Source organism: Diabrotica undecimpunctata, chromosome 1 (genome assembly GCF_040954645.1).
Source record: "Diabrotica undecimpunctata isolate CICGRU chromosome 1, icDiaUnde3, whole genome shotgun sequence".
In the NCBI taxonomy this organism is placed as follows: domain Eukaryota; kingdom Metazoa; phylum Arthropoda; class Insecta; order Coleoptera; family Chrysomelidae; genus Diabrotica; species Diabrotica undecimpunctata.
Window position 1 is genome coordinate 154,324,753 of NC_092803.1, and position 72,089 is coordinate 154,396,841.

Sequence of the window (72,089 nt, forward strand, 5' to 3'; positions counted from 1 at the left end):
ATAGGTGTCTAAACCTTTTAATCCTAAATAAAAACCAATTGAAGAAAATGTGAAATAAGGAAGTTGAATTACAATGTAGTTCTCAAAAAGAATCATAGACTAATATTACTCAAAAAACCAATCTACGTTACTAGATTAACTAAAATTTATCAGGGGTAGATATAAGACCAGATCATAACCCCGTTATATCAAGATTTTATGTCAAATTTAAAAAGCTCTTAACTAAAACTAACACAAAAGTAACAGAAAAAATAGAGATATTCTAGTTAAGCAACAATTTTGTTAAAAGAGCTAAACAATATAAAAAATATCATATGCAATATAAAACGTTTATAAAAGACGTTTGGCCTGATACATACTTAAATTTTAATACCAATGCAGCGCTTTTTAACTTTCTGAAAAGTTTTTGTTTAACAATAAAATTCAGGAATATAATTCATCTGAAATTGTAGAGTATTCAATTGATAATTATTGAGTTTTATATACTTCGTTGAAAATTGTAAGGTATATCCTTAACTCTCTAGCAAACAAAAAATAAAATTATACATACAAAATCACGCGTTGTAACTGGTCGAAAATAGTTGTAATCACGTACCAATCATGCATTCTCGGAAATTTTGAATTCGATCATTAATGGCTCGTAGGAAAATGTATATCCTTGCTTTACATTGTAACAATAAAATATTATATTTCTGCTTATAATAATAAAAATAATATATTAGATCTAGTTTATAAAATAAGTTTTCACGAAACATATTGTTAAAAATACAATCATCCCCGCAATTGATCCTACGTATTCGGCAGTAAACACGTAAACAGAATGAAAGGCAATTATCAAGATTCAAAGTTTATTTCTGAGAAAAATTTAGTGTCCAAATAAACGAGTTAGTCTATTTAATAGCAGAATTATTGAATATCCTGACGTTATGTCGAAATGTGTCTACACAGCAAAATAAAGATACAACAAATGAATCAACAGCTGAATTATCAGCTAAAACAATAGTTGCTGCAATTACGCAACGAAGCAAATACTTTCATTTTACAAGCGTCGATAAAAAACTGAAAATTCCTCCAAACGAAGAACTGGAAGACAAAGTAAACGTTTAGTTGCATGCTATGGAACAGGAATGATAACACATCCCAACAAAATGACAAACTTGGTGCTCGATAAATAATAAATTTTAAATATTTTAGATGCTCTGATTTTAAAGTGTTCAAAGCAGTTTTTTTAATCGATTGTATAATTTCAACTTCGCTAGAAAAGATATACACAAAGGCATCTGGAAATCATCAGATGGACTTACAGTAAATCTAATAGATCATGTTATTGCAGACTCAAGCATTGAATTTAATAAACGGTCGCACCAGGAGATGAGCTAATGCGGATTCTAAACACTACTTAGTCAAAAGTATGGTAAGGGCCAGAATATTAAACATTAAAAAAAAATCGGTTCTAATATTAAACAATTCAATGTAAAAGGAATCAAAGGTACGAACAAAAATAGAGAATATAAACAAAATATAAACATCAAACTAGAAAACAGAATAAAACATGAAAACATAAATGAATAGTGTAAAGGATGCAGAAACACCATAAAAAAAGCAGCTGCAGAATTACTAGGCAGGGTAGGTCCCTTCATGGCTCTCGGAAGCCAAGATCCGGCAGGGGAGAAGAAGACAAGGACTCTCAGGTCGTTAATCAGCGAATTCCTTGAAATTATAAATATAAATATAAATTTCCTGAAAAAATAAAACATGGAATGTTCAGAGCATGTTTCAGCCTGGTAAAATGCACAATGTTATTCAAGAAATGAACAGGTTGAATATCGATGTACTGGGTATCAGTGAAGCTAGGTGGCCCAACTCAGGTTGTTTTTCAACAGACGAAGCCACAATATCTTATTCCGGTAGCGAGAATAACCAACACAGACACGGCGTGGCAATAATAGCTAATAAAAAATCTAATAGAGCGGTGGAATGCTATTTTCCTATCTCAGAAAGAGTAATGGTACTGAAGTTAGTGACATCTCATGCCAAACTGAATTTGATACAAGTTTATGCTACTACGGCGAATGCTGACGAAGAAGAAGTAGAATTATTTTATCGAGATATCGAAGAGGCACTTAGAATAACGAAAACAAGAGAAATCACGATAGTCCTAGGTGATCTTAATGCAAAGATTGGAAAGGGACAAAGCGGAAAGTGTATAGGAAACTATGGTCTGGGAAATCGAAACGAGAGAGGAGACCGTCTGTTACAATTCTGTCAAGAGCAGAACTTTATTATTACAAACACATTTTTTATGTTACCAAACAGACGACTCTATACATGGCGATGGCCCGCAGATACATCGGAGAAAGTAGTCAGGAACCAGATAGACTACATTATGATCAATGAAAGATACCGTAATGCTGTTAAAGCCGTTAAAGCATATCCTGGATCAGACGTGGCCTCAGATCACAATCCACTTTTAGCCAAAATTACACTCACCCTTAAAAATATTAAAAGACATCAAAGAATCCCTACAATAGACACAAGAAAACTCAAAAGAACCTAAAGTAAAAGAATGCCTCCAACATGAACTGCATGTGAACTGCAACAAATTGAACACAAACACCAATGATATTGACGAGTACTGGAATCGACTAAAAGATTGTTTACTGGAACCCTGTAAAGAAATACTAAAGACTTCCTCAAGGAGAAAAGAGGAATGGATGAATATGATGGAACAACGGAGACAATTTAAAAACAAGGATAACAATAAATACAGATAGATAAACCACGAGATTAGAAAGACGATAAAGCAGGCAAAAGAAAAATACTTTGAAGAGTAATGCAAAGAGATAGAAGACCTTCAAAATAAATATGATCTGTTTAACCTACACAAGAAAGTCAAAGAACTGGCAGGACTAAGAAAACAAAATCCCACTTGTGCAATTCTGGATAGACACGGTACTGCTATAACACATACGGACGAGAAAATACAAAGATGGGCAGAATATATCGATGAATTGTTCGATGATGAAAGAGGAGATCTGGAGCACATAGAACTTACGTCAGAAGAAATAGGTCCATATATTACAAAAGAAGAAATATTGCACGCATTAAAAACAATGAAGAGCGGGAAAAGCCCTGGACCTAATATGCTTCCTATAGAAATCCTAAAAATTCTAGATGAGAGGCACATTGATGTTTTAGTGACACTCTTGAACCAAATTTATAGTTCAGGCGTATTACCCAAAGGGTGGTTAACATCTATTTTTATTTGTCTCCCTAAAAAGAAAAACGCAAGAGAATGCAGCGATTACCGCACGATTAGCTTAATGTCTCATACGCTAAAGTTACTACTTAAAGTCATCCATAACCGAATATATCACAAACTGGACATAGACGTTAATAATACACAATTTGGTTTTCGCAAAGGCGTAGGAACACGTGAAGCTCTTTTTTCACTTAATATACTAATACAAAGATGCCTGGACGTCAATCAAGATATATAAGCATGTTTTATTGACTATAATAAAGCATTCGATAAAGTACGACATAAACATTTAATGAATGACCTGAAATTAAAGAAGATTGACTACAACGACCTTAGGATCATATCAAATTTATACTATAAACAGCGAGCAAAAGTACGTGTTAACGAACAGCTGTCAGAAGAAATTGAAATTAGATGTGGAGTAAGACAGGGATGCGTATTGTCGCCAATTCTTTTCAATGCCTACTCCAAAGAGGTCCTGAAAAAAGCTCTTGAGGGTGAAACAGCTGGAATAAAGGTAAATGGAGTTACCATTAACAACATTAGATATGCGGACGACACTGTGATCTTAGCCGAAAACATTGAAGATCTTCAGAGACTGGTGACCAGAATAGCAGAGTATGAAAAAGAGTATGGTCTAACAATGAATGTCAAGAAGACGAAATTTATGAGAATATCGAAAACTCAAAGAAATAACGAGAATCTTCTAATAAACAAAACCAACGTCGAACAAGTGGACAAATATGCATACCTGGGAACAATGATTAACTCCACAAATGATTACAATCAGGAGATAAAAATAAGAATAGAAAAGGCTAGAGCAAATTTCAACAAAATGAGAAGAGTTCTATGTACCAGGGATTTAAAACTGGAACTAAGAGTTAGGTTGGCGAGGTGCTATGTTTTTTCGACTTTTTTTATGGAACGGAATCTTGGACCTTGAATGCGACATCAATGAAAAAACTGGAATCATTTGAGCTGTGGGTGTACAGAAGAATTCTGAAAATATCATGGACAGAACACGTCACAAACAAAGAGGTTCTGGGAAGGATGAACAAAGAAATGGAAATTTTAAATTCAATAAAAACAAGAAAATTAGAATATCTCGGACATATTACACGTGGAGAGAAATACACCTTGCTCCAACTGATTATGCAGGGAAAGATCCAAGGAAAGAGAAGCATAGGGAGGCGTAGAATGTCATGGCTGCGCAACCTAAGAGAGAGGTACGGATGTACATCAAATGAACTTTTCAGACCAGCCGTCTCAAAAGTCCGAATAGCTATGATGATTGCCGACTTCCGCCGCGGAGTTGGCACTTGAAGAAGAAGAAGTAGGTAAATAAAGAAGAACAATAACGAATAACTGGTTTGACGAAAAATGTCAGATTATAACAGAAAGAAAAAAACAGCATATTTATTGATGAAACAACGGCACATAACTCGAAAAGCAGAGGAGGAATATAAATAACTACGTAAAGAAGAAAACAAAATCCACCACAGAAGAAAGAGAGAAAACATGAACAAAGAACTTCAAGAATTACAAAAGCTAAACAAAAGCCGAAAATAATACAAACAAAAGATGTGAAGCGATAAGGACAGCAATCAGAACAGCAGGAAAAACTAAGAAGATGGCATTCCTGAATACGACCTTAAATGATACTCATACTGATACGCTTCTTGGCAAAACTCATAGGGACAGGCAAATGATACGAGAAACTTAAGTGATCACGCGTATGACTCATTTCATTTTTATTTGCTTTATAGCGACAGTATAATTTCTGTGAACTTGAATAAATAAAAATAAGACATTAATCAAAATTAAAAATTTAAAATTGACGGATTGCCAAATTTAACAAAAGTGTATAAAAAATATTAACAATAACTTACCACTTATAGATTGTATTTCCGCAATAGCAAACAGTAAAAATGCAAATATTAAAATAAGCTTCATTCTTTTGCAGGGGGTTCAGTTCTTAGTAACGAAAATTTTATAATTAGCCCAACTTGTTTATACAATCAACCTATGTCTAGTGCGCACTTTATCGGCAAGTTATGGATATATATTCAACACAAATAAATAATAATAACAAGTGTATTCCTGTTATCCTTTTATCAAAAAAATGTCAAATATGTTTACGTTTAAACTATAATATGTAATACACGCTGGACTGTTAGAAAGCGAAAAATATGAAAACATTTTTTTTTATTGAAACATTTACCGCATCCACCATAAGATAATTAGCGGGAATATAGTATAGTGTTGTGGATTTATTAAAAGGTTCAATATTTATAACACTTACGGATTTAATTTATTTCTTTATTTATATTAACTTATCTGACAAATTTATATATATCCGTACGTTACAAATTCGCGAGCGCGAGTTCAGAATTAACTGTTCCTTCCAAATCAAATGTCCTTTATATATGCCATTGCCTTTACGCTAGAATCATCGAACAGCCTTCTCGATTTGCGGCGAAATTATAACGGTAAGGCAAACGGGTATTTTTTACATCGGCTCGACCGTTTCTGGAAGGTCCATTCAGGTAAATTTCTGCCGGCTAATAGAATACTCTCGTAAAATCTAAAAACAGAACACATTAGTCATAATATTTACGGTTATTTTAGGCCAGGATAATTATCGTAACATTGCCCCCCTCTTAAAAGATGGTTCCTCCTGGAACCTTGTCGGGACTGAAACCGGAACTGTATGCTGGTATCGGCAACTGGACCCTCTTTTACAACTTCCAGTTGTATAAAAATGACAAGGGACGGTTTTCTCTCCGCACCAGTAACTATGCGGATTGCAACAGACTAACACCTGGACTTCGGTGTCTTTAAAGATCTCCTCCACCATATTTCGGATAACCCTCCAATCTAATTGGCGGCACTCCAACTTTGGCATGGCTAACTTTTGCACGTCGGACTCTAGTACGTGCTCTCTCAATTGAAGTAAGGCTTCCCACACATCTCGGTAGGTAGGTTGGTCACGGGCAGTGTCTTTTGTTACCAGGTAGAAAAGGTAACGTGATGCATCTTGGAGTTTCAAGGTTTTACCGGGAGCTGGCACCTGGCATTGAAGTTCTGCAACTCGACCAAACTTCCTTCGAAAGACGGATGCCAATCCTGGTGCGTCTTTGATACTGGCCGGGATGGTAAGGGCCAGCGAGTAGTCATCGGGGAGCGCGAGTAGATCTTGCTTTTCTTCAGTGGTAACACCATGTCTTGCTTTACCGGTACCTCCATAGGCACCCATGAATTCCTCAAACGTGAGGTCAGACACGTCTTGGACTTGGTTTACTTCCACTTCTTCATCTACGTCGTGGTCACCTTCGAAAGACGCCAGCCGGTTATGGTGTACTATCATCGGCTTTCCCCTCGGAATCTTGCTTATCCGGTAGATGACATCGTTGATCTTCTCCATGATGAGGTATGGACCTTCCCAAAACTGCTGCAATTTGGGAGAACAACCTTTTCGCTTCTTGGGATTATACAGCCATACTTTGTCGTTCTTCTTAAAGCAACCCTTTTCGGCTTGTGCATCGTACCGTTTCTTCATTCGGTCGCTAGCGATCTGAAGGTGGGAACGGACCAACTCATGTACATCGTCCATTCTTCTTCGTAATTCGATCACATAATCTTCACCTGCTACATCTTCTCCAGGTCGACACCCAAATTCTAGATCACAAGGTAGTCGCATTTCGCGTCCGAATAGGACTCTGGCTGGTGTCTGGCCCGTTGATTCGTTAACAGCAGATCTGTAGGCCATTGTGAAGAACGGAAGGTATTGGTCCCAGTCTCGCTGATGATCGGACACCATCTTTGTCAAATACTTGCCAACTGTCCTATTCATTCGTTCTACCATACCATCCGATTGCGGATGATACGCGGTAGTTCTTGTTTTCTTCATGCCTAGTCTATCACATATTCCTTGGAATAGATCACTTTCGAAGTTCCTGCCTTGGTCACTATGGATCTCCAAAGGCACTCCAAATCGGCTGATATATTCTTGGATCAACTTATCTGCAACGGTGGCGGCCTTCTGGTCTGGAAGTGCGTAAATCTCGACCCACTTAGTGAAGTAATCCATTACTACCAGCATGTACTTGCCTCCATTTTCACTTTCTGGAAATGGCCCAGCGATGTCCAAAGCTATTCTTTCAAACGGGCTTCCAACATTATATTGTCTCATAGGAGCTCTCCTTTTTCGGTAAGGCCCGTTACTCGTGGCACAAATAGTACATTTCTTACACCAGTCTTTTACATCGTCGGAACTGTTCATCCAATAAAACCGTTCCCGAATTCGCTGAAGGGTTTTCCTTACACCAAAATGCCCTCCCGATGGACTGTCGTGTAACTGACGAAGTACTTCGGCTATTCTGCTCTTTGGGATCACCAACTGTCTTCTCTTCTCTGAACCGTCATCATTTTCCAGGACTCGTTTGAGCAAGCCATCTTCGATGATAAATGAGTCCCACTGGGCCCAATACGTCTTAACTACTGAGCATAGGTTCGATATTTTCTGCCAAGGTGGTCGACGGTTTTCCTCTTTCCATTTTCGGATTTTCTGTATAACTGGATCTCTCTCTTGTTCTTCCCTTATCTTAGTAGGCGTCCAGTCGTCGTTGAGAATCGTCGTTCTTAGCACTGCTGCTTCCTTGGATTCCGTTTTGTTGCAGTGGGAACACTCTGCTGGGCATGGCCTTCTGGAAAGAGAATCAGCGTTTCTGTGGCTAACTCCGGCTCGGTGCTCAATCTTAAAATCGTATTCTTGGAGTCGTTCGATCCACCTGGCTATCTGACCCTCTGGATTCTTAAACTGCATCAACCACTTAAGGGCGGCATGGTCGGTTCGGATTAAAAACTTCCTTCCATAGAGGTATTGATAGAAGTGCTCTACTGATTTCACTACTGCCAGAAGTTCTCTTCTCGTGACGCAATAATTCCGCTCAGGTTTTGAAAGAACTTTACTAAAATATCCGAGGACTCGTTCCTGCCCTCCTTGAATCTGAGACAGCACTCCTCCAATTCCCACATTACTTGCATCCGTATCTAAGATGAACTCTCCTTCTGGCAGTGGATACCCCAAAATTGGTGCTGTTATTAAATGCTTTTTCAACGTTTCAAAGGCATTTTGGCAGTCTATATCCCAGCGGTATTCTCTTGCTTCCTCTGTAAGTCGCGTTAATGGCTTAGCGATATCTGCAAACTTCTTAATAAACCTCCGGTAGTAAGTACATAGTCCAAGAAAACTTCTCACTTGATGTTTGTCAGTTGGTTTTGGCCATTCCTTAATGGAATCGATTTTTCCCTTATCCACGGCCACTCCTTCTTTACTGACTATATGACCCAGATAATTGACTTTACCTTGAAATAGCTGGCACTTCTTGGGGTTTAGCATCAATTGGGCAGCTTTAAGTCGATTAAAAACGTTTTCTAAATTCCTCAAATGATCTTCGAATGTCTCCCCCAAGACGATTATGTCATCTAAATAAACCAGGCATGTTTTCCAAGATAACCCTCTCAACACATTTTCCATAAGCCTCTCAAATGTCGCAGGAGCATTACAAAGTCCAAATGGCATAACGTTGAATTGCCACAATCCAGATCCTGTGGTGAAGGCTGTCTTTTCTTTATCGACTGGGTCCATTTCTACCTGCCAGTATCCAGACTTCAAATCTAAAGTAGAAAACAATTTACTTCCAGCCAATGTGTCCAATGTGTCATCGATCCGAGGCAGAGGATAACTATCTTTCTTGGTAACGTTGTTCAGCAAACGGTAATCCACACAGAACCTCGTCGTTCCGTCTTTCTTCTTAACCAGGACCACCGGAGAGACCCATGGACTCGTAGAAGGTTCTATCACCCCGTCTTTCTTCATTTCCTGAACAATCGTTTCAGCTTCCTCTCTCTTCGCCTGTGGTAATCGTCGAGCTGTTTGACGAATTGGCTTAGCATTACCAGTATCAATTTTATGCTTAACAACGGTAGTTCTTCCCGTCTTTCCTCCTTTCGGTACGAAAATATCACGATACTGCCGAAGAAATTCCCTTAATTTCCTTTTCTCCATCTGATTTAGAGACTGTCCTGCAACTGCAACCATTTGGTCGAATTTGTCGTTGGAATTATCAGATGTTGTCGCCTGACGAATTATGGATGTCACAGGTACACAAATTCCTACTTTTGTCTCTTTCTTTATGGTCACTGGGTAGTCGTTGACATTGATAAGTCTCACAGGAATTTCTTTAGCCGAAGTCACCAATTCCTTTCCAATTATGATTCCACGGCCAACCTCATCGTCGTGGTTCCAAGGCTCCATCATAACAGGTCTCCCTTCGTCTACAATTCCCTGTAGTCGCGCTACTATGATCGTTTCGCTTCTCGCAGGCACGACTGTATCTTCTGTAATGGCTGCTTGCACAGTGTTGTCATTATGTGGATGGAGAAATACCTCCTCGTTGCCAACTTTGATTACCTTATTCTTAAAATCCAATTGGAATCCATGCATATTCATTACGTCCATTCCTAATATAACATCCTCTTCGATGTCAGCAACTATAACAGTATGGACAAACTTTTCTGCCCCAATTCCCAATTGTACCTGGATTTCTCCATGAATGTTGGCATTTTCACCTGTAGCGGTCCGAAGTCGTAACCTCGTTGGTAACAGTTTCTTTCGGCTGTTTATAACTGTCGGGCGTATAATGGTTCTGGTCGCTCCGGTATCCACCAACAACGTATGCTTTTTACCATTTATGTCTCCATCTACATATACACTATCTTCACGACATTTCAAAGAAGCTATTAGTATGAGAGGGTCTTTGGAAAAGTTCTGGGTCGAAGCTGCCCCCCTAAGGCTGACCCGTTCTAGTTTTCCTGATGGTGAGTTTCTTGATTTGCGTCGTACCTAGGGTGCTTACAGGAGCTTCGTACGTGTCCTATTTCGCCACAATTCCAGCATCTGATGGTCTTCGTTTTCTTGTATGTCATGCTTTTCATCATATTAACGAGCTGGTCAAGTTTATCTTCATCTCCTTCCTCTTTTACAGTCCTAACTTTACTGTACCCGCCAGAGGCCTGCGTAGCTGACTCGTATTCGAGGGCGGCGGATAGGACATCAACCAGCGTCTTGTGACGAGCTAATCGTAGTGTTCTCTGCATTTCATGATCACGAAGACCATCAATAAACGTTTGAACGGCCAATTTTTCCATCATGTCTTCGGGAGCTGTTGGATAAGCATATCGTACTAATCTGGCAATATCTACCTCATATTCTTGAAGAGCCTCATCTTTCTTCTGTCTACGATTTTTAAGCTGTGACTGATATACATGCTCCAAATGTTCGTGGCCATATCGCATATTTAACCTCTTCTTCAGTTGTTCGAAATCATCGGTCTCCTCTACGGCTATGGTCTGAAGCACATCTAAGGCATCTCCTCGAAGAGCGATAGTCAGGTTTACAGCCTTTTCTTTTTCAGACCATCCATTTGCTCTTGCGGCTGATTCGAACTGTTTCATGTAGTTGTTCCATGATGATTTTCCGTCGAAAGTTGGGACTTTAACATGAATAGAACCTCCACTTCCTTCAAATTTCGGCCGTGTCTCCAACTTAAATTTCGTCTCGTCTTCTTTTATCTCCACTGTAATCGGATTGTTACCTCTCTCTGCTGTCCCTGTTTCTTCCATCTTCCTTTCCATCTCTTTAATCTTTTCTTCGAAGGCCAACTTATCGGCAGCAACTTGGTTTTTTAGCGAAGACACTCTATCGTCAAGAGCAGATATTTCAGAAGTGACTTTAGAGATGTTAGCAGAAACTTTGCTTTCCAGAGAAGAAATCTCGTTAGAAACTTTGCTTTCTAAAGAAGCGATGTCGCCGGATACTTTGTTCTCCAATGATGCGATGTCGCCGGAAACTTTGGCTACATCAGAAGACACTTTCGAAATATCGTCGGAAACTTTGTTCTCTAATGATGCGATGTCGCCGGAAACTTTCGAAATCGACGAGAGGACAGCATCTTCAAATATATAAGTCTCTGGATCTAGTCCTTCTTCTAGCAAAGCGTTCTTTAGTCGTTGGACTAACTCAGCCTTTTTTCCGGTAGAAGCTAATTCTCTGTCTTCAAGATGTCTTCTTAAATTAGTCACTGTCAGCTCATAAATCGTAGCCATTTTCACAATTTATTTTATATTCACTTGTATTATAATTATAAGTCTAATTTATGTTCGATCTCACTCTGACACCATTTGTTGTGGATTTATTAAAAGGTTCAATATTTATAACACTTACGGATTTAATTTATTTCTTTATTTATATTAACTTATCTGACAAATTTATATATATCCGTACGTTACAAATTCGCGAGCGCGAGTTCAGAATTAACTGTTCCTTCCAAATCAAATGTCCTTTATATATGCCATTGCCTTTACGCTAGAATCATCGAACAGCCTTCTCGATTTGCGGCGAAATTATAACGGTAAGGCAAACGGGTATTTTTTACATCGGCTCGACCGTTTCTGGAAGGTCCATTCAGGTAAATTTCTGCCGGCTAATAGAATACTCTCGTAAAATCTAAAAACAGAACACATTAGTCATAATATTTACGGTTATTTTAGGCCAGGATAATTATCGTAACAATAGATACAAAATTCAAATAAATTAAATTATATTTAAATATTTATTATTAATTTAAAATAATTAAAGTCTGTGCCTAAAATTTTATTAACATTGTTCAGAACATTGAAAATTTATAGTTAATTAACGAATATTTTACACTATTTGTTTCATCATATATTTCACATTTGATAACAGATAAAAGTGCATATATCTTGTACGTCCTAAATGTAGACGAGTAATAATATATAGTTTGTAGATGTTTTCGGTTTTTAACTCTAGGTAGTCAAGGATAAATACTGTCTTTAATTTTTCTTAATGTCTCTTTCTCTCTCTGAAAAATTCTGCTATTGATTCAATTTACACGTAACTAAATTTCTAATGTACGATTTTATAATACCGGGGAAATGTTCACACTCCTTTACATCTGTTTTCACACTTCGACCCAACATCTGCTGCTTCGTTTTCTAAGTAACAATGTTATCCATGTTTACTATTTCTTCCCATCCAGCAGTAAAACAAAAGTTGCTACTTTTGCAGACGAAACCACAATACTGGCCATGTACTCTTGGCCCACAAAAGCATCAGAAAATTTACAAAAAAAAACCTAAATAACGTAGAAACCTGGCTAAAAAATGGCAAATTAGTATAAATAAGACCAAGTTAACACATGTACCCAGCTAGAAAAATGCTCCTTGATAGACTTTTTGGTCAGAAAAGAATATGAAGACCCAGAACAAGGTTCCTTGATAACATCGATGAAGACATGAGAAATATGGGAATATGTGCTTGGCGGAGAAAATGATGGATAGGAACAAATGTAGAGAAAATCTTAAGGAGGCTAGAACATAATGATGATAATGTCAACACATGTAACATTTACAATGAAACGAGGTGAATGCCTTTCAGTCACACTTAATAGCAAGCAATTAAGTAAGGTGAACGACACAAAATACTTAGGTGTCCATCTTGACAAACATAATCTGGAAGAAGCACATCTTTACCAAAAGAAAGAAAACAACTGGGCAACAAATTTAGACATATGTACTGGTTGATTGGTCGAAACTCTAAATTAACATTGGATAACAAACTATATACAAGGCGATCCTCAAGCCCATATGGACATAGGGTATTCAGCTATGGGGCGCCGCTAGCAATCCTCCAACGCTCCCAGAATAAGGTGTTAAGGTCCATAGTAAATGCTCCATGGTATGTTACATTTGAAAAAAGATCTGGAAGTCTTCGGTGAAAGAAGTTGTAACAAGTTAAAGTGTCAAATATGGTAAACGGATAAAAGTGCATCCCAATGTACTAGCGAAGCCTTTATTCGTTGACAATAATAAAAATAATGAAGTGAGTAGGCTGAAACGTTTTAAACCAAATTATCTATAAAACAGATTTAATGTTTAAGTAAAACCATCTGTATTATGTGATATGTAGTTGTCATTGTGTTTGATTATTTTATTGGGTTCTACTTACATACTTTTTAATTAAACTATTCATAATATATTAGTAACATTTACAGTTGCTAAATGTTTGGAAAAGTATGTACTATTTCTTTTCATATTTTTACATTTAATATTTTTCTTTTAGTGTACTATAATGTGATTTAATTCAATGCTGTATTCTAACGACTTTGTTAAAATTTATTGCTTCCTGTTATTTCGTAAAATTGTTAAACTGGCTATCTCATTTATTATGTTTTAAGTACGGAGAGTTTGGCTTCTCTTTTGTATTTTGTGTCACAAATATAGAAACTGATGCAAAGTATCTTATTACCGTGACAATTAACTTAAATTATCGTCATTCAAAATCGCAATACAATAGAGTGATTTATTGGTATACCCTCTTCATACCAACCATTTCGAAGCGTGGCCATAGGGTGGTTTCTGACCTGACGATCTCAAGCTCAAGACACAGTCACTATTAACACTAGGCAGCTAACGAAACGGACCCAGTTTTATCGGTTCTCGTCCTATCGATCCTCGGCGTTCCCGGGCGGGGCATCTTTGATATTCCACTGGCTACAAAACCGCAATATTTCAAAAGGTAAGTCTACATGCTTTGTACAGATAACAGTAATGAGTAAAGCTAGTTAATCATTCACAGTTATAGTTGCTATTTTTCGCTAATTTATTTACAGTCAAAATATTGCATTTTTTCTTCATTATTATTTATCTAGTCTCATTAACCAGCGACCTTCTAAGTTTTATACAAACACTAAATAAATATAAGGAACTCTTCACTGGAAGAGGCTCCTACACGTTATGTAAATAAACAAATTACTCATTATTCATTATTTTTGGATAGATTGTAATTCTAATTTGAGTTGTAGTAGTAAAAAAAAGTCGAGAAAATTGATATCGGCCAAATGGCCTCCGCCAGAGTCGATGACCATACGGACCCATTATATGGCATTTTCCTTTACTCTTGCCAGAACTTCAGGCGACAGGTTTTCGCATTCCTGGCGAATATTTTCCTTAAAGATATTAAGGGTATAAGGTGCTATTGCATCGTCGTTTTGCACCGAATCACATGTTTTCCAGTCTCAATTTATCCAATTAAGGAAACCAAAAATTCCAGTAATCATGGCTCTGTAGCGAGCGCCATCCACGGTCGTCATTTAGCCTGCGGCGTTTTCAATGAAAAACGGCACGATGACTCCTCCAGCCAGCGTAAAAGCGGGTGTAATGGTTTTGGGTGAGCGATACACCAATTTTAGTGCAGGAAATGATAATTCTGTTTATTACAGCTAAAGCACTGTCTGCACTTTGTAAAGAAACATCTTCAAATCTTTCACCAAAATTCTGCATAGGGACGTCGTCTTGTCGATATTCCGGGCTCCTTCTCGATATCTTGGACAACAGCAGCCATTCTGGGGCCGACCAGAATTGAGAGCATCTCGTGTTGTCCCAGTTTTTTCAAGGAGAGTGGCCAAACGCCACAGTGTTTGTCCATTTGTTGTCGGATGGCCACGAAATTCACGCTGCGGCAACACAGCCGATGGAGCATGTAAACTTCTTGCAGAGTAAACTGATTCATGGTTTTTCGATTTGTATTTTGCATAATTCTTACATCACATATATTTCAAAACTAAATTTTGTTTTGGCGTCATTTGCAAAAGTCGTAGTGTATTTCAATAAGGTGATTTCTTTTTGCCCCACACCTGTTAAATCCTAAATCTCTAAATCTTTTATTTACTTTAAATTTCAAGACCATTACAAATATCAGAACATTTATTATCGTTATATTTTGCAGAACTAAGATATGTAAGAACGCATTGAAATATAAAAACACAGTTTATTAAAATATTGTTCTATAGTCCTGAAAACTTCCAAGGCAGACTCCTTTAATCCAATATACAAAACAAGACCTATACCGAAACAATGGTTAAAAAGAGGCGTTATTTGCTGTTAATGTAATAGTTTAAAAATAGTTTGTTAGTTTACAAATAAGTATAATAAAGATTATTCTTTTATTTGTATATCAACTTAATTGGTATTTTTAATATATTCTTGCATTTTGTGTTCTTCAGTTAAAAACATACCTTAACAATTTATGGCATATAATTGTACGATATATACCTAATTATAATAAAAAAGAAAATAAAACTGATTTTAGGTAATAAATGGGTAATTATTTCTCTACCTAGATAACTACTGTAGCGAGTGGTAATAAATGTGATTTTTATACATTAAATTTGTGATATGCCTTATTATAAAACCTTAGCACAAACCTCTTTAACCACATAGTATCTTGTAATCATTTTCAATATGAAGTATTTAATATTATCTTGTTTAGTAATCGTTTCCTTCATATCAATTACATGTCAAGCATGTAAGTATTGTTTGCCTATCTCTTTACATGCATTCTTAATATCTTGTCAATATATTATAATATAGAGGGTAAAATACTACCAACATGATTCAGCTTAAATCAAAACGATAAAAGTTTTAAATGTTTGCCATTTTAGTAATTTGCAGGATTCTAAGAGCTGCATTTTAAAATATACCGGATGTCACAATAAAATGTGGTTTCTCCATTGTATGTTACTTTATGATACAACTTGCAATTTATTTTATTTTCTGGCAGTTAGTAAAAATAAGGAATTTATAAAAAAAAGTTCTTAAACTTAAGTACATATTTTACTTTTCTTTTTCTCAAATATAAAGTTAAAAAACAGGTCATTATATACTGAACAAATAAATAAAAGCAAATTTACCCTTGAATGTAAATAGTAGTACATTAGCTGAATATTTTATGTTGAGTATAATTAGATTTATAGTTTTTATAATTAGATTATTTAATAGGTTTTCAAAGTGACAATAAGCAAAACAGGAGAATTTTATGAAGCAAAACCGGAATGCCAGAAATAAAATAAAAAATATAAGCAACGAATAAAGCTTATTTTGCAAAGATAACATAAAAGCAAAGTAATTACTAAGAGGACTTTTCAGTAGCACCAAAGAAAAGGGGACGACCAAGATCAAAGTTGCTGCAAGAAGTTGAAGAACACCTACAAAATGCAGGAGTGAGAGAATATCAGTGAAATCCGCCATTAGTAAATTTAAACCTAAAGCTGTTTATTACTAATAGAAGAATTAATATTAAACTTAACAGTCATCCGGGTTGAACTGCGTCGATTATCACTGCGCAATTGCGTAATGCATTGGTTATTAGTGATAAGTGAAGTAGTGTCTGAAGGCTCGGGAGACTGAGACCTTAAAAGCCCTGCAGAAGAAGACATCAGAGAGGATGTCGAAAGCTCGGCGCAGTGAATATATATATATATATATATATATATATATATATATATATATATATATATATATATATATATATATATGAAGAGCGTTATTCCAAAACTTACCAAGTCCAAACTTGTGATTTTTCAGTACGATCGAATTTCTGTTGCTATTGATTTGCATTTGGTAGAAAAAAGTTTTTTTGCAGATTTATTAATCATAACCTTCTAATTAACCACAATTAAAGAAATTTAGGTTTAATTTGTTTTTGTCTTTACAATAAAATAAAAAAGATTATATAATATTCCAAGTTAAACTAAGTCCTTTGAAAAAGTATTAAAAGATTTAGTGAACTAAAACAACAAACAAAGAAACGAATACACTACACTAAAGAAATACTTCCTCATTGTCCACGACTTCTTCCGCAACGTCTTCATTGACATTGCCAACATTCTACAGTGCACGTTTGTAGAACATCTTTTCCTCATCGTTTAACTTGACAAATTTTAAAAGATGTCTGACATTTGCCTTTTTTGCAGCACTAATTTTGTTAATAGCTGGTAACAATGTGGCTGTTTCTAAAGTACGTGACATATTAACGCTGTGACTTTTCAATACACTGTGTGAACATGCATTGCCGGTGTAAATGTTTTGCACAGAAACTGTTTTCTTTTCTTTGTAATAAGTAAAGATTCGTTGCTTAGTTAACTTAAACGCAAACTTTTTTTAACATTTTGCAGGCCAAAGCGTTGTAGTCTTTAATAACCCATTGTTGACCATTTTGCAACACTTCGCAATTTTTATCAAAAATATTGTAATAACCTTGAGGACTTAAAATTTGTTCTTGTTTCCTTATTATTTTTTCAGATCGTCCAAAGACGCGATCAGCCGGCATAAAACTATGGCCTCTTATTGGAAATATGTGCTGAATTTCCTTAAATATGCTATTTTGTACATAACATAATAGCGTAAATATAACTGCAGAATTTTTATTTTGATCAGGACAAGAATCAGAATATAGTTTAAGAGTTGGGGTCTTTCATCTTGGTTTAAAAAAAGGTACTTTGCTTCTAGGTCTCTTTTTTTTTCTAGGTGTTGATAAAACTTTTTCGCTCGTAGCTTATGCAATTTTAGTAAGGTTGAGATTTTGTTACTAACATCAATGCTTGTCGCAGCTGTTGGTTTTATCTTTTTTAATTCACAAAAGGAACATACGTCTGTCCGTGGAGACCAAAACCCAAGTTAAATTGTTTGGCAAATATTTTATGATACTTGGAGTAGGCAGTTATTGGGGCTTTCATTGTGTTTCTAATGCTACACCACAAATTATTTAACTTTTTCACTGACAATTCAGGTGGTAAATAACCTTGAACACTTTTGTTTCGACCATAATGACTACTTCTACATTTTAATCTTTTTATATGATCTATTATTAATAAAGTTGTTTCATTGTCTTTAAGTGTGACTCTAGAACCCCCTCTTCTTTCTGGCCTTGAAGAACCTACACTGAAAAAATAAGCAGCAATGGATTTTATTTTGGAATGCGACATCTGAGTAACTGACTGAAAAGTAGTAACGCATACACGTAGGAGATTACCATCGATTTTTCGTATAAAATAATCATTGCGCTGTTGTTTCTTAGGATTATCTGTTCTAGGACGATGTCGTTGTGGAGTCTGTGGTTGTATAAATTTTGTAAGAAAGTTTTTTTGCAACGCAGCCGATTTATGTTCGTATAGCTTATTAAAGAAAGCTAAAATAAAAATATCAAACATAAGAATACTTTATATACCTACATAAACTAGAACACTAACCTTGGATATCTTCTTGAGTCAATTCATTTTTGGAGTTTTACCCACTGCACTATTACGCAACGTAGACTTAATGGTTTTCTTCCAATTATCTTTATTTTCTTTTTTACGTCGCCCCTTTGAAGAAAGTGAAACAGTCTGTTCATAATTTTCACTCATTATTAAAAATATTTAAGGCACAATAACTACTCCCAAATGTCACAACGGTCACAACAGTTCCACTTAAAAGAAAGGTTATAATTTACCCTCAATTCAAGCGCAGTTGCAATTATAGCGCATGCCCAGAGGACGTAGTAAACTTTGGAATAAATTTATTTTGGAAACAAACTTAAAAGTATGTATTAATTTTAACTAGGACTTGACCATATTTTGTAAAACATGAATGATTATATCGTTAAAGGCGATTCTTGGTTATACGATGCAGTTAAAATCACAATTTTCGATTTTTTGGACTTAGTAAGTTTTGGAATAACGCTCTTCATATATATATATATATATATATATATATATATATATATATATATATATATATATATATATATATATATATATATATATATATATATATATTTATATAATATATATATATATATATATATATATATATATATATATATATATGTATATATATATATATTTATATAATATATATATATATATATATATATATATATATATATATATTTATATAATATATATATATATATATATATATATATATATATATATATATATATATATATATATATATATATATATATATATATTGTTATGATTGTTTATTTTGATTTCAAACTTAGTTTATTGAGCCAATAAAAAAAATTATAACTTATCTGTTATCAAAAGTAAAATAATCCTTATATTACCTGTGTTCGATGGATTCAAAAGATTTTCTAGTTGTCTTTTATCGGGAGGGAAAAGAAAGGATAATAATACAAATATATTATATTACGAATATTTACGTTTCTTTATTTTATATGAACGAATAAAAGAATTATTAAATTCTGTCGTTATCTTATCAATCAGCATACAAGAAAATAAATCAAATTATTATGATAATACGAATATAAAGCTACCTACATTTATATTACGTGAAAAACCAATTTTACTTAAAATTTTCTTTACTTGAAAAAAGAAACCACAAAACTTTAAACTTTTGATTAGCCTAACAAAACCTCAGTTCTTAAATTTGACTGCTAATGACCATGATGTCGAAACGATCCTTCACAGATATAAAATTCAATTGTACAAACACTTACAGTTTATTTTCTTCTTGAGTTGTGTGTTGGAACATACCCAGAAAAGTCCAGTCTCCTCAAAGATGTGATCTCCCCTCTTTGGCATCTCGGCTCTTTCTTTTCGTCTCTGCAAACCTCCTTCAGACTAGACAAAAAACACCTGATTCACTTCTCCAAACTCCGCTACTTATTTATGACACCAGGACCTCCTTTTGTCAACTTGATGCCGTAAGAATACTTTCACATATACTTTATAAAATGCCCACGGTAGATACAAGGACCTCTTTTAATCTACCTTATTATCTCCTTCTTCAAACAATTCACTTCTTTTCGTTACGCCGGTATCCAAAATCACGAACCACACCCTATCTTGAGACACACGACTGTTTCCTTTCGATGACCAAAATATGACTAACTTCTCCTCTCTCATGATCGACTCACCAAATTCCCATTTAAAAACGACCGTCCAAAAAGCTTAAATTGTGTTTACTATGATATTGGAAAAGCCTAATTTCGGTTTCAGAGAAAACTAAATAGCTTACTTTAAAATTGGTTTTTTTCAATACATCATTTATACATATTTCAAAAGATTAGAATATGGTCATTTAATACTCGACTCTACAAACAATGAAGAGATTAACTTACAGGTAAAATGTCTTCTAATTCTAAACAAAGGTTTTTTGATAATTTTGTTTGCAACGGAAACAGGTCGTTTCGCATTTCGATGGATTTTTTTTTATTTATTTTTCTTTGGTTGGAAAAGAAAAAGTATGACAATATATATATATATATATATATATATATATATATATATATATATATATATATATATATATATATGTATATATATATATATATATATATATATATATATATATTTATGTACACAAACTGATCTTTCGAGTATGGCACTTGTAGTTATATTAAAATTAAGTAGATGATAAAATAAAAAAATACATAAATGACACAAGAAAAACCAGAAATTATCAAAAGCAAAAGAAGTTCCTGTAGAAGATATTTAGTATGTAGCTATATACATATAAATATTAAATTACTTATCTTAACAAGGTTTTTCTAGATTTAACCTTTAAATTTTTTAGTCTGGAGTAGTGGGATATAGAGGTATAAAGAATATTTTTATTATAGTCCCCTTTAAATAATTCCGTCTTTTTTAATCGTGGTTACCGAGGTGACGAAGATTAATAAGAGGTAGGAGTGACTACAAGTGATAGTGAGTGTAGGAATTATATGGATAGCCTCTACCTACCCATTTATCTCTTTAAGAAAGTTCAAACATAGTTGGTAATTTATTTAAACTCAAAGTGTTGACAATCAACAGTACGGAATAAATGTTTGTTTACTATATGATAAAAATGTTGTTATAAGCACTTCATTTAAATATTGACTTGAAAAGTAATTTATTCAAAATTTGGCATTCTACAAACTTTTGTAAACAAATGGTTAAAAATTACTGTGGAAATATACTGGCCCAACAGAATAACTAATTCTATATACCTATCACAATCAGAGGAAAACTGGAAATGGATTGGCCATGATTTGAGGAAAGATCAAAACAACATAGCGGGATAAGCAGAATTCCAATCTTAGAAAAAAAAAAACAAATGGAAAGACCAGAAAACAGCTGAAAAAGAACCAGTCAGAGAACACGAGAATAAATTGGAGTAAGACGGTGTGAAGTCAAAAACAGAGATAGCAATAAAAAAGAATGGAAGGCACTAGTACAGAGTTTATGTAGAGAAAGAACAAGAAAGAAGATGCATTGACCCGGCTAGCCAACCATCTTGCACTTTTGGCCAAGAAACGCACACTGGCTTAATGCATAATAACTAGACAGAAAGAGAAAAGATCAACTGAAGACAAAAAATTGATTACTTATACAATCTTTTGAAAGTAGCATGGACATAATATGATCAAAAGGAACTGAAATACATCAACTAAAAAAATTTTTACGTTACATATTTTTAAATGAGCATTGTTATTAGTTACTACTATACAGACCCACAGAAACACCAACCATAATCCAATATTGAACGTTTGGTTAATAATGCGGCTGCTTTTACAACCACTTCCAACCATTTTTCAACAACCGTTTTATTACTTTACAAAAAATTTAAGATAAAAAAATATTTTAATTTTTTATTTATTTTTTGCAGCTTATGTTCGTGGTAGCGATCCTATTGCTATTGGTAAGTATGGAGACATTGCAAAGAATTCCTATTAGAGTAGGCTGTCAAACTTACATATCCCTATATACAAATTGACGAAAATAATCACAAACTGTCAAGACGACTATATACTATAAGTAACGACTCCAACTGCAACGACTATGTACTATAAGAATTTTTTCTAAACGTATTCTGGATCATAGTTTTTCCAACACATGGATATTTCTAATTAACAGTATTTAAAAAGATTTTTAAGAAACTTGAAAACAGCCATTTTACCGTGTTAATGCTAGTAATACTAAAATATTACTAATTAGGTTCTTATCATAAAAAAATATTTTCATCTTTTAAATGGCTAACAATTTAAATAATAATTTAAACCTTTTTAATATAATGTTCTGACAGTTCTGTTAAATTTCTTGAAAGAAAAAGCAGCGTGTTAGCTTGAGTCTCCTGCTTCCTATATATAACTGTTCCACAGCTAGAACAAAACACTACTGCTTACTTCGCGGATGACAGTACCTAGCATTAGGAAAGCTGATAAATAAAGTGGAAAGTAAAATGTCGAATAATATATAGTAAAACTAAAACCACTGTAATATTTAGGATTTAAGAGTTAACGAACAAGACTTGCGAATTATCTCAGAATTATATTGGCACGAAACGGTATCAATCGAAATAGAGCACACAACATACGAAGATATACGAATCAGATGAGTAGTGAGACAGGGTTGCGTCTCATTACCGTTAATATTTAATCTGTATTCGGAATCTATATTCAGAAAAGCATTTTAGACGGAACGCCATAATACAACATTGGAAACCTCACGACGACTAAGAGAAAGAGCACATATGAGGAACAAATGAAAAGTATGTTGCACAGGATAGAGATCGACGGAAGGAGTTGGGGAAGCCTATGTCCAAAAAAAGACGATACAAGGCTAAGAAGAAGGCGGAGTCAAGATCAACGGAATTAGCATAAACAACATAAGGTACGCTGATGATACTCTCCTAAGTTTATTCTTTTAATCTAAATTCAAACAGGGAACATACCCTTGGGTTAATTTTACAATACACAAAATAGCGCTCAACTTCTGGGCCTTATTTCTATCTATCCATGTTTATTGTACCTTACACTATCAAAAATTAAACAAGCCAGCACAACACTTATAAGTATGAAAACATTTTTTACAAGATCAGACTTTAGGTTGGAGTTTAGAATTCAAATAATCACCTGGTACGTTTTCTCTGTCTGGCTCTATGGATGCAAAAGTTGAACAACAACCTTTTGAAAAGAAAAAAGAATAGACACCTTAAAGACGTATATGTATGTATATGCTGAGAATTTCACGGACACAAAAAGTTACTAACGATGAGCTATTTTAGCGCATGAGTAAACAATAAGATCAAAGAAAGTAAAATGCAAGGCTTATGTATTTAGAAGTAAAAGGAATTACTAAATTACTCTGAATTAATCAGAATTTTATTATACAATCAAGTATAAGGCAAATGTCAGTAGTAAGATACCAGAACTCATGACTGAATGATCTGAGGAGATGATTTGACCGCTCATCTGCAGCAATTTTTCAAGCAGCAGTTTCCAAAGCTGCAATTGCAGCTTTATTGCTGCAATTGCAATAAGCATAGACTATTCAGAGAGGATAAAATATTCCGAGATCCTATCAATAAAACAGAATAAAACCTACGTTCTGCGTCAATAGAGCTAGAGGTTAACAAGCTGAAACCAGAACAGTGGACGTCAGTCATCTTAAATACAGAGAAGGTTTAAAATTCTGGTAAAATTTAAAGTCCTAACCAATCAAAAAACTCCCACATACAGCCACATACTTATCCAAAAGTAAATAACATCATACTCAATAATCCACAAAACAAGGCCGATGCTTTTCAAAATTCACTACAGGCCACACTTATCTCCCCGGATAATCTAAATTTCATTGTATGTACACTGAGGACTAACGAACGAAGAGTGGAAGATATACTCCACAACCCTTTATCATACATAGAGGCCCATCCTCATGAGATGGTAGCTTCTGTGCAAGAGGACACCGTGGTAACCTTGGAGAAACACATCTCCTGGCCAAGATGCTATCTATAGAAGATGCCCAAAAAACTTCGAGAGAGTATCATACCGATGCTTACTAATATTATCAATGCATGTCTAAGGCTGAGTTACTTTTCTACCTCTTGGAAAGTTTCTAGCAAAATCATGATCTCTAAACCAGTGAAACCCAAAACCAGTACAGAATCGTACAGACCAATTTTACTCCTAAACACGCTAGATAAAATCTACGAGAGGATCCTCAAGGAAAGTTAAATTCCCAGATGCCTTCTTTATTATTCCCAATTTCCAATTTTGATTTAAAGCTGGTCACTCCACTCAAAAGGCATTGACCGAAGCAGCCACTTTCATCTTACGATACTTAAACAAATATATCGTTCTGAAGCTATTTTCTTGTGGCACTATAAAGTAATTACTATTTAAATGGGAATAAGCCACAATTAAAGGTTAAAGTACATTTATTCGTTCTCGAGAACGATTTCCGAAGTGGAAATTAAAACGTCAATAAACGTACTTTAACCTTTGATTGTGGCTTATTCCCATTTAAATAGTTATTAATAAACAAATATAATAGGCATCTTTCTTGATGTGAAAAGCGCTTTCGATCAAGTCTGGCATGGTGGACATTTCTATCTCTTCAAGCGGACAATCCAAGTAAACAGTCAACAAACTCTCCAATTCTTTTACTCCACTAGCTAGAATCCCACAGGGCTAAATTTGAGCTCCTATATTGTACACAATTTATAATAGTGATATTCCTTCACCCCGAAGAGTTCAGAAACTATCTTGCTATATGCCGATGACACGGCATAACATTCCGCTGGTACCCTCAGAGTGACACAGAGGCACACGTTTGTATTCAACAGAGCACAAATGCAACTAAACAAGATACTAAACTGGTTCAAGAGACGGAGGGTCACCTTAAACCCAACTAAAACTCAAATTGTCTTATTCAGATCACCATGAACCAGAGTGAACGAGGATAACCTGATAACTCATTTATTAGAAGAAAGGCTTGAATACATACCATCGGTATCCTACTTAAGATTTTACTTTAATAAGTCTCTCAATTGGGACGCAGATCTCCAACATATTATTGACAAAATAAGGAAGAGAGATAATCTCCTGGGCGCGTTTTTCAGAAAAAGATCTGGCACCAGCTCCAAAACCCTCTTACTAACCTCTAAAACATTTATAAGACCTACCATCGAATACAAGGCGTATGTCTATGCATCACTTAACAAAACACAGATTAAAAAACTCTGACTACCGTCAGTAATTATCTATCCGCTTTGTAACATAAGTACCATTAAGAACATAATCAAATCTTTCAGCAGAGATATGTACTACGCACTATAAACAGCCTTACAACAGAGCTAAGCTGACCCTCAATTGCCATCGCCTAGGGCACATAAGGTAACAAACTTCCTGATGAGTGTCACGACGCCCTAGAAGTAACTTCCATTTAATATCGCATATAAAATAAGCTGCAATTCAAAAATGCTAATCCAAGAGCCGTTCCCATCTGGTTACAGCAAAGATGCTTTCTTCTCGAGACATGCTAGGCTTTCAACTTATCCTTCCTAAAAAAAGGCTCTCTTCAGCTTGCCAATCTCCTCCTTTAACTTACGTTGCTCTACCGTTCAAAACTACCGCAAAAAAAGGGAGACTCTCCTAGAAGAGGCACACCACCTAAACAGGGTATTAACGTTAGACGCACGCTATATTATGGTAGTTAGAGACTAAACCAAAGTTGTTATATAAACCGCATCTAAACATGGTAAAAAGAAGTGCTTAGTAATATCATTAATGCTAGAGACAAATCAAGGGATAGATTTCCCGGTAAGTCTATCTAAGGATTTGACAGTTTTCCAGGCGGAAATAACTGCAATCCATCACTGCGTGGAAGAAATAGAAAGGCAGGAAAGAACGTTCTGTTCAGTTGCCATCTTTACAGATAGTCAGGCAGCGCTTAAGGCACTCAATTCTGTAGAGGTCAATTCTAAGCTAGTATGGGATTGCGTGTGTGCCCTAAATAAACTAAGAGACCGTAGCAAGGTTACGGTAGCCTGGGTACCGGGGCACGAGGGTCATAAGGGCAATGAAAAAGAAGATGAAATGGCCAAACAAGGCTCATCATTGTCATTCATTGGACCGGAACCCTTCTGCGGAGTTGCCAAATCAGTAACAAGAACGGCTACAAGGAAGTGGGTAGCTCACAAATCTCTGGAATGGTGGAGGAATTCACCAGGACAAAGACAGGCGAAACAGTTCATTACAGAACATTCGCCAAAATTTACGGCAGACCTAATAAGCAAAGACAGGAAAATAGTCAAGGTCATAGTAGGTCTTCTAACAGGGCACTGTAAGCTGAATAGGCAATTGAAGCTGATGGGATTATCAGATGATGACCTGTGCAGATTCTGTCACCTCGAAGAAGAAACAGCAGAGCACATTTTATGTCAATGTGACAGTCTGGCAAATGTGCGGTTCTTTGCATTAGGAGAAGAAAATCCACCGGCAAATAGCTACATGTAAGGTACAGTCTCGAAGCTACTAGACTTTATAAAAAGGGTCAGGCTAGAGAATGTTATCTAGGACTAGAGGGCCACAATAGATCTGAAAAGGTCGCAGTGGAATAGGCCGAAAGGCCACCTCTCTTAATCTAATCTAATCTAATCATCATTAATGCTCCTTAATTATATACTGTTATATACTATATGTACTTATAGACTTATATACTGCTATACGTTACTATAGATAAAAAATTAATTTGCAAAATTTTTACAACTTCGTTTTTTTATAATATCTCATCTCATTTTATTACATAATTACATGACATGAATAAAAATAAATATAGCAACATATCTGTGGGAATCTAAAAACAAAGACTGTTGATCAAATAAACAAAATTATAGAGCAGTAAGTCATGAGCCTCCAAAAGACTCTAAAGACATGTGAATGATAAGAAATTCAGCTCTTTTACATCACTTAAATAAAGAGATATATGAGAACAAACTGCTTATTGGTCAGTTGTCTACAGTAAAATAATCATGATCAGGTGGTTTAAATCAAATTAACCAAACTCAGCTTATTGTACCATTGTAACTTTTTCCCAACAGTTCTGTAACACACTTTGTTATTAACTATAAATGTTATGTTTTTGTTTTAGATTTACTTCGGTGTCCTTCGAACTCGCACCTAGCATGTGCACCCTGCTGTCCAGAACCTAGCTGTCAAATACGAATTGTATTTTGCAGAGCTGAAAGATATTGTGACCAACAGTGCAAACCTATTTGTATATGTAATGTAGGATATTTGAAGGATAACGTTACTGGCAACTGTGTACTACCAGAGCAATGTCCAAAATCTACAATAAAACCTACTTTATAGTACGTTGCTCAGATATATAACTGAACTTTTTACATATTTGTCTTTTTATTTATATTTGGTTAGTATTAAGGTAAACTATAGATTATTAAAAAAATATTTAATAAATCTAGTAATTCAAATAAAAGTCTCATTTACACTCTTCAAAAGCGTCAAATTTACTCATCTTTTTTTTATCATAAATAGTGGTTTTATAAAAATAAAAATTATATCTTTATAAAACATAGGCCTTTAGCTATTGAATGGCATCAACTTTAATTTTTAAATGTGATAAACACAACAGCTGTAAGTTTTTTTAGTTTTTGTTTTGACTTATAACAGCTATAACTCAAAGCAATAAATAAGGGGTTTAAAAACTTTTTGAGCAATTATTTTTATTTCTACATAAAAACATAATTGACCAACAAGAGAATCCGTTTAAAGTTAGATCTCGATTTTAAAAAAAGTTCTGGCCTGTGAAATTTATAAAAATTTAATAATTTTTAACAATTAAACGTAAGGGGAAGGGAGGAATATCGACCGCAGGGTAATATCGATCACTCTCAAATTTCATCTAATTGACATCGCAGAACAAAACGAATGCGCACATGTTGAACGCATTAACAATTGAAGGGGTGAGTGGATGAAGGGAGTAAGTGGCATTTTTTAAGAAAATGAGTTATCCGCATGGATGAAGGTGGTAAGTGCTAAATTAAATTCTCCTCTTATCCCCAGCCTTCTATGATTTAAAATAACTGAGATAGCCAGCGTATGAAGGAGGAAATTGACCATACTACTTTAAATATCTAGTGAATGAAGGAAGTAAGTAACAAGATAAAGTACTCACTTCCTTCATCTATACCACAAAGAATAAAAAGTTTTGAACTACAAGTAAATTCCATATGATGAGATCGTTGCTCTTCCTGAAAATGGAAATGAAGAGGCTCTTAATTTGCCCACTAAAACCAAGAAAAAAATATTTCCACTAAAAGTAAAAGTAACTAGAAAAAGACAGAAAAAGATTAAAGAATGGAAAGTGCGAGAAAGTGGTCTGGCTTACATTTCTAAAATAGGCCAAGTAAAACCCGTTAAAACCGTTAACTCTGGGATTTTGTGCAATGAAAATTGCCGCTACAAGTGTTCTCAGTCAATAACTGTAGAAGAAAGGGAATCAATATTTTCTTTCTACTACAAACTAGATGTAAATGCAAAAAACTGCCTTCTTTTTAAGAGCATTAAAAAAAAGGGAACCAATGAGAAAGAAAACTGGAGCATTAAAGCATAAAAGTGCCACCTACCAATACAATGTAACTTGTAGTGGATGGCAAACTACCGTATGCAAATGGGCTTTTATTTCCTTGTTTGCAATCAGCTTGAAAAAGGTTGACCTGATCCAAACTTCAATAAAATCAGGGAAAAATGCTCCTCAACCGGACAGAAGGGGAAACACGCAGTCAGACTTAACAAGACCCCTGCTGAAGTTGCTGCTTACGTCATTGAGCATATTTCCAGTTTCCCAGCAGAAGAGTCGCACTACTCCAGGCATTGTAATATTCACAAAAATATCTTTCACCGCAACTTTCGATCCCTAGAATGCATAAACTTTACCTAGACAAATGCCGAACTGACGGAAGAACTGAAAAATTTCAAATAAAAGAGGCTACATACCGATTCATTTTTAATAATGAATTTAATCTGTCTTTTGGTTATCCCAAAAGCGATACATGTAGCACATGCGATTCTGGCAAAAGTAATGAAGAGCACGCTGAAAATTACAAATCAGCGTTTGAATCTCAAAAAGCAGATAGAGAATTTGCTAGCAAATCAAAGAACACTGTGTATGTAACATTGGATCAAAAGCAAACTATGCCTCTACCTAGGCTTAGTACCTCGAAAGCCTTTTGTCTTAGACAAATGTGGTTTTACAACTTAGAAATCCACATAATAACCAAAAATGTGGAAAAAACCGTTTTCTGCACATGGACCGAAAATCAAGCTTCCAGAGGTAGCTCGGAAATTTTTAGTTGTTTGCCCGGCACACGGACTCGTGTGCCGGACAAAATAAAAATTTTTTGATGGTATATTTGTTTCAGTATCTTGTGGGCAAAGGCATCTTTAAAACGATTGAGCACAAGTTTCCAGAGGTAGGACACTCGTACTTAGACTCGGATAGAGCATTTGGAAGTATTGAGAAACGACTAAAGAAACATCAAAACATTTACATCCCTGATGAATATCGTGATGTGATTGTTTCTTGAAGCAAGAAAAATATCGTGATAGACATGCAACATTACTTTAGAGACACGGAAAATATTATGAAAACCATGAAACTAATTAATAGAAAAAAAGATCTTCTTAATGAAAAGGTTAATTTCAAAACTGGAATCAAGTGGATTCGCGTAGATATCTTTGGATCATACCTTTTCAAGAAGTCTTACGATTACTACACACCTTTCAAAATAGTATATATCCTCAAGCAGAAAAATTTCCCATCCCTTCTACCTGAAGAATTCAACATTCCAAGACATATCCAAAATACTGGATCCTTAAGCAAAGAAAAGGTAGACAATCTAAAAGAACAGCTTTGCTTCATTCCAGAACGGGATAAGTGGTATTATAAAGCCATCATAGAGCAACAAAAATTGTAAGAAGGTGGTACAATGTCCTTAGACTGATTCAAAAGCTACTTAGAAATTCAGTGTTTGTCAGTCTTTTGTAAAACCAAAAATATAAGTGTTTACTTCACATCCATGTTATTTTTTTCCTGATTATAGCTCTTATTCAAAAGAAAATGCAAATATTTATCCTAGATAAAGGAGGTAAGTCCACATACCCCCTTCATTTTGGCATAGACATAATTTCTAACACAAAAAAGTTTTTGGATAAATGAGGTAAGTACAAATATATATTTTTCAAATAAGTTTTTAAAAATCGGGGGGATTTTTGTTTTTACAATAAAATTTATACATATCCTACCTGTGAGAATAAAAAAAATCGGTTTAAAAAATCGATTAATAAAAAAGTTCCAGCAATAAAACTTTGGAGTTAAATTTCTCAAAAACTTACTTTTGTTACTTACTTTCTTCATCCACTCACCCCTTCAATTTTAACATTAACGTTTTTCATATGCCGTAGGCACTTAATGCCTAGTAAATTTGTGTTTTGTGGATTTTTATAAGATTCTGCAACCGTATTTTAAGGTAGGGACTCCTTTATTAGCTGAAGTCAGCATTTTAGTATTCACAAGGCATGAAAACATATTTCTAGAATTCAGATATCATAAAATCATATAATTTCAGGTTGTATTTTCTAAAAAAGTTCATGTCAACAATGAGCACACTTTCGGATAAAATCGATCATAGCGGTCGATTTTACCCCAATGTGATTGATATTACCTCAATTGTGATAGCTCATACATATCACAGAAAAACAATACGGTCCTCATGGGGCAAAGAGGGGATGGAGAGAGCCCTCAGATAATATATAGCTGACAAAATACTTTCGATAAGAGGAGCATCGAAGTTATACAACATCCCTTATGGAACATTGCAAGACCAATTAAGAGGTCGTTTCGAGGCCAAAAGAATTACACTAGGACGAAAAGTTGTCTTCACCAAGAAAGAGGAATCCGAATTTATATTTAGAATTTAAGAACTGTCGGAGGCGTTTTTTTGGCCATACGTCCCGTACCATCCATCAAATGGTTTTTGAATATGCAGAGCAAAACATAATTACATATCCATTTAAAATGGCAACAAAAATGTGTAGTAAAGATTGGTTTTATTCATTTATGCACCGTCATCCAGAATTCAGTATGCGTAAACCAGAAGCAACAAGTTTGAGTAGAATTACTGCTTTTAATCGTGAAGAACTAAAGATATTTTACAAAAACTTGACAATTCTATGTAATCGATACAAATTTAAATGTCATCAAATTATTAATGTTAATGAGACGGGTATCAGTAATGTTCATATTCCCTGTAAAATTGTTGCTGCCAAAGGCCAGAAACAAATTGGTGCAATTACCAGTGGTAAACGAGGACAAACCACGATGCTAGTATGCACTTTCAGTGCCTCAGGTCAATATATTTCACCTATGTTTATTTACAGAAGAAATCGGATGAAAGAAGGTTTGGACAAAAACGGTCCTATTGAGGCAATATACAGATGTTCCAAATCAGGGTGAATAACGGAACAACTTTTCTTGGAATGGTTGAAACATTTTCAGTGGCATGTTAATGCTTCTAAAGACCAACCAGTTCTTTTAGTGCTAGATAACCGCACAACGAATTCAAGTCCAGCTTCCTTCAATTTTTGTCGCGACACCGGAATAAATCTCCTTTTACTGCCACCGCACACCTTCCACCGTCTCCAGCCTCTAGATATCACGTTTTTTTCTCCATTCAAGATAGCTTACTGCCAAGATTGTGACAAGTATATAAAACAAAAAAAATATGAGAAAATAAATACAACAGACGTTGCGGAACTTGTTAAAAATGCCTTTAATGATGCTGCGTCTGTTGAGAAGACTGTAAATGGTTTTTGAACCACAGGGATATTTCCCTTCAATCCCGATGTTTTTTGTGAAAAAGAATTAATGTCTATACCAGTAGAGTCAAAATAAAATCTGAAAAATAAGCACCTTCATCAGAAGATTCTTTATTTGAATCATAATTAGAGGAAGTTTCAGACACTGATCTGAGCGACGATAAGATAAATCTGTGCAGCTTGTAAAGATAAGACTACCAAAGAGAATTAAAATACTATTATAAAAATAATACCTCAATCAACCATGGGAGCTTATCGTCTATGATTCGCCTAGCTCAGTCTCCCAAGTGTGAATTCGTCCTGTCTTAAACTATGAATTAAACCATGAACCCTTAGCTGATAGCAAATAAAACAATTACTTAATTAATCATATTTATTAAAAATAAAACATAATATTAAAGTAGGCAAAAACAACCCTGTCAATGCTTTACATTAAATAAATTCAAACGATACTTGTGGTATCATGGCATCGATAAGCTGCTTGCTACTAAATATCTGTGGCTTCCCAATTAGAGGGGTAGGTCCTCCTGACAGCTGCAGTTATTCCATAAATTGTTTCATAAAATCTTCAGTAAAATCTTTTAGGAATATCCAGTTATTCCATATTCTCCAATAGTGTTTCAATACAGCCAATAAACTAGAATATTAAACATCATATATTAAAGAAACATCAAAAGGGGTTTAATTTCCTTGCCACTTTACAAAATTACAATGAAATAAATAGCAGATAGCAAGGATAAAATGAAATAGAATTACTATTGATCTTAGTTAAATTCTGTTGGATTACTACATACAAATAATTGAAAAACCTGGCTTAAAAGAAGTGAGGTTATGAATATTGAAAATGCTGTCAGAATTATAGAATATACATTACAATGAAAGTACTCACCCCAAGAGAATTCTGCAGACCATAAAATGAACCTTATAATAATTCCTACCTTCCTACCTTATAAATCTCAGAAACAGACGAAAAAATATCCCACTCAGTTTGAAAGCTGATTGACAGAAGGTAAGTGGGAGACTGCAATGAAGTTAGCACAGATGTCATAGGACTATGATGGAATTAGCCATCTGTCAACATAGAACAGAATATTTAGTCTACCGGACAGAAATAGAGCGAGGGCTAATATTTATTCTACGGGACAGAAAGAGAGAGAGAGAGAGGGCGCCAACTATTTTTTAAAGAAAAATAGTAAAAAGGATACTGAAGGTAAAGGAATTAATAAATTAATAAAGAAATTAAAATAAAATAATTATTTAAATATAAATTAATAAAGATGTGACGGTTATGACGTTACAAGCTAAACAATGAAAGCTTATCTCGTATAACTTTCAGTGAACTATATTATCTACCAGCACTACTAGTCAGTAGTTATACAAAAACTAGAAGCAGGCGAACTCAACACTCGACCATTTTAACATCAACACCGTTAAAAGAACAATTAGAAAATAAGGAACAAAAAAAGCAAAAGAAGAATGAGGTTGAGAAAATTAAACGAACAATTGGAGTTACTAAGATAAAAACAGAAAAATTGGTAAAGAAGAAGACTTATAGAGTGAAAGCACGCCAAACACGAGAAAGCCAACGAATATTTCCTATCCTTCATCGATATTACCCATCTCCACTGTCGATATTACCTGATTGATCGATATTACTCGAATTTTTTGAGTTACAAGAATATGTATTTCTAAAATATTTGTAATTATTTTATAATATTTTTGAAGCAGTAATTGGTTAACTGAATGTTATATCAAATAGTCTATATCAGTTTTGTCTTAAGTAGTCTATATTCCCCCACCTTAGGATCTTAGGAAGTCTCGTTCGATTTGTCATTAAAAGAGCTACAATATAATGCTTTTTGAATTTGAATTCAATTTTCAGAAAAGGTATTTTAAAAATTAAAAATAATTAAATATATATATATATATATATATATATATATATATATATATATATATATATATATATATATATATATATATATATATATATATGCATATACGCATTAGCTATATACAGCTAATTAATTACATTGTAGGTATTTCACCTTTCCATATTATCATTTTAAAATAAATACATTAACTTACCGATAAGACAAGCAATAATAATATAAAAAGAACACATTGCAAATATTGTAAGCGAATATAACAGAACTAAAATTAATTCAGTAGATAAATATTTAAATCGTCGATGGGAAAACACAGTATTAATAACTTCTAAAATATTTGTATATAAATACTGTAGCTACTTTTTTTCCACCACAGCTTTCAGTTTCTTTAAAGTAGTTTTTAAAATGAAGTTTGTTGTTTTCTGCATTGTTTTGAGCGCTTTCGTTAGTTTGGCGCTTACACTTGGTATGTACTTTAATTTTTAATAATAGTATATGCTTCTATCCACATATATTATAATAAAATATCAATATATTTTATCGATTTATATGTTGCAATATTGCAGCTAAAAGTTAAATAAACTTTATTAAAAAAAAGGCAGATATCGAGCACAGTATGTTATTAAATCTTGCCGAAGTACTTTCGCTCTCAGAGCATCTTCAGGGGCATTTCGTCAAAATTATAGGCTATCCAGCACTTTTGTAAATATCATAAACATTAAATAATACATTTACACAACACTAGACAAAGGACAAACAGTTTAAAAATTTAAAGAAGCTACATGTTGTCTACATATTGTACCAAATTGTCGAAACTTAAATAGTTTGAACGTTGTATCGGGTTGTACTCATGTCTTAGTGTTATGTTTCTGGTCACAAAGATATGATATAGTGTTTCTACAGCTTTTTCAGTATATTCTACTGTTTTAATTTATTATTCTATCATATAGTTCGCCATTTTCCGTTGTTATCTTTTCTGAACTATATTGTACCCTCTAATATTTACTTATATTGTTGACCATCTAATTTAAGTAATAGAAAGTTGACAACAATGAATTTCTGTGATCTATGAGCAAAGACAGAGAGAATAATGAAAATCTGTATTCATATTATATATATATATATATATATATATATATATATACATATTCTTAAGGATCATTCGATTTACTACTTATGTAAACGACCTGTGTTTGGCTTTGCATTTAATAAAGTCCAAACCAACTTAGCAATTTTTACTTCCTATGATCTCCACTATTCCCTTCCTGGACATACGTGTCCATCAAGGTTGTGATGGGTTTTTAAGGACCTCCTGGTATATAAATGATATGGCCAGAACTCAACCTACTCCAATGTCTTAGTTGTAGAGTTCACAGGCTAACACATACTCTTTACAGAATGGATTCCCTCTTATTGTTACAGGATATTCTGTTAGAGAATACATATCCCCTACTTCTCATAAATTAATATTTTTTTACTGTTTCATACCAGCCAGAGACACTTACCAACTTTGGCTGACGCTGGAAAATCAGATGCATTGTTATTATATTCAAATAGAACACCACGAGCTATCTCTTAGAATTCTACCACGACTCTTAACGTTTATTGCTCCTTACCATTTTTTACACAATTTACTTACATTTGAAGGCTTCTCTGGATTGTGCCTGTTAGGATTGGGATAAAGAATGTTAGGTCTATAGGAAAATTATTCTCCAACACTAAGATTCCTTTTTATAAACAAGAAAAAACCAATGTAGGCTAGAGAATTTCTTGTCGGAACTATGAATTGTCTTATATTGGGCAAATTAGTCGTTTCTTAAAAGGACGCCTCATTTCACATCGAAGCAATATCAATTGCTCTAAACCCACGTATGGTTATCCATACAAGTTTTGTCAACAAACCACCAGCCTGATTTTAGCCACCAGCCACTAAAAATAATTATTTTAAAAGAATTTTCCTTGAGATGTGTCACATTCTTAAACAATCTGCTACTACAAACAAACGTAATGATATTGACCATCTCAGTGAAATTTATCACTTTCTTGTATTACAGAATAAATAACTGTTATACCTGCTGTTTTAAGAATTAGAGTTGGTAGTACTTTTTTCCGTTCCATTTTTTTATAACTGTTAAGGTCTTTAAACAACTGATGAGAACATCTTATCCTTTTGCCCGGTTGGCTTTGTCGTTACAGCTGTCACTTATTCGTGATTATCACCCATAATTTATTTTGTATCACATACAAATTCTTTAAACTTTTTACATCTGAGATGAGTTTCATCATCTTTACCAGACAAGAAAAAATATTTTGTTTTTTGGTATTGGTTACTATAACTAAATTGATGAATTGGTATACATTTCATGTAGGTGTGTCACATTCTTCAACATATAAACAACTGTATTGATTTCGCAAAATCACTAGATTTATTACAGATAATTTTTATAAAATATCACGTAATAATAATCCCTAACTAAATTGTTCATTGAAACCTGGACGGATAACGTGCTGCCATTTTTCTATACTTTTATTTTCAAATTCAACATGCCATTTTATTGTTTTCTGTGTTACATGAGGTATATCTATCACTAAATAGTAACCTCTTCTCCGCCACCGTTTTCTGCGACTATTCCAAAGCCTTTGACTGCGTAAATCAAGACGTTCTATTAAAAAAATTAACTTTTTATGGAATTCGGGGTGTGTCTTTGAATTGGTTCAAAACTTACTCGGTAGGTAGGAAACAATTGGTTAGAATAAAAGACACCGACTCTAGTTGTAAAGACATTGAGTGTGGAGTACCGCAAGGTTCAGTATTAGGTCCCATTCTTTTTTTACTTTTCATTAATGACATCACTTACTTGAAAATTAAAGGGAAAATTTTTCTATTTGCTGATGATGCCAGTATTACTTGGAGCAGCTCTAATATTTCAACGCTTCATTCAATTATAACCGCTGATTTGCTTATAATCAAGGTTTTTTCAGACTCCAACTTACTTAGCTTTAACGTGGATAAGACAGTAGCATTATCTTATAAAGAAGTCATTCAACCCTTGCTTTTGAATGAGAGCCAAATCAGTATCGTTAATTTCGTGAAATTTCTAGGTATTCTTATCGACAGCGATCTTAAACGGTCCTTGCATACTGACTCCTTAAGAAAGAAACTAGCCTCAGCTTGCTTTGCAATAAGATCTGTTTCGAAGGAACTAGATTTATCTTCTGTCAAAATGGCATATTTCTCATTGTTCGAGTCCCATCTTCGATATGGGCTTCCATTTTGGGGTTCTAGTACAGCGGCCCAATTTGATACTATTTTTAAGTTGCAAAAAAGAGCAATTCGTTATCTATTTGGTCTCAAACAAACAACTCATTGCAAGACCTACTTCAAAAATCACGGAATTTTGACGCTTCCCTCTTTATTTATTTTGGAAACGGTTTGTTTGATTCGCAAGCATCTAAACATTTTTCCCGATAGACCTGATCATGGCTACTCCATTAGAAATGCGGATTGTAACGTTTATTTACCGATCCCGTCCACTCAGCTAGTAAATAATTCTATTCTATGTAGTGCAAAAAAACTTTATAATCACCATCCAAGAGAAATTAAATCCGCGACATCTTTCATTAAGTTTCGTAAGATGACAAAAATCTATCTCTCTGAAAGACCATATTATTCAGTTGACGAGTTTTTTAATGTATAACAAAGAAACAAAATTAACATTGTTTATAATTACATTTGGGTGTCTCAAGCAGTGGCTAAAATTTGTCTCATTTGTTATTGTCTGTACAAATTATGTAAGTGATACAATAATTTTACTAATTTAAAATTGTGTTGTTCTGTTTTTTTATTATATTTGTTTTTGTTTCATACTTTTTATACTTTTTGTACTTTTTGACTGATTTTTTTTAGCTTTGTCCATAAAATTGTTCAATAATTTTCAGTGACAATAAAGCATATTTCTATCATCTATCTATCTAATTACATCGTTTTATTAAAATTCAGGTTGGTAATAATAGTTATTTTCAACATACAATAAATAAAAACATTCACTTAAACTGTTGTGTCAATATTGTATACACTCTCAATTTTAAATTTTTGCGGCATCTGTCATCTCTCCCCACCTGTTGAATTTGTTGATTCCTTTTCTGCGCCGTTCTCGCTTGCAACCTGTTGGATTGTGATAATGGCGGCTGGCAGTTAATATCATAAGATATGCCTAAATTTTTTAATTTTTAATGGTGTGCACCACGGTGTGTACTAGTGCCATCAAAAAAGTATATACTAATTGTTTATCTAATAATTCTTTAACTATTTTACCACTTAAAGTTTTGTGTTGTTACTAAATTGGTTTCTAATTTAATTTTATTAGATGTAACACAGATGTGTTTTAAATAACTAAATAATTGCCAGGTAGTTTTTTTCACGCTTGAGTTTAACATTTAAGGCTATACTTACATTATACTTGCATCTGATTAAATCTATTTATACATGGATTAAGTATTTTTTAGTATAAATCTTTCAAATACGAATACACTAGGAACTACAATTCCTTGGTCCTACAACAACCGGATAGTCGGTTTCAAATTCCCAAACAAAATAACATTAAATAGTATCAGTAATTTTAAAATTACCCTAGATGGACAATTTACCTGTTCAAGGATGACAACAACAAGGCACTTAAATTTTGTGGACCTGGACCTACACGAAAAGCGAGTCGGAGGAGTCTGACACATTGATAAGTTCATTTAATATTTAGACACTAATGCAAACTGGCAAACTACATTTCTCACACTAATAAAACTGCCAATACGAATTCTTGTAGTTGAAGAACCGATATACACAGTCTTTAAGACAATGGATCACGATAACTACAATTTTTAAAACTGGTACAAAAAAGAAAGTTTGGAAAAAACCACCATAATTTGACATGGCCTTTATAGTAGACGACAAAATACTAAAATCTATGGGAAATGTAAAACCATTAAAAGCATGAATGACCATGCGCATCAAATTCGCAACAAATATTACACATTAATGTACACACACCGAGAAATGAAGACAACAAAGAGGAACTCATCTGCTAAAACAGATGTGAATTATACATGTCTATTTGTTTGTCCATCTGTCTGTTTATGAACACAACCTCTTCGTTATTAGAACAGATAGAATTACAAATGAGGTGTCGAATGCGTTGAGAAATTTAACCTTGGACTTCTGGTTCCAGAGTAGCAACCGTTACTGTTTTAAAGTCGCCTAAATAGTACAAGCGATATATTATTCGACACGCCTTAGCAAGAAAACGTAGAACTTTTCCTGAACCAGAGCCTTAGAACATAAATTTGCACGAATAATTTAAAAATCAACTTTCGGTTCTATATACGGTTACGTTGAGTAAAAACAAACTCCAATTGCTTGTTTTACAAGAAATTAATAAAATTCTAATGGCAAATGAAATAACTGATCGTCTTTTCTGATTTTCTAACATACTCATTGAGACATTGCTCTGACATTTAAGTTCGAAACACAATAGAGCAGTAAAATATATAGATACTTAAAGATAAATATTTTGATAGTGACGTCCTTTGTAGTATAAATATTGGTAACAAACTTGTTTTAACTTTTGAAGCGGCTCTTTTATAATTTTAAAAATTGTGTAGACAATATAACTTTTAGTTAGTAAAAGTTTATAGAAAACTAACAATTTTGTCCATCGTATGCGATGGGAGATCCAATCAATTGCCATCTATAGTCACTCATTAATTTTAACAAATAATAACGGCGCGTAGCACTTGGGGATTTCCGACAGAAGTGAATTTTTTATAATAACACTACAGAATTAGATTTCTTTAATTTTATTTAATTTTTATTTAATTTTAATTTTATTTTATTTTATTTTATTTTGGTAAAATGTTGAGGTTTGTTAAAAGTCATTTTATTTTTATATTAAGTGTATATGTAAATTTCTGTAAATCTTACCTTACAGTAACATACATTTATTAATTTTGCGTAAAAATTAATTATTGATGAAGTAGGAAATTTTCCGAGAAAGGATATTTGAATTATTAATTTGTAAAATAAATTAGCAATAAATCAACCGTATCGTTCTTAGAACAAAATGTGACTATAATGTCAGATTTCTTTCCTGTGGCGTAGTTAACCTACCGGACAAACAGTGTGACTTGTCGTCCTAGCCTTTTAGATAGATAAATATAAAATTCCACCATCTTCTTTGCTTTTCATGTTTAAGATGTTTTTTTATTTAAAATAATGGACAAAAAATCTTGTGTACTTAGCTGCACGTTGCAGCAATAATAAAATATAAAAATAATTTTTATAATATTTTTATAATAATCATAATTATTACTACCTAAAAAATATTAAATTTAAAATTACAAAACATGTTATTAAAATAAAAAAACATGAAATTGTCTAATTGTAATTGTAAAGTATTGTAAAGTATTGTAAAGTAAAAAATAGCTAATCTTCCTTCTTTACTCCTAAATGTAAGCTGCGTTGGTGATGTTAAAAATAGACTACGTAAGATTGAAATATTTTTTACCTTGAATGTTTAGGTCATAAGGAGTTCGGAGAAAAGTGTTCTGCGATATTGTCTAAGTATGTAAAAAACACAGTTTAAATAATATATTCTACCTAGTTTAGTCTATCTATCTATATAAGGATTTTTACAGCTGTCGCCGCCTTCCTTCTTTCAGCCAACGTCTCCAGTCCTTTCTGTTCTGCCATTCTCCATCTCTAAGGTAACGTCTTTCCATGGCCTCGTCCACTTCATCCCTTCATAATCAATCTTCGGGGTCTACCTTTTTTCCTCCTTCTTATTGGGCTCCAATCCGAAATCTTTGCTATCCACCTTGTATGATCTGTTCCTCTCACATGTCCATACCAAATTAAACGTTTTTCTTCGATGTAGCTGAGTATGTCTTGTTCTACTGCCATTCTTCGTTTTATCTCCTCATTTCTGATGCGATCCATTTTTGTCACTCTGCAGCTTCTTCCCATGAACTTCATTTCAGTTGCTGTGATTTTGGACCTGTTTTGTTTATTTATTACCCAATTCTCTGCTCCATAGGTCAATATACTGCGTACCAAGGTGCTAATCCGCTGGTTATCTCTTGCTCGGTGGTTCCATTTTTTGAGAGTATGAATCCTAAATATTTGAATTTGTCAGTGTCGTTAATTTCCCTTTTATCGTCAATTTCCAAGTTTTTCACTGATTCTTGCTCTGTTGTTAAATATTCGGTCTTTTCTAGATTTATTTTCAGTCCATTTTTTTAGTTTTAATAAAAAGAAAAATACATTAAAATAATAATAGAAATATTAACCAAAGATAAATACCTTTGGAACAGAACAGAACCCCGTAACATAGTAACCTTTTAGAAAATTTATATATATATATATATATATATATATATATATATATATATATATATATAATATAAATTTAGTATTTCTTGGGTTTAGGTTCAATAAAATATATATTACATGTGGAACTAGAATTTAATTTACATTGCAATCAACGTTTCGGCAGGAAACCCTTGCCTTTGTCAAGATTCTAAAATGTACATGTATAAGACAAACAGTTATTGTAAAATATGTATATATATATGACTTACCAAAACGTAAAAAGGTAAAATGAAGATATGTTATGACTTTAAGAGCTTTTTATGGTGTTATATTTAATATTATTTAAATCGGATTGAAATATATTTTATTTAGGTTTTGTGTATCATTTTTGTCAGTTATTGCGTTGGTATTTCTTTTTATTTCTATTGATTCGTATATGTCCCTCTTCTTTTTGTTTGGTTCTGTTTTTAAAACTTTGATGTTTTCAAAATCAAATTTATGCTTCTTCTCACTTTCATGTTTTGTGAGCGCAGTGACGTTATTCTTGTCATATCTGTGAGAGCGAATTCTGGATTGAAGCAGTTGACTAGTTTGACCAATATAGACACCTTCACAGTTAATACATCTCGTAAACAACATGTGTTTTTTTAAGTTTTGGAGTTTGTGTTTTTAGCTTTGTGAAATATTTATTTAAAAGGTTGTTGCCTTTGTGGGCCACTGTTATATTATGTTTGGCTAAAAGATTTGTTAATTGTTCGGATAAACCTTTTACATATGGACATATGGACATATGACATATATAAAAGGGACATATATATGGACATATTTAATATGACAAGAACAACGTCACTGCGCTCACAAAACATGAAAGTGAGGAGAAGCATAAATTTGATTTTGAAAACATCAAAGTGTTAAAAACAGAACAAAACAAAAAGAAGAGGAAGATATACGAATCAACAGAAATAAAAAGAAATACCAACTCAATAAATGAAAAAAAAGATACACAAAACCTAAATAAAATATATTTAAATTTGATTTAAATAATAATAAATATAACACCATAAAAAGCTCTTGAAGTCATAACATATCTCCATTTTACGTTTTTCGAAAACACCAATGATACGCTCATATAAAAATAATTATATACTAATGACAGTAAACCATGAGATATCAGATATCAACTTTTATTTGTCAGTTAATTAATGTTTCCTGCCGAAACGTTGATTGCAATGGAAATTAAAATCTAGTTCCACATGCAATATATATTTTATTGAACCTAAACCCAAGAAATACTAAATTTATATTAAATATTAATTTATACGCAGCAAAAAAGAAATTAAAAGTAGCTATAGGCTCTACAGCACTTTGGATAAATTTTTTTGAACGTTGCCTGGTCCTTTAAGGCTTTACGATTTTCTCCTTTAGTAGAGGCAAAGTACTTTATTTATAATAGTTTTTACCTAATAAAGAATATTTATCCAACGTTATCATAGGCGTTTGTGGTTCAATAAGGATATCGGGAGAACCTATTTCTTGCTTTTTTGTAAGTTTCTGTTGATGTAGTTTTCCAGATGTTGCCTAGTTCTTCGCAAACATTTCTTTTGTATTGTGCAAAATCGTTATCTCTATCGTCTCTGCTCTCATCGCTGTCAAATTGCTCTTCTTACTTCTCTTGGTCACCTTTTGTTCCGCTTAAATTACTGAAATCACTTTTATTCATAATATGCTCCAATAATTTTTCAGTAAGAAGACAATTTAAATTAACATTTATTGTCTTAACATCTTATTTTACACACCATCGTTAAAGCCCAATCCGAACTAAAATGTAAGCGGGTATGCGTTTGCTTTACTGACCAAGAAGTGAGGATAATATAGAAGATGCGGCTAAGGCTTGCCAGATTTAGTATTTTTTCAGTAGCGATCGTACGTTGCCACTGTTCATTTAAGTTATTTAGTTTGGATGTAATAAAATATGACAAATGTTTGTTAACACTATCAGTTTACCCTGACCAAGAGGTACTCGTCGTCCCTAAGTTGTCCCATTGAACAGACATTTTTATATTCCCCGTATTATTATTTATTATGGTAATATTAATTTATGCCTAAACATTTTTCAGCTTAAATATCTTTATGGTTACCATTAAAGTGAATATTAAACAAGCTGTCTTAGTATATTTGGTGCCATTTAATTTTAGGTCGACTGGAATGTCCCCCTAACTCTTCTGAAGTTTGCGAAGGCTGTTGCCCCGAAAGAACTTGCCAAAGACGAGTCGTAGCTTGTCTTCCTATTAGAATTTGTTTACGTAACCATATCGCTGTAGATTTGTGTAAACTGGTTTGTAGATGCAATCAAGGATATATTAAAGATGCATTGAGTGACCAATGCGTATTACCGACTGATTGTCCAACAATTCCACTTATAACTCCATCTAATTAATTGTAGAGTAACTAAAATTATAAATGCAAAACTTATTATGCTTAAGTTATATACTACAAATTGACAGTACATGTAGATTCGCAAAAATATGAAAACATATTTGCAAAAATGCGTTAAAATAAAAAATATAAGGTAGGGTTGTTAATTGGTACATAAAGTAAATGTCCACAAGGAAACTAAGTTCTTGTAGCTGGCTGTATACCATGTATCATAAAATTTTTTTGTTAAAATCCTTTATAAAGGGTATATAAATTAAAAAACCCAAACGGGCTATGTCATGAAGACAAAACGTTTTCGGGATCCATATTCCATCATCAGTGTCTAGGTGTACATGTTTTGAGCCACTAAATATCTGAGTAAAAACCTGTTAAAAGTTATATGTTACAATTTAGTTTACATTATTATTTAGTCTTATGTATTAGGATGTTAAAGTTAGCAGTGGATATAATAATATGGCAACGTATGACTCCACATGAAGTTACTGGTACTGAGACGAAGTGTCTAAGATTACTTGATGATAGCAACTGTATCACAAAACATGTACACCTAGACACTGATGATGGAATATGGATTCCGAAAACGTTTTGTCTTCATGACATAGCCAGTTTGGGTTTTTTAATTTATATACCTTTTATAAAGGATTTTAACAAAAATTTTTTATAAAGTAAATGATTTATCTATTTTGTTTCGTCGATACTTAAAATCAAATAAACGCAAACAAATATAGATGCAAGTATAAAAGTAAAGTTTATATGTTGCTTTTTTATTAAAATAATAATAACCCTTTGTTTTTATTAATTTTAATGACATCAAAGCAGGAAAGACCTTATTCTACTTATTCAAGTTCGACTCCTATCGGAGATTGGAAATCATAAATTTGAAACCATAAAAGTACCAGCATCATACTTGAAGTAACAATAATTAATAGCCTAGTAAGGTGACATAATATCTTTTCAAATTCCTTCAAGAAATATATTGTAGGAAATATTAACGGGGGACCATTGTGGTTATTAAAATCACTGCATACATAATAAATTTGTAAAATAAGTTTTATAAAATTAAATAGATGTTAAATCAGTGGATCTGATTATGAACCTCAATAAAACGAGACTTGATCGAGACCAGAGATATAGGTTAAATAGGTAAATAAGTCAAAAGAAAACTTGGTCAATTTTATTGTTAGCCTCGTCGTATTTTACTTCATATATTGTTGTAATGGTGTTCGTGAATTGCGGTCTTAGTCAAAAGTTGTGAGTAGTATAATGCATTAAAGATCTCTATTCTGTTAAATCTATTCTACTCGTTTATTTTCTAGTTATAATGACTGTAAGGCTTTTAACCGTTATCTATATTTTTTTAATTTTGTTGACCCTATATATTTGTTGAGCAAGTATTCTTAAAAAAAAAACAAAAATGTCCTTATTAGAATAAAAAAAAGGGAAAAGAAAAAAACTTAAATACGCTTTTGAGTCGTAATTCCTATCTTAAGTAATCTGTAATATAAGGAAACACAGAATTATTAGAAATCTTAAAATTTAGTTAGAATTTAGTTTAATGCCAAATGAGGCTTCGTAACAATTTAATTTGCCTACCACGTTTGGTGTCACTTGTAACAATATATTATTGCTTATAGAGGGTTGAAAGAAGGAACTGAAAAATTACTGGGCTAGAGATAGAACAAATAAACTGAAACGTTTGCGAGTTGCTGCCAGTGTTTTGGTTGGGGGACTGGGGAAACTAACTACTCAAAAAAAATCAAAAAACTACTTACAGAGATTTTCTTCGCAACAAACACAAGAAGATATTTAAACTATTTAAAATGGACGCCGTTTAAAAAAAATCCTCCTGCTGGTTAGAAAGAGAGGCGTTTCATTTTATCACATCAAATGATCTGGTTGACCCATGGAGACACAAAATGGACAAATCTTGGGGAGGCCAAACATCGAATTGGGCTTCAGATTATCCTGGATGATAACAAAATGTATTCTTCAAATCTCGGCTACTTAATTTTTACTTAAAACCATGTGAACTTCTTAAAACCTTGGAAACGCAATTTTTCAAAACCCTTCGCCTGGAATACAGCATCCAACAAAATGGTAACTAACCAATTCACTAAACAAAGACTGCCAAATAACATTTTGAAATTAAATTCATTTCTTAACTCACCGAATTAAACCAAAAAATTTGCCGGCTTGTTTTCAAACTATCTCCGAAAATGATCTTTACCGCATTTGAGTCAATCTGCCTCCATTCTTTCGACTACTACACTTTACAAATTAACGATGTTACAGAAACGAATAATGAATAACAATAACGAGTTTTAAATCCGGGACTAAACAATGAAACTGACTGTTTTCGCTATCCATTGAAGAGTGATTTATCACCCAAATCATTTTCTTTCTCGCATCACTCTCCCTACCAACCTAAGTGGAAATGTTCATATTTATTTGACACGCAATATTAGATAAAATCAAAATCAAACGAAAAAGAAATTTGTGTTATTATAAACAGACTAAAAATATTTATATTATCAATCTCAGCGATGCAAAAATATTAAGAAATGCTACAACATAAGTAAAATTATTAATAAACAAGAAAATATAAAATGTTATTGTAAGCAATCATATATTTACTGTTTCCGACCTTGTAAGACATATTTAAAAGGAAATAAATGTAAATAAAAATAGTTTATATTTTAATTCGAGTATTAGTATTGCTGGTGCCTTGTCGTAAGTCGCGACCTGACCCGAGCCAATTGTTTTTGGGTTCGGCCTTATAATAAATTAGTAAAAAGTACAATTCATCTCTTTTATGTGAAGATGTTTACAATTTAATTAGGCTAATGTAGCGAACGCCCAACGCAATAATTGGTCAGAAAATTGTAATTTAAAAAGACGTAGCAGATAAACTACAAATTTCGGTGTTTGTAGTCACCACTAAATATTATCACTATACTTAAAGAAGAATGCATATTTAATAATGAATACTTTGCAGAAATGATCATTGGTACACTTTAAACTTGGACTAGAGAGACATCAGTACATTACATCACTAGATCATATTAACAGTTTAAATAATATCTAGAAATCCTGATATTAACATTACTAAAGTGTAAGCGTGGGCTCTATTCTGAAACGTAGAGTAGTTATAAATACATTAGGGCAAGATAAATTAAAAAAAAAAAATATTTCTATTTAATAGTAAAAAAAGGAAAAGAACAAATAGGGACTCTTAAATGACAACCGTAGATAATGTTGGAAAACTGTTTGCTCACATACAATAATTATTTAAATATTTTAACAAAGCTTTTAATATTTTATAATAAACGTTTTGTTGAAACGAAAATAATAAACAAAAAGTGGTCAACGAAAACACCATGGTTTACACTAGAGGCTAAACAAAAATGTCACCAAAAAAAGAAAGCTTTCCTAAAATATAAGTCAGAAAAAACGAATGAATCATATGAAGAATATAAAAGAATTAGAACTGAAACTCATCAATTGGTACAAAAAACAAAAACAGATTACTGGGAAAGATTCACAAAAGGACTAGAGATGGATTTCTATAGACGTACAGAACAGAAACCAGTATGGCGCTTCATAAGACAACAAAGAAGCGAAATGAAAGAACTAGTTGAAATAGAACACATACAAGAGGATACATGGGTGGCCTTCCTGATAGAAATGTTTAAAAAACGAAACGAAGAACCTTTACCAGAAATGCCAAATATAATAACTGAATAAAATACCGAAATCTCCCAAAACAATGTGAAAAAAGGAATAAACAAATTAAAAACAGAAAGTCACCAGGAGAAGATCAAATACCAAATGAACTCTTAAAATATGGAGGTGATCACCTTGTACAACAACTGCAACTTCTTAATAATAAAATAATCATCACAAACAGAATACCAGAAGAATGGAGGAGAGCGATCATGGTAATGTTCTTCAAAAAAGGGTATAAGAAAGACCCCAATAACTATCGAGCAATAAATCTATTAAATACAACACTCAAATTGACAACAAAAATAATAGCGACAAAAATAAATGAACGAATATCTCTGCAACAGGAACAGCAAGGATTTCGGACAGGAAGATCATGCACGGATGCAGTTTTTGTAATAAGACAGATAAAAGAAAAGTCGCTGGAATACAACAAAACAGCATATATGTGACTGATAAATTTGAAGAAAGCATTTGATAGAGTAAGAATTCGGGACGCGATACATTTATTATAAATATGAAAAGGAAATCTCACTGGATTTAGCAAAAACCATTTAGAATAGAAAATATAACATAGCTATGGTAAGATGTAAAGGAAAACTATCGCAACCTATCAAATATAAAAATGGCATTAAATAAGGAGATTTGCTGGGCCCATTAATATTTAATCTGATAATGGATAAAATCATAAAGAACGTTAAAAAAAGAAGAAAATATAGAATGGGAGAAAGGGCAATAAGGATAATATGCTAGACAGAGGACGCCATAATAACAGCCGAAAATGAAGATGACCTACAAAGATTAATTAACAAATTCGAATAACTTATATACAACATGGAGATCTCAACAGAGAAAACTAAAATGGTAGTGATATCAGCAGAACCGAGACGATGTATACTAGTCGTAAATAACAAAATAATAGAACAAGTGATCGTGATCGAAACTTAATACTTGGGAATAAAACTGTCAAGCTACGGAAAAGTGGAGGAAGAAGTAAAAAACAAGTGAATAAGGCAAATAGAGCAGCAGGATATCTCAACAACACAATCTGGAGAAACAAATACTTCACAACGGAAACGAAAACCAGGATATATAAATCAACAATAAGACCGATAATAACATACACAGCGGAAACAAGAGCAGATACGGTAAAAACACAAGGACTACTAGAAACAACAGAAATTAAAGTCTTACGAAAAATAACAAACCAAACTCTAAGAGACAGAGTAAGAAGTGAGGAAATACGAGCGAGATGTAGTATAGAGGAAATAAACGCGTGGACCAAAAGAAGAAAAGTGGAACGGAATCAACGCATCGAAAGAATAACAGAAAATAGAATAGTACGAATAGCAAGAGACAAATCGCCAAATGGAAGAAGATCATTGGGACGACCGAGGAAAAGATGGTCGAACAATGTGAATTGAGGCTAAAAGCCTAAGTAAAAAAGGCATTAAGCCTATTTATAAAGTAGGAAGAAGAAGATGAAGAACACAACTTTTGTTCTTCGCGCTAAATTATTCTCATAAAATACAGAATAAAATTCATTGGACAAAGATTTCTTGATATAGGCACTTTACAGATGGTTTTTGGAACTACATTGAAGTAAGCGTTACCTAAATATCTCTCTACATTTTAGTCTTTTAGGCGTAAACACTCTTCACGTAAGGATTTGTGGAAGAGTCACACCGAGCCGCAATCCCTCATGTCTTATCATACTGCTCATTCATGGGTCTATCTGATATACCAGCACATTCTACTTTATGTGATAGATTAATTTAAAATTTAAAACTACTTAAACCATCAACAACTAGATAATTTCGCAGTGTATTGAATGCAACTCGACAGCCTAAACCGCTTGGCTCTCTGCCCGACTATTAAAATTTTTATAACCTATAGTATACAATTAGTCATTTAAAACAATAATTAATTTATAGAATGCACCGGAAATTTGACAGAAGTATGCGATAACTGTTGTCCAACTCGATATTGTGGTTCAAAATTTCTACCCTGTCGACATCCCAGCCGTTGTTTGGACTTACCGTGCAGATGTCTATGTGCTTCAAACTATCGAAGGGATTTGAGTACTGGAAGATGTGTACTGGCAATAGATTGTCCCTTAGTGTAAACTTCTTCCGCTGATGTCATACCTAACTTTTTGGGTGTAACCTGCGTATTCTACTACATAGTTTAGTTCTTAGTTAAATTGCTATGTTAATATATAAGAAATCTTGTTTAGGTATGATTGGATACATAATGTAAACTAAACAATGTATTACTTTATTATTAATAAGTTACATAATTACAATTGGTCTCGTAATGATATTATTAGCTCTCTGATATTAAGTCTAAAGATCTCTCATTTCTCTAAATATTTATTATTGTGGAAATACCGTTTAGATAGGTAGTGATGATGGACCAAATTTATTTAAACATTCGTGTGGATCTTGCTATTAAAAAGAAGTAGAAAACTCGAAGATCTTGGGAAATAGTAAATCATTTCCTGCTCTACTGTTGAACGCAAGATTGAACCTGCTCATATCGCCATATTTAATCAACAGTGGTGGTAACTGAGCATAATTATATTGTTTAATACAGAAAGTCACTCTGAACAAATATGTTTGAGGTAGTGTGTAGAACACTGTTAGAGCTTTTAACAGGTTGAAGTAGTCAGAGAACGTCAGCGCAGAAGGGAAACAGACAAACTTAACAGGTGGGGAGAAATGACAGATGCCGCGAAAATTTGAAAATGGTGATACTGTTCTGAAAATTGAATATATACGAATATAAAAGCTTAATAACTTGAGTGATTATAAAATAAACCAATTAATAATAATTTTGAAAAATAGATGCCAAAGTTCATTTTGAATAAAAATAATGTTAAACAACGAATAAAATGTCAGGACAATCTCTAGAAAAAGTACAAAGGAATTGGCAGCACTCCCTCCGTCCATGATCTAAATGAAAATAGTGATTTTGAAAATTATATGTTGTTTTATATAAAATAATGTAATCAAACTAGTGATTTTGCTAAATCAATACAGCATTTACGTGTTGAAGAATGCGACACACCAACATGAAATGTGCAACAGTTTGTCATTTTAGATATTCTACTCATTTAAACAACAAGAAGGAATCACATGCTGTCTGGCATGAGGAGATAAGATTATTCTCAGTTGTAAACACGTTCTTATAAACAAAAACAATTGAGAGTTAAGATAAATAACAACTAACCTGTCTGAGAAAGATAGGATGATCTCAGCTTCTTCTTCTTAGAGTGTCGTCTCTCTACGGAGGTTGGCAATCATAATGGGTATTTTTATTTTTGAACTTGCTGCTTTAAACAAATCGGCCAACAAATCTTCTTCCTGGAATCTTTCCCCATATTATAAGTCTCAAAATTTCATATTTTGGCCCCCTCATCATGTGGCCTAGTTATTCCAGTTTTCTAGTTTGTATAGTGGTGATTAGTTCTGTTTCTTTACCAATCCTCTCCAGTACTTCTTTATTTGTAATTATATTAGTTCATGATATTTTTAATTCTCTACGGTATAACCAGAGTTCGAAAGCCTTGATTCTTTTTAAATTGCATTATTTTAATGTCCAAGTCTCAGCTTCATATAATAATATTGAAAATATATAACAGCGAATGGCCTGTAGTCTGATTTCTTAATTTAGATTTTTGCACATTAGGAGTGGCTTTATTTGTATAAATTCTGATCTGACAATGTCTATTCGCCTGTTTATTTCCGCAGTGTGATCATTGGTTTCATTAATCAAACTCTAAAAAATATGAAATAACAAAGAAAAATTCCTAAAAAACGGAGCGAAAACAGTGGAGAAAACCTGACATTTACTTTTTGTGTAACATGAATGAATGCCAAATTTCAATATTCACTAAGATAGTCAATATTACTACGCCTATTCATAGTTGAAGGCTATTTGAGAATTTAAGACATCTCAAGGAAAGTTCTTTTGAAATAATTATTTTAAGTAACTAAAATCTCTGTACACTCAAAATCAGTCCTGTGGTCTGTTGACAAAACGTGTGTGGATAAGGCACAGGTGTGTTTAGAAAAATATAACTTCGATTAGAAATTCGGCGTCCTTTTAAGGAATGTCCAGTTTGTTCAATGTAGGACAATTTACAATCCCGACAAGGGTTTTATAGACTACATTGGGAGTCTTAGTGTTGGAGAATATCTTTCCTATGGACCTGAAATTCTTTTTTCAAATCTTGACAGGCCCAATCCGGAGAAGCTTTGAAATGTTGTAAGTGAACTGTGGAAAAAAACGGTAAAAAGCAATAAATTTTAGATATAGTGGAAAAACTCTGTGATACAGCTCCTGGTGGATCATTTGAATGTAATAATAAAGCATGTGATTCTACAACATCAGCTAAAGGTGGTAAATGTCTCTGATATAAAAAATACTTATTATTATTATTATCCCGCGGTGAGTACAAGATTTCCGCGATTAGTACAATTTAACCTAAAGCTAAGATTAATACTGGTACAAGAATTAATATTAAACTAAAAACAGTCTTCTGGGTTGAACCGCATCGATTATCATTGCGCCGAGCTTTCGACATCCTCTTTGATGTCTTCTTCGGGACTACAACTAAATTGTTTACTAGTTTCTAGTACCTTTATCGACTGTGTTCGAATTTTACTATGAAGATAAAATATTAGAGATATATATATTAGAAATTTTAGAGATATTAATAGAGCAAAAACAGCAGATGATGATTAGAACTGCGTAATATTCCTAAAAACTAAAAGTTATGTACGATATAGTTTCGACTAAAAAAAGAATTGTATTTTTTAATTTTGTCATCTTAAAAATAAGTAACAAATTTTATAGATTGTTGGACTCTCCCTCTCTACCATATTAAAGTCTCATTTCTTTATAGACTGTCCTGTTAATACTACAATAAATTGCCATCCATGTTGCCCTGAGAGAAATTGTGATAGAAGACCTGCAGCTTGCCGACCTACCAGAATTTGTTTAGAGGTTGAAAATTGCAAATGTAGATGTGAAGTGGGATATTTAAGAGATTATATCAGTAGAAGATGTGTACTACCAATTGATTGTCCAAAAATTTAAAGGCCCCATTAACATATAAGACTGATCGTATGGATGTCCTTGATCGAACCATTTGGTTTTATAAAATATATTAAACTATGATTAGTAAATAAAGATATATACATTAGTAAATAAATATTGTTGTAATATCTGTAAACAATTAGAATATACATTTCAAGTTCAACAATTAAATAACATTAGCCAGAGACCATTAAATTGCCATGGAACTGAAATTTTAAAAAAGGCACTCTGTGAAACAACTGTAGTGATAATAAATTGTAATATATTTGGAAAGTTAGAAGACAAAAGTTGTCAGTGTTTTATTCTAAAATTTACTGGAATAGTTTTATATTTAAAATTCACTTAAATGTAATAACAAAAAAGCTATCACACATAGAGCCACTGAGTAAGAGATACAGAGAAATGGCGAGAAAAACTGTAATAATTAATTATTCAAGAGAAAATGCAGTAGAGCATAAAACAAAACAATTAAATTGAAAATAACCAACTGTCTAAGAAGTAGTAGATAATTATGTACGGTAGAAAATAAATCCTAGAGTCAGTGCACCAAAAGACGTAAGGAAATAAATAAAAAAATAACGCCCTTTAGCCCAATCCTTGTTTGTTTTATTTACTTGGCTTTACATTTTGTCATAGGAATTTTATTTATGTAAAAGTTATTAAGGTAGCTGCTTTAATAATTATTATAATAACGAAAAAAATGCAATATGATTGTGATTACAAATAAATTGTTAATCGATTGAAACTATTAAGGAAACAATATTTAGCAAATCATAAATTTTATCTTATACAAAGGTGAGCAAATACCATTTAAGTATGGTGTATTAATTGCAGCTAGGCTAGAAAAATAGTGATTGAGCCTCTTGGTGGGTAGAAAACGCGAAAGAACGGTCGGTGTCTACACTCAACCGGAGATGTTGACAGTACCCTGTTTCGTTTCGATGTCTTGACGTTGGGTTTGCTATTCGTTGTTCATAGGGCCAAAAATCCCTAATCCGGTGGTCCCATCCAAGGCATTTAGAAGTGATGGGCGTGCCACCATAAATTCAAGTTATGAATATACATACACAATAGTATGAAAATGCTTTTTTAAAAAGAATTTACAAATATGAAGGCAATTTTAAAAGTAGTTAAAAAATATAATTAAATCCGATCATAATGTGTTAAAAATGAATACTAAATATATAATATCAAAATAAGAGGTAGAGTATGAAAATGAACTATTTAAATAAATACTAAATGCGTTGCCAAATAAATTAAGTAACATTTTCGGCTACGTGCTCTTTATTGGTATACCATAAACTTAAACTGTACTTAACTTTTTGTTTGTTTATAGAATGCCCCGTTAATTCTACAGAAGTATGTGATGGTGGGTGTTGTCCAGAAAGAACTTGCGATAGAAGAGTTGTAACCTGCACACCTCCTAGAATTTGTAACAAACTAAATATATTTCTATGCAGGTGCATGTGTAATTTGGGATATTATAGAGATTCTATTAGTGAAAAATGTGTACTACCAAGAGATTGTCCAAAGATCAAACAAGTTTAAAAATCCATATAATTAATATTTTGGCTATGGCTAAGGAATCCATTTGATTTATAATATTGTATTATGATATCAGTAAACGAATAACTAAATATTAGTGTTTGACAATAATAACCCTGAAAGGTGTAGTCAGAAACCAAAACAACTTTTCAAGACCCTTCCTTTGTAAAAATGGAGTGAGACGGGGATGTGGACTGTGTCCGCGTCGCTTCTTTAATATTGCACTAGAGAAAGTAATTCGAGAGTGCCATATTAATACGAATCTTTAATAAATCTGTACAAGTGGTCGGATATGCAGATGACATAGACATTATTGCTAGGTCCACAGAATCTCTGATCAAAGCATTTCGATCACTAAGGGCGTCTGCACTGAGAATGGGATTAAAAATAAACGCACAGAAAACCAAGTGTATATATATTGTACTAGATCAGGCAACCAGATACCTAGACTATTAATTGATGATCTGGAACTGGTAGGTGTGGACACCTTCGTCTACCTGGGCTCGCTGCTGACCAAAGACAACAATGTTAGCAAAGAAATTAAAAAAATAATAGTGCTTGCCAATAAGTGCCATTATGGCTTGAGGAAACAGATGGCCCCAAAACTACCCAAAAAAATTAAAGTTACCATATATAAAACACTAATAAGACCAGTGTTAACATACGGGTCAGAAACGTGGTCACTTACACAGAACGATCAAGATTTGCTTCAACGTTTCGAAAGAAAAATTCTAAGGAAAGTATATGGAGAAGTCCAAGAACAGGGTTTGTCGCGTAGGCGCTACAACTTTGAGTTATACAGAAGTTTTGGAGAACCTGATGTTATAAAATGTATTAAATTAGCACACCTTCCATAGATAGGACATGAAAGTGGGCGAGATAAAGATGCAACGATCACAAAAATTTTCGACCGAAGAAGACCAGTGAGAAGACAAGCCAGAGGAACACCAAAACTTAAGTATCAAGATAACATAGAGAATAATCTAAAATCCATCGGAGTTAAAGCATGGAGAAGAGTTGCCAGAGCCAGGGACGAATGGAAGATTGTTCTGAAGAAGGCTTTGGCTCATAATGAGCTGTAATGCCACTGATGATGATGACACATGAAAAAAACTCTTTCTATGATCTATTTCAAAGTTCTTAACGTATTCATAATCACGATATGTGAAATAAATAGATACATGCTTGTTGTAAAAACAACCTGTTTATAATATTGTAATCGTAGTATAGTTATTTTATCAACTTGTACCCGCAACTCGTCAGCTCTTGTGTTAACATGCGTACGACAGGCTCCCTGCATTAGAAACTCCCTCCTGCCCGCGTTATATAACTTATGACAGTCTTAGTGTAAATTTGCCACTCGGCAAGTAAGGACCGGGTGTGTTGGTGTTGTCTAAAAGTGCGTCAGCCACGTATGCGCTAACGGGAGCCGGTGTTTTGTGTTAAAACGTATACAGTTGGTTTCTCTCAATTTTATCATTTTATGTATCTCTGTTACTGCTTCCTAGCACTCACTGTAAAGCTAATATTTGTATAACTCTTTTTATAACTATCAGAATTGCGATAATTGTGAATGTTGAACCAGCTCTTAAGTTCACTGTAAATTAATCGAAGGATAAATACATCTTAAGTGTTTTATTGCTTTAGTGGTCTTTGATAAATATTTTGAAGCAATCAGGTGTTCAACTACGCCTCTCTTAAAGGTGGACAGTTTGGTAATAAAGTTGCCCTCTCCAATGCTTTTTATTCATGACAGAACTGAGTCTATTAAACAAAATAGATCAATAATTTATTATATTCGAAATGTATCTACTCAATAACAGTCTCTATATAGTTATTAACGGCTAGAAAATGTCCAGGATATGACGGTTTTCTTCTCAGAATTCTTTATATATGGATGGATTTTAAAATCTACCTTATGGCAATATGTCCTTCTTTTCTGGGGGTATTTACCACATTAACTTGTAGGTGGAAAAAGTTTATCAACAACAAGCCATGGTAGTCACTAGAACAGTTAATTTAAGAAAAAAATGTAGTTTAAAGTTTGTTCTAAAAGTCGATATTTTTGTAAGATATTCGTGACAGAAAGTTCACAAATAACATGTTATAAAAGAATGTTTTAAACGATTTTTCGCGAATAACTCCAAAAATTTAGATTTTGTCGGAAAAACTCTATATTTATGTAAAATGAAGCTTATAAAACAAAGTTATTCGTTTTTATTATTACCATATACTTAATATTTTACTTAATACTTACTTAATACAAAGTTATGGCTGCTCGAAAGTAGACTACAGATCAAATACAAAAATCCAAAAGTATTATTTTGAATAAGCAAAAATTGTTGAGTTTTTCATGGAAAACTTAAAGAAACTTTTTTTAACCGCTTAACACTTCATCTCGAGTATGCTCGGCGAAACAATTTTTAACAAAAATTATTAACCCGAGATATCTCGCGCTGAATGTTGACTGAACAGCTAAACAGTAGCAAACCGTTTAAAATCGTTTTAAATAGTGGCATAAAATATATTAAAACGTGTCTGTTTTGTTGTTATACATTTTGTTGTCCCTGTATTATACATGATGGTGGGGAAACTTGCTGTGCCAAGCCACTATCTACCATGCTAAGCGCAGTGGTACGGATAGCTAACGACCCGTTCACACATGAGAATTCGTTTTACTGGTTCCTTTTTAACGTATACGTCATAAATTTATGCTCTGTACACATAGGCACCGTATAACGTTCAACGGATCCGTCATTACTGGATGCGATGTGAACAGAAAACTCGCAGTGTATACGCCGCTATTCTACAAGGATGGACGCTGTCGTGTTGTATTGGTACTACCGTCGGAGAAGGAAGATTTGACGTTATTGGCAGCATCCACTTATGGACCAAAGATCTAGAGATAGTGCTTACAATTTACTTATGAGTCAGTTACGAGGTGATGAATCGAAATTTTACAATTACTTTTGTATGTCAACGTCTACTTTTGATGAACTTCTTAAACTATTGGAAAAGGATTTAAAAAAACAATATACTCGATGGAGAAAAAGTATCTGCCCAGAAAAAAAAGTAGCGATATTTTTAAGGTACATACTTTTATTTTAATGTATGGCTTTCAAACGAAGCACATTTTTATTTGTCAGGCCATGTAAATCGTCGCACAAATCGATTTTTGGGCTTTGCCAGACCAGATGAAGTTCAAGAAGTTCCTTTACATAGCGAAAAAGTGAGTGTCTGGTGTGCAGTTTCGGGACACGGAATCATTGGTCCATACTTTATCGAAGAAAATGGTAGGCAAGTCATACTTAATAAACAGAGGTACATACAAATTTTAACATGCTTTATCCCTGATCTACGTCAATTTTATCAGGCACGTAATTTGGCATTTCGAGACCAATTTTTCTAGCAGGATGGGGCAAATTGACATATTCATCTTGCCATACTGCTGTCGCAGTTCGTCAATTTTTTCAGGCACATTTTCCAAACAAATTCATTTCACGATTTACTGAATTCCCCTATCCTGCACATTCTCCAGACTTAACATCTCCAGACGCATACATTTGGGGCATGGCTAAAACTGCCGTTTTTAAACGGGCACCACAAACCATCAATGAGTTTAAAGATGCCGTTAGAGCCTTCTTCGCGGACTTGAGACAACCTTTATTCCATAACATTACGAGAAATCTGAAATATCGATATGAAGTCTATCTTGAGAGAGGAGGAGCTCATTTAGAACATGTTATGAAGTGTCAATAATATGTATTTTTTTAAATACATATATATTTAGTTAATAAAATAATTACAAGTTCGGTACTGTTTATTTTGGGCTATACTGTATATGCCTTTCTCGAGTAATATATTTTAAGCAAGCAATTTTATTTAACCCAGCCTGTGAGACTTGGAATAACATTCAGGTGCATCAATTTATTAGAGCGAGATGTATTAATTCGTGTAAACAGGAACCACTCCACCGCGCTTTAATGCTACAGACTCCACCTTTCGCCTCTATAGCACTCTGATGCACGATAGGGGTACAACTATCAGCCAAATTTCCTTTTTTGGTATCTCATATAACAGATATAATGGGCTTTGTCTCAAAAGTTTATCACTCTGTATATATTAACTGATGATACTTTCTATAGAGCTAAAAATTTACGCATTTAAATAGCAAATATATGCAGACAATTGACTTAGGTGCTATTATTATGCTCTAAAGTACCATATTAAATATAATATTTATTTACAGATTGCGCTGCTAACAGTACACAAGTATGCGGAGACTGTTCCCCAGAAAAACATTGCGAACCAATACACGTACACAAACGTGCTTGTTTGGCATGTTTTTGCAGATGTAACAAAGGATATTTAAAAGATGGTAGAAGATGTGTACTACCCATGGATTGTCCTAAAAAATAACATTCGAATATATTAATATGAAATAATTTTTATTTATGGTTAAGTACCATTTAACTTGCAAAAATGTAAAACTGTTATTCTTAATAAACTAACATAATAAAAAATAAAAATAAAAATAAAAAATAAAAACGTTTATTGCCTTAAAAAATATATTTACATGTCAAACTTAAAAAATTTTTGCCTTCTTTCTTCGGCGTACCGCTTTTGCACCGCCAGCGTTTGTTGTTTCTTCCTCTCGGCTCCTGGATTTTTCTTGGTGGTGTCCTCGTCTGCTTCTGTAGGTACTTGTATCGACAAACGTACCTACTTCCCTGCATGCCTGGTTTTCTAGACCCTGATCAGGTGGTCGATCAGTCTATGGGTGGATCTAAATATCCTCTGGATCCTGTTCTTCTCGAGGATATCCCTGGTCTTACGTAGTCTTCGTGTGGCCTGATTGAAGAACCACCTGGTTCTGTTCTCGGCCACCTCCCTTAGTGGCGTGTATTCTAATCTGTTCCTAATCGTCGCGTTGGTAACTCTATCCTCCCATGATGCTCCGTCGATGATTCGGTAGCATGATGTTTCAGTAGGTTCTAACTTTTTCCAGTGTGATTCAGCTCCACACTGGTACTGCATACAGAATCACCGACCTAACATATGCTTGGTAGAGCTGAATTTTCTTCGCCTTCGAAAGTGGACTGGACCTAAAAATGCAAGGAAATATTAGTTTTTTAGCTGTATTAGCTTTTACCTCTGTTTTTTGTGTATGCACCCGGAAGTTGAGTCTTCTGTCGAGGTGGACTCCTAAATATTTGACCGTCTCCGTTTCCTGAATTCTGTTGCCTCCTACTGTGATCTCGTTCCGTGGTGGTCGTTTGTCCTGGGTGAATATGATGAACTGCGTCTTTTCGGCGTTGATCTTGATTTTCCATTTTTCGGTGTAGTCCGTGATTTTTTCCAGGTGGTTCTCCATGTCATCTATGATTCTTCTTTCGTCTTTTCCGGATGCGTTCACTGCTGTGTCGCCTGCATACAGGTCTGTAGAAGTCCTTGGGTCTGTTGGAAGGTCTGAAACAAAAATGTTATATAATATAGATGATAAATTGCTGCCCTGAGGCATTCATTCCTGGATTTCTTGGATCGTCGACATCTTTTGATCAGCTGAAACTTGGAATGTTCTATTGGATAGATACATGTCGCAGATGTTGATGAGGTAGTGTAGAAGTCTAGCGTTGTCCATCTTGAAGATTAGTGCCTTCTTCAAAACCGTGTAGTATGCTTTCTCTATGTCCAGTATGGCTAATCCTGTCTTCTGTTTCCTGTTGAATTTTATCTTCGTGTCGCTGATAATCCTTGCTAGTTGAAGTTCACAGTTTCTTCCTTTTCTAAATCCGAACTGGTCTTCTTGGATAATTCTTCTTCTTTCTGTGTGCTTCAACAGTCTCTTGTAGATGATTTTTTCCAAAATTTTTCCCCTCGTTTTCAGGAGTGATATGGGCCTGTAGCTTTCCGGTCTTCTTCCATCTTTCCTTGGCTTCAGAAGAGGTATGATCTTGGCGTGTTTCCAGTTGTTCGGAAAATGTCCTTTTTCCAGGCAGTATTTGAAGATATAGTACAGCTGTACTATGATCAGTTTATATATGTGGCTTTTCATTACATCGATTAGTGTATCGTTTTAAAAAGCGGATTTGATTGGTTGCAAAAAAAAAACTGCGAAAAGAAATGAAAATGATAATTGTACAAAGAAAAAACTCTCGTTCGCTTAGAATATCTAAATTATGTAATTTATATTTTCTTTCCTTAACAGAGTAAATTTTTAACATTAACACATACATGTTGAAAAATAAGCGATCAAGATAAGATAAAGTACCATAAAACCAGTACTAGATTTTATCCCTTATGCCTTTGAGACTACAGAAAGATAAAATCAAGGAGAGTAAAATATGTAGAAACTGTGGCCATTCTTGGGGAAATTTGCATGAGAATTGAATATTCTTTTGTAAAAAAACTCTTTTTTTGTAAAAAAAATAGTCTCCTTTTGCCATTTTATGAATGGATAGTACTGATTCTATTTTTAAAAATTTTGACATAAATGCTACTGGTGCCCTAAGAGTAATAATTATGACCTAAACAAGTAATCTTCTCCTTCATTTGACTTGAAAGTTTGTTAGTTTTTACGATGAGGAACCTTTAAAAAAAGACTTAACGGCAGGTCGTGAAAACGAAAAACTTTACATCGGAAAAGTTGCGAAAAATATGAAAAATTTGATTCTCAGAAAAGCGAACCCGGTTCAACTCCAAATTTGCTTTGTTTTTTTGCATATCTCATAAGACATTTTCACATTAAAATCTGGCAGCATATAATAAATTACATTTAACATATTTTAAATAGCTATAAAGATTATAACAAAAACAAACAACAGACAATAGAAGTTAAAGGGCAAATTCATTTGACTTAAACAGTTTTAGAAAATTTAGTTATATCTAAAAAACTAAATACATATACCGACAAGAACTTAAGATGGTTACTGTTAAGTTCTTGAACGCAATTTATACTTCATTTTTTTTTAATTATGGTTAACAAGCCTGAATCATTCCAAAGTTATTATCAAAAAAATTGCAAACGCTCAAAGATAACTGAAAAATCCTATGTTTTATATAAAACTAAAATATGAAAAAAAAAACAAATAAAATACATAAGGCACAATAAAAAAATAAAGTACAAAACAAAGGGTAAAACTTAAATACAGTAGAGGCGCGATAATCCGAGAGTCGGAATCGAAGGGGTGTCAGATAATATAATATCACGGATTACCAAAGGTTAATTTTTAAAGTTAATTTGACTTTTAAGACTATTTGAGGATATTACTTTAGGCTAATTACTTTAGTCGTCAGAGACAAAAATACCACAAAAAATTCACAGATGCATCCTTAATTGATGTGATGCCTGCATCAGTTTGGCTGATTATATTAATCAGTAGGCGCTTTTTGTAATGTGCTTTTAATGTTTTAATAACAACTTGATCCATCGGCAAAAATCAGTAAAGTTGTATTTTCCGGCAAATACAAAACCTCTTTGTAACCAGCCTTTATATATTAAGCCATCCTGATTCCTTATTATTCCATGTGCTGGTGTTTTGAATCATTATCTAATAACTAAACTCTCTTTAATGGCTTTTTTTTCTTTTTTAAATTTTTTTTAATTTGTGTAGAAAATAGAAAGCCAATCTTATAAACTAGTTTTGTAATCCGTGCCCGGCTTTGGCTTTGATACGTCGCATCGCACCGCTGGAATATATTCCACTTGGAATATGTTTTAAATGCCTGGGGAGACTTTGGTTTATCCAATATTAAGAGTTTCAATATATGGCTTCCAGCCGCATTGACACACCCTATTAATATGATAAGGTGTTCTTTCTAAAATTTTCTTCTTCATCCATCACAGAGGTTTTTGTTAGGACTTTAGGCTGCCAGTTCAAGCCCATTTTATCGGCAATATACAGTTTTTAGCACTTTTTTCCGCTCGTCTGCAAGGAAATAATACCTTACAGTTTTTTAAAGTTTTCAATTCTTTATTTAAACCCAACGTAGAGCTTCCTCGACTTAAAGGTATTTGTAGCTTTTCATATTTTTCTATTTATGGATAAAAGATGAAATTTTTAATACAAAAATAAAAAAATTATAAGAAAAAACATTGGCGTTGTTGTGGCAATGGAATGGAGACAAATTACAGATTTACAAAATCAGCACCAAAAAAATCAAGTAATAGCGCAAAAACAGTAAGAGATACCGTTTCTTAATATATTTAAAAAAATTTCGAAACTTGCGTTATGTTTATGTTTATTCGAATACTCATTAGATGTAATATTCCATAAACAAGACTGCTCTTGATAAATTTCTATAGACTGCGTCCAAAAATGTCGTCATCATCATCATCACTGGCTCGACAACCCTTTTTGGGTCTTGGCCTGTTCCAGGATTCTTCTCCATTCTGATCTGTTTCGTGCTTTTTTTCTCCAGTTTTTTATTTTTAAGGTTGTTATATCATTTTCTATTTGTTCTAAGTATCTCAGTTTCGGTCTTCCTCTTGTTATTTTTCCTACTGGCATCTGTTTGAATATTTTGTTTGGTATTTCGCCTTCTTCCATTCTTTCTACATGTCCTATCCAACGCAGCCGTCCTATTTTAATGAATGTGATAATATCCGGATCCTGGTATATTTTGTATAGTTCAGAGTTGTATCGTCTTCGCCATATTCCGTTTTCTTTTGTGCCCTTATATATGTGTCGCAAGATTTTTCTTTCGAAGGTGGCTAACAACGTTTCCTCTCTTTTAGTGAGTGTCCAGGTTTCTGAGCCATAATATTATGTGAGTACCGGTCTTATTAGAGTTTTATATATTTGGCATTTTGTCTTTCTTGCGACGTTATCTGATCTTAAGTGTCTAATTAAGCCATGGTAACATTTATTTGCAATAAATATTCGCCTCTTCACTTCCTCCGTAACGTTATTATCAGACGTGACTAGGGATCCCAAGTATATAAAGTTTTTTACCCCCTCTATGTTGTATTCTCCTATTGTTATATTTTGTGGCTGCCTTATTTCTGCGTTTTTACTTACCTGCATATATTTTGTTTTGTTCTGATTGATTTTAAGACCACTATTTTGTGCAGCTCGTTCTATGAGGTTGTATGCCTCTATCATTTCTCTTCTTGATCTTGCGAATATGTCAACATTATCTGCAAATGCTAGTATTTGCACGCTTTTATTAATGATTGTTCCTCGTGTATTGACTGTTGTGTCCCTCAGTATTTTCTCGAGTACGATGTTGAACAAGATGCATGATAGAGCGTCTCCCTGGCGTAGTCCCTTTTTCACATCTATTGTTTCCGTTAATTCATTTTGTATCCGGATTCTACTTTCTACTTTTAGAGATTCTTTTATCAGTTCTATTAGTTGTGTTGGTATATTAAATTCTTTCATTGCTTTTATTAAGAATTCTTGGTTTATATTGTCATATGCGCTTTCAAAGTCTATGAAGAGATGATGTGTTTCGATGTTGTATTCACTTGTTTTTTCGAGGATCTGTCGCAGAACAAATATCTGGTCTATTGTTGACTTCTGTCTACAGAAGCCACTTAGGTATTTGCCAACTATTTTTTTAGCGTGTGGTCTAAGTCTTTCATAAATGACATTGGACATTATTTTGTATGCTGCATTCAACAGCGTGATTCCACGGTAGTTTCCACATTCTAACTGATTTCCTTTTTTATGTAATGGTACAATAATACCGCTATTCCACTCCGTTGGTAGCTGTTTATTCGACCATATCTTTGTTATCAATTCATGTATTGTTTTTTGTAGTGCGTCTCCTCCTTCCTTTAGTAACTCCGATGCTATTTGGTCCGATCCCGGTGCTTTACTGTTCTTTAATTTTTCTACTGCTGCTCTAATCTCGGCTATTGTTGGTGGAGTCTTTTCTCTGTTATCTGCTTGGTCTAATGGTATGTCAGGGGTCGTCTCTCTCTGATCTCCTTTAAACTTTTCCGTAAAATGTTCTGTCCATCTACTTAGTATCTCTTGCTGTTCTGTCAATATATTACCTTCCTTATCTCTACACATCGTTGTTCTCGGTTTGAAGTCTTTTCTGCTTTTGTTTAGTCTCTGATAAAATTTTCTTGTCTCTGTTGATTTACTTAGTTCTTGTAGTTCTTGAAGTTCTTTGTTCATATATTCTTTTATATATTTTGTTCCAAAAATGTCGTATTATTTTTAAATATCACTATATTATAGATTCTTGAAATAACAAAATGCAATTAGTGTAAAAGAAAGATTAACTGTTACGTTAAGATATTTGGCAACAGGACATTCATATGACAATATTCGAGAACATAAAATTTATGTTTATACAATACGACATTAAAATAATATTTTGCCAAACAAAACGTTTTACTTTTTTACTGAAAATGGTACTTTAACAAGAATAATTAAATAAAACAAAATACGTGACAAATTAAATAAATTGTCATTCGGTTAAATTGGGTTTGTCATTATTATTATAATTTCTAATATTTTATGGTACTGCATTACTTCTCACCGAAATCGAATCACCAAATCATTAATTCAACCAAGCTAACCAACCGATTGTTAAGCATGTCATATTTCCCGTAGGATTCAAACCATCGTACGACAGGTTGAACTACAACACCACACACGTTACGATTATCGTTCAACCGGTCGTAATATCGATCGTATCGTCTGTGAGCCTATTAAGTTGCAGATTAATTTCCTTTTAAAGTATTTTTTACTTACCGTTCTGGTTAAAATAGAAAAATTAAAAAAACTAAAGAAATGAAAATTAATTATAATAAGAAATATAGTAAATTCCCCACTTTAAAATAGAAATTTTTATTTAACAGAAATAAATTTTTTTAATTACATGGCCACTTCAACTTCAATTAATATACTAATTCAATTAAAAATTCTATAGGTTTCTTTCACCCCCACAACTTTTTAAGTCATAACTGGTGTGATGCATTATTATTATGCTGCAAAGTATAACATATTAAATACATTATTTATTTACAGATTGCGCTACTAACACTACAGAAGTATGTGGAGACTGTTCCCCAGAAAAACGTTGCGACTCAAGTCATATACAAAAGCGAACTTGTTTAATATGTCTTTGCAGATGTAACAAAGGATATTTAAAAGATTTTGGGAGTGGAAGATGTTTACTACCCAAGGATTGTCCCAAATAGTAACATTTAATTAGATCAGTATGATATAATTGTTGGTTATACTTACAAAAGTAAAATTTGACTTGGAATGTAAATCTGTTATAGTTAATAAACTAGCATCTGATTATTACAGTCTATATAATTATGTGGACCAAATTTTTATCACTAATATAATCTTCAGAAGCAATCACGATCATTGATTTAGAGAAAGAATTTGATGGGGTTGCTAAAGATAAACTACGAAACGCACTGAAAATGATAAATTATACACAAAGCTAAACTTTAATAATTAAATAGAAGTATTCTATTAGCATATTTAAATTATTTAATTACGTTAATACAAAAAATTAATTCAAATAATTCGCCTCTGAGAGTAAGTCTCAGTAAAGCAAATACTATCACAAATAGATAAAGAAAATAAAGAACAACGAAGAAAACGCAGTAAAAACAAAAAATACCCTAAAATCAGTTAATGAATTCCTGTACATGCAAAGATTTACAGAAGAATAGACAACAGGCAGCAATCGAAGTTTTTACCTCGAACCAAGCCCACTACTAAGTACAGATTCCATGGGAAACCGGTCCTTTTCAGATTGTTGGCCTTTTATTTGTTTTGGTAAAATGCGTGGAGGATACCTGTGGCTATATCCTCTCCTAGGATCAGGTATGGTTGTGCAATGAGATTGGGAAACCACAGAAAACCAATCTCCCCCTGTCTTTGTGATTTGAATTCGACTCTTAAGGAGTGTGTGTGGTGCTCACTGTTTGATATGTAGTGTTTATTAATGTGGTATGTTAATATAGTTATTGGATGTGTGTTGATGGCTTTCTCTCTATCTCTCTATGTTTATGAATGTGAGCTAGGTGGAGGTAAAGTGTATATATGTGTGAATAGTAAGTGTGTATTTGAATGATGTGTGTGGGTTATGGTATGTGTATATCGGTGTGCATGTAGGTGTAGTGTTGTATGTTTATGTACGGAGTTGGGTGAAGGTTTGGTTTATTAGGTTATTAAAACAGGAGGTGGTTATGGCGTATCCATCTTGGTGAGAAGGCGGGATGAGGTCCATTACAGTTCGGGCATTTAGGTACAGACATCGTGGGGCATGCAGAAGACCTGTGCTTTGGTCCACAATATGGACAAATGAATGATTTTTCTGAGCATTCGTTGCTGAGATGTCCGCTTTTCAACATTTCGAACAATATTTATCCTCGATGGTTTTCTGGGAAAGGTTTTTTCCGACTCCGGCTATGACTATAAATGAAAGTTTTGTGGATCTTTTGGAGTGGGATGCGGATTACCGGGTGTGCTAGATTTTAGTGCTGATATTTGATGAGTTCATTTCGAGTGAATTTCGGCGTTTTGAAACGATCTCGTAGATGTCTAGGAGTTTGGTAGTTCTGACGGAGGCTGCCTTTTGGGGTGGGAAGACTTTGATTGAGTCCATTTGGGGAATGAGGTTGTGGTCTTTGAGGAGACGGTAGAAAGGTCCTGCTGGAAGATTTTTGAGGGGAAAAACTCGATTCTGTAATTTTAGATAAGTGGTCGTTGTTGTGTGTTTGCGATTCGATGTTGGGAGAGTGTTGTTTGTTGAGGTGGGTGGGTATATGTATGGGTGTGTGTATAGGTGATGGTGTTGGTTGACTGTGTGCTGGTGAAGGTGTGTCTTGTATTTGTGAGGGGGTATGATTGCTGGAATTAGGGAATGGAGGTTCGTAGTAGAGTGTATTTGCTTTGGATGTGGAAGACGTGGGGTTGTGTTGCTCTGTGTGTGTATTTTTTTGTGTTTTCTTTGGTGTGGTGAGTATTCTTGGTGGTGTATTGTGATGGCTTGCAAATCCTCTTTTCACTCTTTTAGGTTAGGAATTATACCCGTCGTGTAGAGGATGGCCTGGTTTTCGGATGATTCCATTTCCAGGTCGAAAGGGATATCTCCGAGGAGATTGTGGTTTTGGAGAGTTCTGAGAAATTTTCTATGGCTACAAAACTTCTTAGGGATTAGTGTGATGTAGTATTTGTGTGTGTGTGTGTGTGTTGTGTCTGTTTAGGGGTGGAGTGTGTTAGTGTAGATGTGGTTGGTGTAGGTGGGGGTCAGGGTGCGGGTGGTGGTGAGAGTGGTGGTAGGTTTTGAGTGGAGAGAATCCGGGAAATGCGTCTTTGAAGGATTTGTATATTACGCTTTTGATGAGTTCTGGTGGGGGTCCTGATTTTTTTGTTTTTTTTTTGTGTATGTCATGTACGGTTTATTAGAAGTACCTAAACCAAAACATTTTGTTGCATATTAGGCAATAAATCAAACAGAATTGTCAAAAACATTTTAAAATTTTTTGTTATTCTTCTGCTTCATTAATATGAATTACCAACACATAAAACCATAAAAATTTCTGTAAATATTACTACGTTGCAAACATAATGCATATACTTGTATTACTTTAATTACCAAAATCATTCCGATAATAATAAAAATGCAAGTCCCGCGGAATGTCCCGCGGGACAAAGTATCAATCTCGTCCTGTCCCTACCCGCAGAAAAATTGCCGCTGGACAAAATGCGAGACAAATTGCGGGACGGGACTTCCGCATGCATCCCTACTTACAATAAAAATTTATTTTTTCTATTTTGAGCACGATTTTCGAAATGGATATCGAAACGTCAAAGTAAACGTATTTTAAACTGAAATTGTGATTACTTCCCAATAAAAGTAGTAAATAATAGACCATTATTCCCTCGTCATTATTTCCTAAGTAAATAATATATGGCATTATACTGCAAGAACTACAAATGTAATCATGTATCTATCTATCTATACAGTCCTTGCTGTCCAATTTTAGACATAGGCCTCCTCTTCCTTCTTCCACGTCTCTCTATTGTAGGCAGTTTGTATCCACTTGTGTAAGTGTAATTATATTATACGTAAATAAAACAATAACTTAAAGCAAAATATACTAACTATACTATTAATTTTCAGATTGCCCTACTAATAGTTCTCAAGTATGCGGAGACTGTTCCCCACAAGAAACTTGCGCTCCCAGACCTACTCCTATAGCTCCGGGAGGTGCTGTACATTGCAGATTATGTACGTGCAGATGTGATAAGGGATATGTAAGAGATTATGGTACCGGAAAATGTTTATCACCAAAAGATTGTCCCTAGGATTGAAATATATTTATTGTTATCGTTGGTTATGTAATTTAACTGGAAAAATATAAATATGTAATTTATATTGAATTAAATGCTTATTTTTGTAATCAAGCTATTGACCTGGTAGACCCACTTCTAAGTGAGAATTATGATTTGAATCTCACAATACCCTAAGAAATATTTCAAACACAGTAGAAAATATATCTGCCGATATCTCTGCATTGGACTTGACGAGTATGATATGCGATTCAGTCTCGCGTCTGGATTGCTTCGTATGAATTGTGAAGGAGGACTCATCTGTGAACAAAATATTCTTCAAAACATTATTTTTTTTATTGAATTTATCCATCATAATTTCATAGAATTCCATCCATCTAAATGGTCATCAGAAAATATTTCTAAAGTGGTCTGCACTTTATAACCATGATAGTTGTTTCTTTTCAAAACATTAATAACCGTGATTGGCTAATTTTTCTTTTTACGAAGTTCATCTGATGGACAGCAGTTTTATATCTGCCATTAGTACAGAAAACTTTTAAAATTGATACATAATGGCCAATACAGATTTTTTGACGGATATTGGCCTATTTTAAAAAGCTGTAATAAATAAATTGTTAGTTTAGTGAACAGAATGGCCCTCAAAGTACTGATTTAATTATTTTTACTGTTTCTATCAGTTTCTTCAATTATTTAAGGTACGACATAAGATTAACGCCAGGCAACCAAGTATGTGAGCTACTCAGAAGAGTAAGACTAGTTTGGGGTGCATTCGAAAAAATGAGAGACGTGTTTAAAACAAATCCCAATCCATTTAAAAAAAGAGAAGGTTTCAACCAGCGCGTTCTATCAGTCCTCGCATACGGAGTAGAAAACTTAATTTTCACAAAAACTTCAGCGGAAAAATTAAGACACAACGTAAAAATAAAAATATCAATGCTTAGAATCAGCTTAAGAAATAGACATTATCAAACGTATCACAAAGCTAAAATGAAGATGGGCGGTACATGTTGCAACAATGAAACACGACAGGTGGACCAAAAAATGGCTTATGTGACACCACAGATAGACAAGTGAAGCTGGGGAAGACCTCCAATGCGGTAGACCGACGATCTCACAAGAATTGTAATTAATCGGATAGCCGAAGTGGAGAACAGGAATATATGAAAATACATATCTAGAGCAGGCCTATGTTCAACGATGTACAAATCATGGCTGATTGATGATGATTAATAAATGACTCTGTCTTGGCCTGCTTAACAACCTTCTTTCATTCTGCCCTGCCGGATACTTTCCTTCGCCACTGGCTAATATTTATTGCTTTAAGATCTTCCTCTACATCGTCTATCCTCCTTTGACGGAGCTTTCCTCTTGTCCTATTTACTTGCGATTTTTATCACGCTCGCTACAATGCGTGATAGTGAGCGTTGATATACAATGTGGAGGGGAGACTAAAGGAAATATAATTTGTCTAATAAGTGGAAATATATTCTTAGTATCTTTGTTTATTATCTCTCTTATTTTATAATACTAACTATACATTTTTTCCGTATCTGTATATATATATATATATATATATATATATATATATATATATATATATAACTGTTTTGGATGGGTTGGAGTCAATAATAGGGCTATTGGTTAACTATTTTTTTATTCTCGAGCTTTCAATTGTGTTTACAATTATTATCAAGAGCTAAAAAAGAAAAAACAACTTACAAGGTTGAACTAAAAAGAAAAAACAATTTTTGTTAACTTACCAAATAAAAATTAGTTTGGTAAGTAAAAATCACTGCTTACATCTTCAAAATATTTAATAAAAAAATGTTTTAATCTAATAAATGTTTCTCCGAAAATTTTTTTAATTTTGAAAACATTTTTTTAATATAAAAATAATTGATTTTATAAATAAGTTCAAATAGCAACCAATTACAAATAGCCTCAATGTTATAAATGCCAACATAAAATTTTTATTTTTGACAATTATATTGCCAAAAGTAAAATTTAGTTTAAACATTCTTTTTTGTTTAGTAACAAAAAGAAGAAGATTTATTCACCGTTGACAGATGTCTGAAAGAATGTGACAGATATATGGAGAATTAAATATGACATTTTACAAGTTTTATATATAAATCATAAAAAAAGAATATAATTATAAATTTTGCTTAAATTTTGAATTTCAGATCTTTTGTTTAAACTATTATCATTTTTGCTAATACAAACCATTTCCAAAAAAGTCCTTTTAAATTTATTACTTTCACTACATAAAATTTTAATGTTATCAAAATCCATAATATGGTCTTTATCGATTACATGTTCTGCCAAAGCACAAGATGGTTTTTTAATTCTGCAATCACTTTTGTGAGAAATAATGCGATTTGAAAGATTTCTTCCGGTCTCACCAACATATTCAGCCTCACACTGAGTACAACTAATGCTGTATACTAAATTAGTTTTTTCAAATTTGTCTATAGGATATTTAGTTTTAGAATATAAAGATGAAATAGTTTTGATGTTCTTTGTTGATATTTTTATATTGTCAATAACCTTTAGTGTTTGTATTAATTTAGGTGTTAATGATGGTATAAAAGGTAGTGAATGATAATAGATGTTTTTATTGTTAGATACAATGTTTTGAGATTGAGCAAAAAATGGTGTTAAATTATTTATATTACCAATATTAGAAAAAAGCATCCTATGTAGCATATCTGGAGGATAAGAGTTTTCAATTAGAATATTTTTTAATAATTGAAGATCTTCCTGTAGATAATCTGGATGAGAAAGTTTTAAAACACGTTCTTTTAATCCTGTTATAAGGTTCATTTTCATCTTATTTGGATGGTGAGAGTAATAGCTTATAAATCTATTGCTTATATACTTTGATGGAAAAATAAAAATATCTAGAAAACTGACAACTTTAGGTATAGGGAGTACTTCATAAAATTTGAAGTACGATATTAGTACTTTTTGATAGTGATATAAAATACAGGGTGTTCTATTTAAAATTACCAAGAAAATAATGTACTTGCATTTTGACTTACCCTGTATTTGATTTAACGAATATTATGAAAACAATTATTAAAAAACTATGGTTGTAATAAATTAATGTTCCTATATTCTTTTTTAATTATACAGAGAGTTAAACTTGATACGATTTTCAGGTAATATTGGTTATAACTTTTTAAATACCCAGTATAACATAATAAAACTTAATATTGTTGTGATGTGGAAGTAAAACAGATTTTAAATTTAAAATAAATACATACAAATAAATACAGGGTGTTCCATTTAAAAAAACATAAGTTTGATCTGCCACCATCTTATGGAACACCCTGTAAGATTTCAACTAATTTTAAAATGTGGAGTTTAAAGCTGCCTACAATTTTTGTTAATAACTTTTTTTTGTAATTTGTACTATAACAGATCTACTGAGCTTCCTCACACTAATCAATCACCCAGTATAGGGGGAGTCTCACTCAGGTTTTCTTTGATCTTCCAAAAATATGAAATGTAATCAAGTGTAAAGGCCAATCAATAGTTCATTGGAAAAATGCAAGTCCAAACGCATTAGAAAATCGTGTAGGTATAAATATTAATCATATGTATAAAATATAGGTATAAAAATATGTCACTTCTTTATGGAATTTTTCATACGGGTAAATGTCTATGTAAAGATAATCTATTACTAACTATTTAGGATATAAATACAGACTTTTTTGAATATAAAAATAATAAACAAACATTATTTAATATATTATAACTATTATAACTAATATTACTAAAAAAGCAGTTATTTCACTCTTTGCGTATCCGAAAATATGAGTAAAATATGTTCGTTTTATTAAGTAGTTCTCCAATAACAACTTCTTATAGGTATGCAAGGGCCTCCAGTGACTTCTCT

The 72,089-nt window shown here is 33.4% G+C and overlaps 1 protein-coding gene across 1 annotated transcript; it reads left to right on the forward strand.

Annotated features, from left to right (window-relative positions):
* Window positions 1–15,627: 15,627 nt before the first annotated feature.
* LOC140440949 (uncharacterized) lies at window positions 15,628–27,480 on the forward strand. The gene is made up of 3 exons (XM_072531304.1): window positions 15,628–15,710; window positions 21,842–21,874; window positions 27,106–27,480. The coding sequence occupies exons 1-3, from the start codon at window positions 15,647–15,649 to the stop codon at window positions 27,324–27,326; spliced, it is 318 nt and encodes a 105-aa protein (XP_072387405.1). The 5' UTR covers window positions 15,628–15,646; the 3' UTR covers window positions 27,327–27,480.
* The last annotated feature ends 44,609 nt before the right edge of the window (window positions 27,481–72,089 follow it).

Bases quoted from the DNA above. Each gene is read 5' to 3' on its own strand.
- LOC140440949 (XM_072531304.1), top strand. From the start codon at position 15,647: ATGAAGTATTTAATATTATCTTGTTTAGTAATCGTTTCCTTCATATCA. The intron at 15,711-21,841 runs GTAAGTATTGTT...TATTTTTTGCAG, and splicing joins ATCAATTACATGTCAAGCAT to CTTATGTTCGTGGTAGCGAT. The intron at 21,875-27,105 runs GTAAGTATGGAG...TTTTTGTTTTAG, and splicing joins TAGCGATCCTATTGCTATTG to ATTTACTTCGGTGTCCTTCG.